Raw genomic sequence first — 71,413 nt, 5'->3', positions numbered from 1 at the left:
CGTGGCCCCGCACCAGCTCGGAGGCTCCCACCTACAGCATCCGCACTTCTTCGGCACGCAGCACCGGGACCCGCTCAACTTCTACCCCTGGGTGTTACGGAACAGATTTTTTGGACACAGATTTCAAGGTACGGAAAAGAAGAGGAGATGGAGAGAGATCGCGCTGAGGTGAAAGATGTGGGGGCGACCTGTACGATCAGCAGTAGTCTGCCGGGAGTTTGTTGCGTAGATGTGTTGACTTGAGAGGGAATATTTTCTTAGCTTCTTAAGATTTTTTTTTTTTTTTTTTAAAGGTAAGAGATTCTTGTTTGCAAAGTGAAACAGCAGAGACTGGGAACAGAGGAGCATATCCGGAAGCTGCTGTCAATTTTTCCCCTCTTAAAAATCACAACAGAAGAAGAAAAAAAAACATACTATGGTTGTCGTGTAACGCTTTTCCTTCCGGAAACATTTTTCAAATAATAATAATAAATATTTACCACTCAGATATAGGCGAAATATTAATAGTAATAGAAATAATTCGGCGTCTGTGCATAATTATCAATTGCGTCTGTTCTTAACATGAAAAAATTAACATTCTACGCATATGACAAATTTCTTGAAGAATTTCATAATGATAATTTTCTATTTTGCAATTTCTTGAAATTTTATCAGAAACAAAACCCAAAAAAAAAAATCTAATTTAAAACACTGCTTCTAAATTGTGCAAACTTTCAAACAGTCATCCAAAGGCGTCCTGATTTCACATTAAATCTAAGTTTTTAATGTGATATTTACTCTTAATAGGTTAAAGCAAAAGAAAAACCGGAAATATTAAAGAGTTCTGATAAAAGCACGTGTGTAAAAAAAAAAAGTACATTTAAACGGTGTGCATTGTTTAGTGTATTTACATGAAGACCCGGAAGAGTAAAATAAAAGGTAAAGGAGAAATTTAGCATTTCGAAATGCGGTTAATTTTCTATTAAATTGGATTCTTATTACATCAAATGTTTTAGATTAGTTTTTTTTTTTGTCCTCTAAAACGACAAAATAACTATTACAATTTACTTGCGTCATACTTGGAATGTGACAAACAATGAACTGCTGTAGTTGACCGCATGTTAACAGTCAACTACAGCACTGGAGCACCGCGCGGTTCAGCGGTCTGATAGGGCTGGGAAGGACAGGAAAACATTGAGCGTTTGAAGAGTCAGTAAAGAGTAAAATGTGATGTAAAAATAAATTTAAAAAATCGCCATCACTTCAAAACAAACAAGTTGCTTAAAGTACAAAAGGATTGTTGTGTTTTTACACCTCTGTCAAGTGGCTCTTTAGGGTTGGATCATTATTGTCCGGTGAATTGTAGAAAAATGGGACTTCAGCTTCAACAAAGGCGCTGAACGTTAAGACCTGGTTTGCTCAACTGGATCCAATTCTGAATAAATATTCGATTTGGACGTTTTCTCACTCACAGTTCAGACTGAAGACATGCTCCTCTTTTCTCTGTTTACCCGACGACGCTCTGCTCGAACTTGGAGAGTAAAAGGCCAAGTACAATTGTAACGCTTTTAAAACCGAACCACTCGTGACGGGTGTCATGAGAAAAACACTAATTCACAGAGCCGATGGTCCGCTAACAAGCCAGAAAAGGTGGCTTAGAAAGCAAATATTACTCCCGTTTGCAAAAAGATAAGTGGTGGATAAATGGTCCAGAATGTCACAATATATATATATATATGTATATATATATATATTAATAAAATACTATATGTAAAACAAAACGTTTACACAGAAATAATACAATTTGTGCGAGGTAGCCACAGGAGTTACTTTTTTATTTAATTCTATATTTTTTTGATCAGGCTTATTCTGATGCCCCCCAAAAAATGCCGCGGTTTTCACTCCATTGTTTTACTCCAAAATATGCGTCAACGTGAACCGAAGTGTCTCAATAGTCTCTAACTAAAAACCAGGCTTAGTAACCGAGAGACAACACGGGGGATATTTAGCTGGCGTTTTGACTTTACCTCCAGGTAACGAGGTGTCCCAGGACAGCCTGCTCCTGCACGGCCCCTTCGCCCGGAAGCCCAAGCGCATCCGGACGGCCTTCTCTCCGTCGCAGCTGCTCCGCCTGGAGAGAGCCTTCGAGAAGAACCACTACGTGGTCGGAGCCGAGAGGAAGCAGCTGGCCAACAGCCTGAGCCTGAGCGAAACCCAAGTACGTTGAGTTCACACTTAGGATTCGCCTGTCCTTCTTTTGTTATTTTATTTTTTTTTTTTTAAATTAAACTTAATTTTTGAGTCTCTTTACGACTTCCAATTCAACACTTATTTAGTTTATGAAAGAGCCACCATTTAAGAAATTCACGTTTTTAAGAGTTCATTTTATTGCTGAAATGAGTGCTAGAACCAAAATAATGACATATTTTTTTAAATCAAGAAAATAATGTTAAATGTTTACCGACAAGCCAGTTAAAGAACAGTTAAGCTCTACTTCTTTACTGAGAGAGCAAAGGACTTAAATAACAAGAGACCATTTACACAAAATGAACACAATTTCTGTAAACATGTAGAGGAGATGCTCACACACAATAAACATTACATTTTTTTACTACATATATCACCCGTCAACTAAGAAATATATATAAATATTTTAGTCATCCTGGGCAACACAGATATCTGGCGTGATATAAAAGTGAAATTGTACCATTAAACATTTTAATATGAAGTGTGTTCAGCTATAAGCTGGAATGTTGTGCATTTAGACAATATGAAAAGCAGAAATGTAATCTGAACAACAGGGGAATCTTACTGAAAACCAGCTAAATCAGTGCAGACCACACAAGTTCATTACAAGAAGATTTGACTCAAGTTTTGAAATACATTTCACATGTTGGTTGGAAAATGTCAGGTAAAATGTTACGATCTTTAGCAGCAGGTCAAATTTTGGATTTGACAGGCTGAAACTAAATATATCATAAATGGTGTCTGGGTATCAAATTCTGTAAATATGGCTTCTCCAACAGCCATATACTCTAGGTCTTTAGGAAGATATTTTGAAAACACGTAGACAAATACAATATTCAAGGAATAAAACCAGGAGCAAATGACAGCTTTTATCTTAAATACAAGTATTTCGAAAACAAAAATAGTAAATAGCTCAGAAAAATCCCGCAAAAACAAAAAAGCATTTATTTTTCAAACCTAAGGTTTTGGATGAATAGATAAATGTTTAAGTTTAATACACCCACGTACTTTGCTGGTGTCAATTATGAAAGATATTGATGTATTTAGTTAGTGGTGATAGGTTTAGGTGGAGTTTTCCAGAATTTGTATTTAATTAAAGAAGAGAAAAACTATCAGTGCAAATAAAAAGACAACTCTCAAAAATCCAAATATGAAAACAATGACAATAAAAACAAAGACAGCACAGATAAGAAAGACATGAAAAGATGATTAAAAAAAGATAAAACAAAAAAAACACTCCAATATAAAATCAATAACGAACAAGAAAAACAAGAAGAGCGAAAATAGAAACAAAAACATTAAAAATAACAAAAAATTTTAGAAGAAAGAGGATCTCTCAAATCCAAATGTAAAATCAGCTAATGCATAAAAACAAGGTGAAAATAATGATAGAAATTCAAATCAAAAGCAAAGTGAAAAATAACAAAAAACCAAAATCAAATATAGGAATAAAAATGAAAATAATCCAATTTAGACTTAAAAGAAAACATGGTAAAAGTATGACACAGGCAAATCATTGACAAAAATCTGTTTGATCATAAAATAATCAAACATTAAACCAATTAAGATTCCTGTTGTGCAGAACCTATGCTGTATGCCATCATAATCCCATACGCACCTCATGAACCCTAGATACATGCATATGAGTGAAAACATCATTTAATACGATCTTAAGGAGGAAAACGGAGAGCTAAGCAGTAAAAAAAAGTCTGCAGCAATTACCTGAAAGAGAAAAGTTTATATAGAAAATAAAACTGACTTAAAAAACAAGATTTGTATCCAGTTTGGTGAAATTGCTAAACAGAAATAAAATTATATCCGCCTTTTACGTATTTTCTTTCCCCCACAAAAAGTCAGAATCATTGTTTCTTCGAAGCTTACCACAACAATCCAATTTATAAATCAGCAGAGCTACGAAGCACCGAAGCAAATAAACGATTTACGTCGATTCCCTGTTTTCCCTCTTTAGGTGAAGGTTTGGTTCCAGAACAGACGGACGAAGTACAAGCGGCAGAAGCTGGAGGAGGAGGGTCCGGACAGCCAGCAGAAGAAGAAGGGGAACCACCACATCAACCGCTGGCGCATCGCCACCAAGCAGGCCAGCTCCGAGGACATCGACGTGACCTCAGAGGACTGAACCTGCACACGAGCCTGAGCGTCAGAGGACCAACACTATTTATTATGTAAGATTATTAAAAGCGTTGTTAGACTCGTTAGAGGAAGACTCAAGGATTCCATGTGCGATCACTCCACGTCTTCATCGAGGAGTTTGGACGTCTCGCGCCGCCGTGACGACGGCGGAGCATCATTTCATGATGGCTGAAGAGAAAAGTCGTGGTACCCTACAGTACCACGGTGCTCGTTTTTTTAAAATCATTTTTCCTTTTTTGTACATAGGCCAATAATGAAGGTTAACAAAAAGCTAATTGATCACTTCACTCGCTTTCACCTGCGCACCATATGAAGTCAAAACTCATCGTCGAAAGGAAGCTGTGGTCAGTCGGCGAACATGTTGGTGAAACGGAACAGAACAGAAAACCTCTCAGACTCTTCACCACTTTTACTTTTAGAGACAGTCTTCGTTGTCCTGCTAATGAAGGTTTCCCTCCAGCGGGAGGCGACCTGTGAACCCGGGAAGGAAGTTGAAATCACGAAATTGTCGTCTTTCGCCGCCGTGGAACCGTCGCCGTGAGCGACGTATGAGACAGCACATCCCCGTTTGTTTCAGTTTTTGCAGAGCGAGACGTGTGCGGAGGCGCGTTTTTTGAGCACGAAATGTATTTACAGACAAACGGCTTTGGAAATAAAAACTTTGTGACGTGCTCCTGTTGCATGGGAGATTGCTGCGTGTTGTTTTAATTGAGAGGCAGCAGTTTGTTCCCAGCAGCTGCGGATTTCACTCCCTTGCTCTCCAGCTGAGCTGGTGGATGTGCAGATTGCTGTGAAACATGATGCTGCAGGGGTTGATGGGAAGAAGAAGAAAAAAAAACATTTAAGGCTCAGTGGTGACTGGGATACAGCGACAAAATGTTTCATTTTGTCACATTACAAACTCAATCCCTGTGTATTTTATGCAATTGACACATAGAAATTAGCGTATGGTTGTAAAATGGAGGGAAATGAATCCATGGATTTGATTTCAAACATTTGTTTCAAATAAACAGAAGAGTGCTGAGCGTTTGTATTCAGACCCCTTTACTCTGACAACACTAGATGAAATCCATCTCATCTATTTAAAGTCGCCTAATTAGTAAACTGTTTGCCTATAATATAATCGAGAAACAGAAGTGAGGCACGATTTTAAGCTGTGAAGCATTGGGCTGGGTATTAGCTAAAGCTAGAGTTCCAGATTCTGATCGTACTGAAAGAATGTCTCCAACATGTATAAAATGCACTAAATGTATTTTTTATTTCAAAGCAGAATATGATCTGCCTCTGTTTTAATAGTAAAACCAGAACACTGTTTGGTAAGATCGTATTAAATGATGTTTTCACACATATGCATGTATCAAGGGTTCATACGGGATTATGATGGCATACAGCACGGGTTCTGCACAACATCACTCTGAGGTTTAATTGGTTTAATGTTTGATTATTTTTATGATCAAACTAATTTTTGTCAGTGATTTGCCTCTATCAATAACTAACATTTATCTAACCACTTACGAGGGATGCAGAGCTTTCTAAACATTGCAACAGATTTTTTTTACCTTCCCACCCAATCCTGGTGTCCTTTGACAGAGATTTCTGAGCTGATCAGAACTCTGCTGCTTCCAAAAGAACAAGGAATCCACAAAGTTTGATTGGTAAATTTTATTGACTTTTATTGAATTGTAACAAGAAAACTCAAACAAATAACAAGGCCCAAAGCTTTCAGAGATCCAGATTTTATTTCACGTCTGAGGAGGCAGACAAACCGACTCCTCCAGGGCAAAGCGAGAGTTGAATGGAGGAGAGTTGGAGCTAAAAAAGAAGAGTCTGCAAGTAGGATGGGTGTAAACACCTACAGCTGGGCGATATGAACTTAAATTTTATCACAATACTTTGTAGTACTATTGTGATAACAATAAAAGTGAAGATAACCATTTATTACATCTTTTTTAGGTCACCATGTAACTGTGTCACAGCAATTATAGGCCCCAATCACAAATAACGCTCTTTTATGAAACCAGTCACAAAGAAATGTGATTTAAATCACTAAACTGCACTTTCAAATGTATTGGTATCTATTGATGCTTTTCTTGAACAGACAGTGGAGAAAACAGTAAAAACCTTTCAAACCCAACAATAAAGAAAGTTGTAAACAAAATGGCTTGGAATTTATCGGGACTACGATGAATCAAAATTCTTATACTTCTAAGAATTTTATCGTGATAAATAATAACTGATAAACGATACGATAAACACGGACCTTAATATGCACCTCCACTACAAGCATCAGGAAGTGTCAGGTGTGTTACCTGTTGGTCATTACGGATGTGCGCAAAATCTTGTTAATATTCAGCCAATGTCGAAACACCGCAATTTCACAATTGTGGTGTTTTTGTTAAATAAGAAACGCAGTTAAAAATCCCACGTGAATAAGTCCGTAGAAAAACACGGCGCGACATCATCCTCCAACTACTTCCTGTCGGCTTCTTCATCGTTTTCACCAGTAGTAACATCCGGTTATTGACCATGTGACCCGTATGATGCGAAAAAAGTCTCTCCATTGCAGTTTTGGGAAAAATAAAACAATTTTGATATGATCGGCACTAATTTTCAATCATAGAAATCAGTTTTTTCAACATTTCTGTGTTTCCATTAAGCGATTTTTTTTCTCAAAATGTCAACTAGAACACTTAAATAGTCAATGGAAACACAGCTAATGTTTCTGAAATCACAGCTAAACGGACATTTACTAAGCTGCAAAAGCTTTCAAAGAGGCGGGAGCTGGTTTGGATATTGCTGCAATCTTTTTTAGCAACAGCTCAAAGCGATCGCCTGCCCGGAAGAAACAACTGCCTGGTGACCCCACGACCTCAGAGGAGAGCTGACGTCTGACCCAGGTGTCTTTGTTTTGCCAGCGAGAAAGAGAAAGGACAAAAGAGGCAGTAGGTAGAGGTAAAACACCCTGCGAAACGCACCCGAAGGGGGTCACACACGGCTTGTTTTGAGTTTTCTCAAGATATCCTATACTCACTGCAGGTGCAGAAATGTGCTGAAAGGAGGCGCGGGGTTATCTAAACAAACATGTTCTGTGGCTCGCCCCGACAGCCGTGGCTCTACAACCTCCTCTTGTCAGGAAGGTTTTCTGGAACAGGTCGCGTTCTGCGTTTGGTAAAAGATTAGCGCAATTAAAGGGCCTCTTTGTTGTCTGGCTAAGGTAAGAATTAGGTGGAGCATCACCTTGGCCTCCGCGTCTCCTGTCAGCCGAGTCAGCAGGAAGGGGACCGAGCGGCGTTCCAGGGTGAGAAACGAGAAACTCTCCAGAGGAAAAGAGAGGTGAAAAAAAGAAAAGGAAAAAAATAGGAGACGGAGGGGAAGGGGGCGGGGGGGCTGATGTTGTTGCCGAAACAGCAATTAGCTTGAACAAACAATACTTTTGGATTTCTTACGATATACAAATGAGATGTTTTAGGCTGCTGGGTTTGAAAACGCGACTCGGTGTTAATCCCCGACGCGCTTACCAGATGCATTTCTTTGACGTTGATTCAAAGGTGTCTCTGTTGATCTGGGCGTCGCTGGCAATCCAACTGGGTCTTCTCTTGTCGAACTGCTCGTCGGCGGCAACCCGCTGTGCACTGTTCCCAAGGCAACCGCTCAAACATGCCGATTTACACAGATCACAACAAAAGACGGAGCGTTTGTGCAAGCCAGGGGACGACATAAACACGACGATACGGATCTATAAACCGGCTGAAAAAGTTACTCCAGCACTAATCGCAGCAACTTGGACACATGAGATAAGACGCTGATAAGTCTGTGGAAGTGTTTGCTGAAATGTGTTGATCATGATCTCGTTTGACATGATTTCATCTTGACCTAATTTTGTGGTTAATAGACACAGATTTGCATATAAACGCAACAGAATTATGACTTGATTAACTGCATGCTTATAAAAATAATAATAAAAACATCTTTCAAGTTTGTTTTCTCATAAAGTGTTTTTGCTTTCTTGTTGCCCTCTCTGACGTTTTATCAAATAAATGTTAATATAAGTCAAAGATCACCAGATTAAACAGAGCGGTTTTAAAAATGAGCAGAGAAAATAGCAATGTAAATCAAACTATTAGGGGGGGAGCATTTATCGTATCGTTTATTGCGATAAATTTCTTACAATGATAAGAAATTTGATTTATTGTTGTCACGATACATTCCAATTAATGATGTTTAAAATTGTCTTTATTGTTGTGTTTCATGGTTTTACTGAAACTCAATGTTTTATTTGATGCTTTTAGTTCAAGCATCAATAAATGCCAATACATTTGAAAATACTGTTACTCATTTAATCATGAAATTAGTACGATGCCAATCTTGAAAGGGTTAAAAGCCATTTCTAAAACTTTGGGATTCCACTCTTGCACCCTGAGAGACTACAGATGAAAACTAACCTATATGACTAACTCTGGCATGTTATATGAGGCACATGGTCCCTTTTGAAATACATGCACAACAAAATAGTGAGTTAGTTACAGCTGGAAAAAACATGGAACAATAGTGAACCTTCTCGGCAGTGGCCAGTCTACCAAGATTACTCCAAGAGCACACCGACAGTAATACGTTCTAAATCACAGCATGTCAAGCTTGGACGTTGCCTTCCTATAAAACACCGCTCAATTCTCATTTCCCTTCACAATTCAATCTGGGATTTCTCCCATTGAGTTCAATTCCTCCAGTAGTATTTCAACAAATTGGCCAATCAAGCAACAGAAGGAGAAGTTGTGAGCGATGACGGTGATTTTCTGCGCTGTTTTAGTATTGTAGCCAGCCCGCAGTTACAGCAATGGCAGCGAAGGAAGTGAGCCATTCAGTCCGTGTCGGCCACACCTCCAAATACTGAATTTACATTACCAGTCATCTGGTTTGGCTTGTCACTTCTCTTCTTTGCAGTGGAGGGTGGTTGTTTAATAACAGGATTACAACGTAGGATTTCCAGATTACACACGTCACGGTCAAACAGTCGCGATTGGGTCAAACTTTAAACTTCAACATAGTCCACGTCTCCAGGAAACAATCGTTTCTCGATAGCTGAGGGGCCAAACCCTCACTACGAAATAAAGCGTAGAACAAAGGACAGGGTTTTACCAGGCTACAGTACACAATACCAACCTCAGAACAACACTGATTAATCAACAATAAGAAAAAGACTGGGTAAAACACAACATCCACAGGTGTTCAAGTCCAAACCTCTGGTAACCGAAAATGACACAGATGCCCACTTTCTTATTTGCAAAAAACTAAATAAATAAATAAAAACATTGTCATGATATCCAAGACTTTTGGGAAAACATTCTGTGGATGGACGAGACAAAGTGGTAGTTTGATGATCTGGGGTTGCTCGTCAGTGCTTCTCAAACTGTGGTCCACAGACGCCCCCCAGTGGTCCGCAAGGTACTGCATGTTAAAAACCTTTTATTTGCCGTGACATGAGCTCACAGTGCAACACATACAGCTAGCTTACTACCAGACCGTGTTTAAAAATAATATTATATAAGTGGCTCTAGGCCGCTTCATTCAAAAGAAAAGCTGAAGACACCGGTGGAAAGAAAACAACGCCAAGGCGACTTATATGATCGGAAGAATTTATGTCTGCAGGAATAGTTTTCGGTTTCTGAGGGTGAACTGCAGAACTTTTGTTTAGATAACAGCAGCATGCCATGCAGATCTACACTTTCCAAAAAGTAGTTCATTCAATAAGTGCGCTAAGAGACTAGTATTTTCATTTCAAGTTGTATTTATTAAGATGTTGTTTTATTGGGCAATATCAAGTGAGGTGATAGCAGCAAGTCTATCTATATCTATATCTGAAAAGCTAAAAAAAAAAAGAAAGAAAAACAAAAACCCGACAACTTAGGTTAGTCACCTTGAAATGCCCCAATAAAACCCCTCAGAAGCGCCTCACCTTCCTTTGGCCCACACACTGCAAAAACACTCAATCTTACCAAGTACTTTCTGTCTGGTTCCACCGACCTCTGATCGTCTGAATGGGTTCTACATTGGGACTTCAGAACTGAAATGTAAAACAGAATAAGAAAGCAAAATTTTTGGTCTCTGTGGTAAGTGAGTTACATAAAAAAAAATTTAAAAACCCAGGTGCAACTTTGAAGCTTAGACAGTGAACAAACCAAAATGTTCATGTGAATAAATAAACCTAACAAGTGGATTTTAAAACAAGCAGCTCAGGCTTGTGTTTTGATTTTGACTTGTTGGTTCTGGTGTTGTACCTCTGCGTCTCTCAGCCCGGCATTCTCGCCCGACTTTCTTCTTCCACCGACTCGGGTCGTTCTGAAGAACACTCTCTACCGTATTGTCAACTCAGCTGTTTGTGTTTTCAGAGTAAAGCGAGTTCCAAAAAACTAAGATATCATCGTCTGAATGCAAATCAGGCCCCAGTTACCGACGTGCATAAAAAAACATGTTTTCACCTCAACAGTCTGAAGGTTGTACAGGGTCTAATTTATTATTGTTCATTCCAAAACCTTACTCAACTCTAAACTAACATGAAAAGATAATTCACTTTAAAAAGCATGGCTTAACTTGCTTTTAAATGAGTATAACTTTGTAGTCAATAACCTTGAATTCAGAAACAGTGATGCTTAATGTCACACACTAAGATTCAGTGAACAGAGGCAAGGGGCCAGACATCCAGGTGTGCTGTTTATTGTGAGTATGTGGAATTGAAAAGTTACACAGTTGGACATTTTTCACCAACCATTGGTTGGTTGTCGCTATAATCTCAGCGTTCTTGTGCTCAGATTGAAAGGCAAAGACAGAAAGAGAGAAAACCCAAAGATAAACATGCTTTTTCAGGTTTAGCTTTCAGAAAATCCCTGAAACCTTCATTCTGAAAGCGGCAACACAACAATTTTTGGAGGTGGGGGAGAAAAAAACGGAATAAAGTTTACTGCTAAGCTGTTAAGGCATTTCTACATTCACTTTGTTCAAGATTTTTTTGTTGTTGTATTTTTTTGTGTGTGTAAAAACCTGGAAAAATTCCAAACTTTTCTGAAAGTCGACTTATTATCAGCATGGAGTTTTCTCCAAATGTTTTGAGTTGCTAATTTTTTATTTATGTAATTTTTTTTACAGCTGTTTTCAGCAGGTCGCACAGCAGCCAGAATTAGCTCTTCCTTTGATGCTCGAGCGGCGCATCGCTTTTGGCATCGACTCTTTGGTAAGCCTCCTTGTTGTCGCATCGCTAATACTTCAAAGGCGTCGTGATGTACATTTAGTTGTCGCCGTCGACTGCGGCCGCCGTCTCCGCGTCGACGTGCGTTGTCGGGATCAGCTGCTGTTTTGTGAAAAATGCGAGCTACCTCCTCCACGTTGGCAGCGTCGGACGGGGGAGAGGGTCGACCCGCTGGCCGGGAGGGAACGCTCACAGCCCTTTGTTGTACGTCAAAATCTGACAATCTGTCGCCGCCGCGATCTCTGGCTCGAGCTGATTGGCGCTGATCTGTGGGAGTCAAAGAACAGCCAAAAAAAAAAGGTCAGTCGCACACGGGTGGAGATATTTCGCACGAGCAATTAGATGATGAGTTTACGTCATCCGTCCGATACGTACACGGATATATACTTCGTAAACGTAGCTTGTGAGCTTCTTTGCAACTGTTTTCTTTTCTCCGTTTTTTTTTTTTTTTTAACGCGAGCAAATATTCTTTAAGGCTTTTAAATGTTCTCCATTTGCCACTAATGTGCAAAAGGAGCCAATTTGGCAGATTAAAGTCTAATTTGAGGTTTACGTCTCCTAATATTTGAACCAGAGACAGATGGCTGTCGGAGTTGGAGGCAGAATCCTTAATCAGACATCTTGCTAGGTGTGAAGTGGGGAAGTGGGACAAATTGAGTAGGCGGGGGGTCCCGGAGAGCAGGGCATTCTTGTTGCTTATTGGGGAGATTTTTTTCCCCTCCTTTTTCATCTGCTATTCCTGCAAAAGTGCAAAAAAAGAGAGAGAAAAACAGGCTTTTCACAGGACTGTTGGCGGCACATATGTCTGAAGTTTTCTCTCTTTTTTTGCCATATGTCTGTCTGAGCTATTTCCAGCGGGTAATTAAATCCTAAACATTTTAAAGCCAGAGCTGGCTGGCTCGTGTCAGCAAGTCACTTGGCAAGAGAGACAACACAAAGACGGAGCAAAACCGAGCGAAAAACAACGAGTTTTTTAGTGGGTTTTTTTTGCCGTTGCCGATTAATGAGCAGGATGGCGGCGTTCTGAGCCAACGGGGGCTAAAGTTAGATCTCAGCCCGCTTGGCCTGGACGGCACCGGTGGCTGTGAACAACGGGACAACACGGGGTTGAGTCTCGGAGGGCTGCGCCTCATTAGAGAAACACCGAGGAAGTCAGGAAAAGGCTTCAGTAGGAAACTGAACCCCAGTCATCAGTACATAGTCGATAAAGGTAGAATTTAAATAAATATTATAATAATAATTATAATAAAAGAAATCACTCTCAGTCACCAGGTAACTGAGAAAATGTCCTCTTGGTTTTGATTATTTATTTTAATGCGACTGGTTTCCACAGAACACCACTCGGTTGGGAAACTCCTGAACATTTGATACGTCTGTTATGCGGGTGCGACCTTTACCCCGCCTGCGAAACATGCTCACATTTGCTCTTTGGTGTCTGAGAGCTCTCCTAGCGACAAAAACAAACAACTCCTCAGCAGGTTCAGCTAAACACGCTGAAAACAACATGTTACGTTCAGAAAGTGCAGTCAGGGGGAGTTCAGGAAACGGTTCATGTTTGACAAAAGTTACAAATGAAAAATTCACAAGTTATTGCTGACAATCCATCGTTTCTGTTATACAAGTAATGAATTCATCTAGTTGTATTTTGATTATTGATGTTTTATGTGTCCTCAATGCAAAACCACAAAATCTCGACAAGTATTTTTGGTGCAGTTTCTAGTGCAAATGTCTTAGTGCTCTTGACATAAGACAAAGCTAACTGATGAGACAAAGCTAACAAGACATAGGAGGTTGTTTAAAATCAATAATTTCTTAATACTCATGTAAAAGTTCTAGTTCCATTGGCAAATTTTTTCACTTACAACATGGAAAGATGTCTTGTTATACGTGAAATAATCAGTGGAACTCGTACTTTTATGTCAATATTAATGAATTATTTACTTAAAACAAGCTCCTATACATTGCTGAAAAGTTTCTTGGAAGTTAGCTTTGTCTTACTTCAAGTGTACGAAGATATTTGCACAGGAAACTAGACATAAAAAGCTTTGTGTTTTTGCAATGCATGAACGGAACCCTGTAATAAAAAAGGGGTAATTATGAGAGGCAATTTTATAGAATACGGTAAGACTAAAAAAATGAATAAAAGTTGCGGTAGAGTGGAGCAGCGTAGCGGTGAGGTACCTGAGACATCTGTGGGAAGAGGCTGATGGCGAGGGGCAGCGCGAGGCCGAAGGCAGCCAGACACACCAGGCTGTGGACGGGCAGGACGAGCCTCCGCCGCCGCTGCAGCAGAGGGAGCCTGGAGAAGAGGACAACGTCAGGACCCTTCCATTTTTATCGAATTTGCATTTAGATAAGGCTCCTCTGCCTGATGTACAGAGATGTACATTTAGAAAATAAGAACCTTAAGGCAGGTGTTAGACATATGTTTCATTAAGGTCATAGTTCAGTATTAAAACTATTTTTTTTTTATTTGTCTAATGTAATACTGTCATGTCAAATATGGCGTTTTCAATAGCTGTAAGTGGAAATTTGTCCTAATTTAATTAAGCCTCAGTGATAAACCAAAAATTAACTGACACCGAAATTTAGGATGATGACCGACGTCATTTCACCCACATTGGCATTTACAGTGCTTTATAAAAAAAATTGCAAACCAAAGTTGATTTTGTCTTTGTTTTGGCCGTGTGTAGCTGAGCTACTCATGGCCTTTTAAGACGTCGAGCTACGTGTGTCGTCTGCAGTCACATGACTCCAACCCCACCCAGTCTGTAACAGGAAGTGAAAGAGATGGTGAGGTTGAGGAATCAGAGGAAATTTCAAATGCTGAAACGGTGGCGGTAGAGCTGGTCGAGGAGGAAGAGGAGCAGCTCGTTGCCCCCTCCCGAAAAAAGTAGTGATGTAAATCCTTTGGCAACATTTTGGGTTCAGCAAGAACGTTACAAGTTATTTTATACTTCTAAACTTGTTCCATTGTGCAATAACTCTGAAATGGGCAGCATTATGTTTCCCAGACAGATGGTGCCATTTTACAGCACAATCAAATAATCATGCTGCCTTCAGTTATAAAAATGCTTTTTATATCAAATTTGACTTAAAAGTATTTACTCTGTAATTTAACACCTAGAAATTGGGCTTCTGTCTCTTTAAGAAGCTCCTGCTCCTCCTGAAACTCCACCTTCAGACAGTCGTCATAACATGGCTCCTCTATTAACCCTTTAAAAACGTTTTTACCAGCGTTTCACTGAAAAGTAGTTTTTATGATGAGCTCAGGTAGATGTTCAGTTCCACCAGGTGTTTGCTAATTGCTGCTGGCTAGTCTGAAGGAGCTGAGTGGGGGAGACACAGAAGACGGGTGGAAACAGCAGCTCCAAGGAGGAGCTGTGTCCTGAACGCTGAGCTAGGTCCAACTCGGCGTTTTGCTCGGCTGAATGGTTGCTACGGAGATTAAAGGGTTTCTCAAACATTTATGAAAGAATCACAGCAAGAATCCAGGTATGTTTTGATGAGGGAATAATATTATAACATGACTAAAAATCTCAAAGAAGTTGGTTTAATGTAATACTGCCCCTTTAACAACTAAACATACTTTTTTTTCATGTATTTGCAGACACTACAGCTTAAAAGTTAAGTAAAGAAATAAGTAAAATGGAAAAACATAATTGCAGAAAACCGGATTTGGGGAATATAAATATCCGTGAAGTATTTATGCTGACATTCTTTATTTTGGGGGGGATTAGTGTTATTCATTTGTCGTTAGAGAGATGAATTGTTCAATGTATCATGATATTGATTTCAGAACACATTGTCCAGCCCTGATCATCATCAATAAAGACTTAAACACATCCGCTTGTATTTAATTAATCCACATGATGTTTCACTTTGTGTCATTTTACAAATGAGGGACCGGTTTATTGAATTATTATACAGACATTGAAGTACGACACTTTATAAATAGTGCCTGGAAGAATGCATTATTTTCTACATTGGTCTTGTGAAGCACAGTTTCTGCGCTGTTCCCTCTGCCTGCCTGCCACAGGATAATCTCCTGTTCAGTGTGTGGGACAGCGAACTCAGCAGGAGCTTGAGAAGGAGCGGCTCCTCTCTCCTCCACCAGTGACGCTCCCCTCCCCTCATGGCGAGGAAAGCTACTGCCTAATGAGGGAGCTCATTAACACATATGGCTGCCATGGTTTAATTAGGCTACAGACACACACCAGCATAGATGCACATCTTGCAGAAGTGCATTACGAAGAGAAAAGTTGCTGCACATTATTAAACACAAGTGGCAAGGTAAAGTAGGGGTGTCCTTAATAATGGACAAAATAAGATGTCATAAAGACGTTATTGATGAATGAATGCGATTCTGGCTGTATTTAAATGCTCTTATGCAACCCGTGCACTGGGCACGCTCAGGTTGACGTTGGACAACCGGAGATGCAGGGAATCGCTGGCCGCTTGTGAGGACGCGTTAACTTTAACATGTTCTAATGGCTGCGTACATCATCCAACCCGACTTCCGTAGGAAGCCCAATCGGATCCAGTACGTCTTGGCCTTAAATGAAAAACAGTGGGATGCTAGATTGTACCATTTAAGATGAGGTAATCAATCCTTGTGGCTGTTGGTTATTCAAAGATTACAAATTATACATTCCCTGAGCTCTAGACTTGGAAACCTGGAAGCTTATTTTGAACTTACCCACTAGCTTCTCAACTATCTTCCTAGTTCAGACCAAGCAATATTTACCTGGGAAAGCGATGTTCTTCCATGAGGATTCACCACTTGTCCTACTTACTTCGTCAACCTATCATCACCCATTTGGCTGTCCGCCCTCGCCCGCAAACACCTCCTCACGACATCTGATTCAGCCACCCCTGAGATGCACAACTTTACCCAAGAGCCCATAACGTTCCTGCATCTTTCATATGACACTTCTGGCATAAAGCTGAAAAGACAAACCCCACTCTAAGCTTCATCATTTCTTCATAAATCCCCAGTCACGTACCCCATGCACCACCAAAGTGAGCTCTCAGAAATGAAGTCAGCTTCACAGAAAACCAATAAGGTTTGCAATGGAAGTTGACAGAGATTGCATTATTATATGTAAATAACATGAGTCTTGGATATATACTATTCTGTAGGGTCACCAGTTCCTTCACTAGGACATAAGAAAGCTAATCCTTACTGTATTCCAGTGATCAGTTTTTCTTTGACAAACTACACCATGACTCATCCAATGTGTCCAAATCATGCGTGTGATGCACCACACTACGGTAGTCCAAGTGTCTTCTTCACCTAAACCGCTAACCTGCTGGTTGTACAGTCTATAATTGTTTCATCACATCTCTACAGCCAGAAAGTCACCTAACCCCAACATCAGTAAGGCTTCGTCACTGGGGTGATGGTGGTAGGTGTCCCATAATCGAAGGGTTGCCAGTTCAAATTTCTGTTCACTCTGTATCTGTCATTGTGTCCTGAGGCAAGTCACTTCACCTTTAGGTTAGACACTTCACTCAACTGCACACTTTATTCCACCGTCTGACCACTATGTTTGATGGTGGTCAGAAGGTCTGATGGCACTGGTGTATGACGGTCTCACCTCTGTCAGACTGCCCCAGAGCAGTTGTGGCTACCATCCAGTAGCTTTCCACCATCAGCGTGTGAATGTGTTCTTGAACATTGTGTGGCGCTTTGAGATCCTCTGGACTGTACAGGTACAGGCCATTTACCGTTTGTAGGGCTTTGATGATTGCGTTTGGTGGCTCACAGTTGAAAAAGCGGTGGGCTGACTACACTGACTTGCATATTGTATTTATACCTTTTGCATAAGCTATAAACACATCGTCCAATGGCCAACCCCCCCTGTCTATATCTGGTCTCTTGCTGCAGAGTGTTCCCTATCTGAGGCACAGGTCACCACTCATCCAAGTCATCATTACCACTATTCAGTTTTCTCAGTAAACCTTTTCTTAAACCTGTCTGATCCACTCATGCGTGCAGGTCACAGTAACAAACCGTCAAAGATCATGGATAAAAACACATTGAAATTGAGATGGAGCATATGATTTGATGCTTTGTGCCACTCCTATAAGATATTCAATCATTTTAATATAACTACTAATGCATGTTTCCTAAAAATAAAGGGTCAGGGAGCTTCTTTCATTTGTGACAGAAACTCATATTTTCACACTGCTGTTAATATTTAATAGCAGGTGTTATGGAATCTTTTTAATGTAATGCGTCCAACCAATAGGAAAGTATGAAGCCATTGAATAGCAACGAAAACAGTGATGCTGTAATATTGCTGCATTACAACATCACCTTGGTCCTAAATCATATAACGTCACTTTTGCCTAAATTTGGGAACTTTCTTCTGAATGAACTTTCCTTAATATACTCAAGGCTGTGCATGAGGACAGATCCTGCTGTCAGTCCAGTGAATATGTTCTCAGCAGAGCAATCCATCATTGAGGGGCCGCCTGGGGGACCTGTCTCTGTCCCCTTGTTCTCGCTCCATTGAGAGCCAGTGAAGGCAAGCTGACATAAAGGAGAGTTGAGAACTACACACAAGGAAGGCACAGTCGATCTCCCCACCGACACTTTTACGCACCAACACCCCCCACATGCACACTCCTTCTGTCTTTCTCTACCTTCCCGTTCAGTTACTCAGGTGCCAGGAATCCCAAACACACCTGGAGAGCAGGCCGCGCCGTCTGAGCCCGCCCAGTCAGAGCGGTTGGGACAAGTGCTGTCAGGGATTCCCAGAGATCTCTGCATTCCTCTCTTACACTGTGGTACTCCGTTGATCCAAGGACGACCAAGCGAACGCGTCACGTCACAAAGACGTCATCACCATAGTCCTCAACAATGCCGTGTCTCACTGCAGAGGAAGCGTCTGATGGAAGAGGTTTATGAAACCATATGTTTTTTGAAAGGTATCCATGGTTTTACCATTTGCTTCATTGATTGTATGTGATGGAAAAAAGTTATTGCTCTCATAACCGTACTTACAGTAAAATTAATTTCTGCTCAATTCAGTGATTAGCGGCAGACCTTGACTGACCTGATGCAGGTTATTTTACAGTTCTGTCATTTCATAACTCTGTAGTTTTGTACCGACTGCCGATTTGTAGCTACCAAGAGGATGTAACCATACCTCCCCTGACATCCAAAAACACATCACAAAAAACTAATTTCTACAACATGAAATTGTTATTTTGTAGAAATAAGAATGACATTTTTGCTGGCTCCATATCTGTGTGCCCTTTTGATTCTTTCTTCTTTTTTTTCAAACTAACAGATGCCAACACCTTGTTTTACAAACAAAAATACACGAAACATTCAAAAGAAGTGCAAAGTGGAAGACCAGAGAAGGATCATCTACAGTATATTTATATATATATATATATACAGTATATTTCAATTTAATCTCAATCCATATCATCCAAACTAAGATTTTCAAACAAATTTGGTTTTTTGAAACAAGCTAAAATTAATTTCAGATTATTTGATGCATGTGAAGGCAACATTATCCAAATTTAAATCCAATATTCAGTTTCCAGACAGATTAGAAATTTTCAACAAGGTGAAAATTAGTGAAAGAGATTTTCTTACTTTTCCAGTACAGCCATGACCATGGGAGGAAGCACCATGATGGGCATGGGCATGACCACTCTGGTCAGGGCAGTCTCTAAAAGTGCCTGTCGCAAAAAAAGAGCAGCAAACTCTTAAAATGTGTACAACAATAATACAGTGACATTTTTGTTTTACTCAACAACAGATGGGAAAATGTGCAAAGGAAAGTATAAAACTAGACACCTGTTATAGAAATGGGGCAGCAAGATGCTGCCAATGAAACCTTTAATTGATGCAGCACAATTAAAGCAGAAGTTTAGGCAGCTGGACTTTGTAAATATTCAGGTGTGTGTGTGTGTAGAGTGGGGGGGGGGGTGTGATCACAATGTCAGAGTGAAAACATATCAGCTATAATTCAACAGAAACATTACTGGGCCTGCTGGGAACCAGTTCAGGACCTCAATTTTATCTAAAAGCATTGAAACCAGATTTCTGGTTGTCCAGTTTGTCCAGTCGATGTGAGGTGAATTCATATTTGTAACTTTGGGTTAAATATTAGACCAAATTTAACTGCCAAAACAACATAATTACTCCATATCCATGCTGCTAAAATGGTTTGACATAGATATTTACTTGTGAAATGGACTCAAAACCGGCTTCTGCACTTTGGTTCAGCTATAGTATATTTAAAAAAAACACAAAATAATAATAATAATAGAGATAAATACTGACATTCGTTTAGCATTTTTAGCCTTTTAGGTCACATTGTTTTCAAATTGTACTCTAAAATGCCAAACGTTAAAACTAGAAGAGAGCATTTTGTATTTTTTCCTATTCATAACTGCAAGTAGAGTCATTCTAATAAATAATAATAGAAATAAACACAATAAGGCCTCTGGGACTTACATGCCTGGCGGCTATCTTAGACGTTCCCACCACCTTCCCGCTGTCGTCGAGCACAGCGATGCCGTCAGACAGCTCAGTGTGCCTCATCAGCACCACGTTGCAGATGTTTGCACTCGCTGTGAAGAGAAATTACATCAGTAAAACAAAGTCATTGTTGTTTATAAAAGGGAAAACATGAACATTTTAGTAGGCCACTTCAAACAACCATGCAGGCTCACAGATTGAATCAATCATTCAAATCCCTGTCAGGTTGTTGTGTTTCACGTTTCTCTGAATTCCTGAGGACAAATGAGAAAATCTACAGTATCTTTGATAAGGTTGGACAAAATGTCTATCATGGCTAATGTCATTTTTATTTTGACATCCAGAACTTATTGTCACTTTCTCCAACTTCAGCTGTGAGAAAAGCTCTTTTTGCCAGTCTCTCATCTGTGTATTATTCTGTGTAGCGTTTGGCATAAGATAATAGTTAAAAGAGCGACAACAGGGTTTCTGCAGGTTTCATAACTCAAATTCAAGGCTGTTTGAGATCATTATGAAGGAAATGTAACTGCAACAGAAACATACAAAACACTGTCTGAAGGGGATCTCTAATTGAATTCATTCGATTGTCCCAATCAGAAAAATGAGATTATAGCACCTCTGGTTTTATTCCTGTTCACTGTTATAAGACTATACAGCATCATTGGATGTAGCAGAGGCCAGTACTTTGAATACACACAGTTTGTTCACAATCATGTTTGCGAAGAAAATACAGCCACAGAATTAAGAGCTTGTTGGAAATGTAATCAACTACTGGTGAATGTGTGAACGTTTGAGTCACTAACTTCTACTCTTAAAGTCAAAGGAATCTGGAAAGTTTTAGATGCTGAACTTAAAATGTTGAACTTAAATGTTTCTGCTCTGCACGAAAGATAAACTTATATTAATAAGTTGTGTTGACTTTTTATTAATTTCGTCATATCTCCAATAATTTAGTAATTGATGGGTTTTTTAAAATTACGATTTAAAGAACAAAACTACAAGAAGAAAAAAGCAGAAGAGGGGACTACTTCCCAGGGTGCTCAGCGGTAAGGTTTTTGCTTCTCGTGTTGCTCCATGAGTGAGATGGAAATGTATTACATTGGTTGCAAAGGTTGAATACAATGTCTAATTATTAACATTATTTATCTCGTCTAGATAAATGTTTCTGAGCAGAATTCAGTGCGATGTTTAATACTGTGCCTCATCAGATCAGATATTTTATTCATGCTGTTTCTGTTCAAGTTGTTCTAGACCAAAACAAGTCATTGTTTCAATCTGAAAATAATACAGAGATGTGTGCTGGTTCAACCAGCTGAGGACAGTTTCCTTAAAAAATGTTAAGGATTTGGTTTAAATTACAGAATTAAGTTATATTAAAAACCAAGTCAAGATTCAACATTAATGAGCTTTAAAAAAATGTCTAAGCACGGTTTCCTGTTAAATCCACTTGATGAATTTTAATTCCCCCGAGTTAAAACCAAACGTTTTCTGGTTGACTTTACTTGCATGAGCCTTCATTTTCAAGCTAAACCCTCTTCAAATGTTTATTAATAGGCCAAATACAAATATAACTGTCAGATAAGACACACATAAAAGACAGAACTGAACCCGACTGGGACTTTGAAGCAAACAAAAGAGTCAAATCAGCAGCAGAACACAAAACCCCGGCGAGCCGACAAACGGCGGCCTTATTTATTCACGCTCGCCAAAATGAACACAAATGTATGTTAATGTAGATAGACCTTTCTTCTTGACTCTAATAGGAATGAGAAAAACTCATTTTAGAGAGTTTAGTGCTCTTGCCCCGAGCCTTTTTAATTTAAGACAACAGCGTCCAGAGTTATCTCTGCTGCGCCCCGGAGGGACGGCAGGTTGCCTTGTGAGGGGAATTTAATTAACTGAGACAATTTAATCCAGGATAATTTATATATATATACATATATATATACATATATAAAGGACAGATATAATGATTTTGGCAAGGAATTACAAAAAAAAAACAAAGCAGAAAGATCAAATTCTCAAAAACATGTTTTGTAATTACCTTCATAAAGGCAATAAAGTAATTGGGGGAAATCGTACTGATAATTACAAATCCTGGACGACTCAATGCTGACATTCCCCGTTGTAATTATTTTAAATAATTACATTTATGTGCATTCTAAATATATCTGGTAGCTACTGGGAAATGCAACCAATTGTGACCTAAACAACACAAATACTTTCTAAAGAAAACAAATTCTTCGCCAAATCTTTTTTTTTTTAAGCTAGTATGAATTTAGCTCCAGGTATAGTCCAATTTATTTGAATGACAGGCAATTCCTTGATGAGCTTATTACAGGATAAATCTGGCCTTAAGTAACCAAACACAATCAAATGGGTGAAAATTCAAACAGCACTTTGGTTTCCCGGGCTCCAATTAGTCCGTTTAATTACCTTTTTATACGGGCCTGCAAACACAACAACTGCAACAACAATGCCCAGACCGAAATCAGGTAAATGGGGCCTTGACATAGACGCCACTTTAGGGGTAATTATCCAATTTGTTTGCAGCAGTAGAGTTCCAGCGAGCAGCCAATTACCAGGCAAAGGCTGCACTGCAGAAACCTGTTGATTTAATTAGAAGAGCCGCCACGGCATGGAGGGGCGGTGTGGGAGAGGGAGGGCGACAGGCAAACAATTTAATTACGCGCCAGCAGCCCCGGGGCATTGTGGGACACGGGTCTATACCCCTGGGTGTGATTGTGACTCGGGGAGGTGGCACGAAAATCAGCTTTGTGGCTCGGCGCGCATCTGACAAGAAGCGAGCTCTCAGCACGTCTCTAACCCCACGGAAACCAAAACGGTCAAATAAAAAATACACACACAAAAAAAATAAATAAAAGGAAAACAAAAATCACTCCTTTTTGGGCTTTCGCACAGAGAAGCGATGCGATCTAAGAGAAGAATCCGAACTCTACGAGCTCCGAGGGTAAAACAGAGCATGGTTTTTAGAGGAAAGAAAAAAAAACTGCCTGCATGTTGTTTAATTAATGCTAGTCGCTGTTGGTAAGTATGGACTCAAACCTTAAGCAAATGAGATTCGAATAAAGTGCGACTCTCTCTGGACTCACCCACTGCAGGGAAAGGGACGAACCGCTGCACCAACAGCTTGGTGGTTGGGCTTAATCGGTCGGCTTTCTGGATTAAAACATTCAGGCCAACCTGAAGGTGAAACACGTGGAAAATCACACGGTTAAGTGTGCAACAAGCAAAAGAAAAAAAACATACTTAGGAACTTTTAGATAAACATTTCAAAGACCCAAAGCGTTCTAATGAAGACCCATGTGTTCAGATAACACACCGGCGCAAAAAATAAGTAAAAAAAATAAATAAATAAATTTCAGCCTCCAGCTTTCGCCAGCCCAGCGTGGGGTTGTCAGAAGAACGGACGTGTAATTGGAGGGCTCTTGCCCCCCTCCCGGCGTGTCGTTCCTCCCTTCAGACTCCCTGGGATCTTTTTTTTTTTTGACGCGGTTGTCAGGCCTGAGGCCATCAGCCGGAATACGCCCAGCAGGACCAGTAATTGGCTCAGTTTGACGTCTTTGTCCCCGATCGAGGCCCGTCTCATCCAGGCGCACAGGATGACATTATACTTCTACACGATTAAAGCGGTGACATGGAGGTAATACAAATGAAAACGGTATTTTGAGAGCTGAGTGCGAGGCGTACGCTGACATTTAAGTTTCTTTAAATGACAGCTTTTCTGTCTAAGTCAAACACGTCAACGAGATTAATGTGTCGCAGAGAAGGAAGCATGTAAATAATGTCTCAGGAAAATCTTCCTTCTAATAAGTGGATATTAAGGATTTACCAGTAAGAAAATACAGTACACTCCTGTCAAATCTTGTTTTTTCACATAATATCTGGTCTCTAGTTAAATCTAAGTAGAGATGGAGCAAGACGCTGTCCAATAACTGGAATGGTCTGATTTCCACCCTGATTGGACCTAATCAGCGGCTGCTTGGAAACTTTAAAAAATCCAATTGTTTTCCAGTCAGTGAATGCACCATGCTAAGCTTTACCAGATTAGACAGGCAGCGAAACTCTCCAGCAAAACTAAAAAGTAGAATTTTATGAATCTGAGTTAACGTTGCTAGATGGGGTTAGGCTTGCTACACACTCGTGTACACCAAGTGGCACCTTGAAGTTGCTTGCGAGCCACCATAATAGAGAAGAAGAAGAAATTCTCCAGAGTGAAAAACTAATCAAAGTTAGCTTTAACTTCATTTTCTAAGACATGTTACCTTTTCTAACCTCATTCTATGCAGGTTTAGGAAAGTTTTGCAGCATTTTGGAGCTCTCAAAGAAAAGGTATTCTCCAGGAGGCCTAAGTAATGCTAGCAGCGCTAACAGCTAATATAATATGCTAAAGCCAGATTAGAATGTCAACTAAAGAATTCAAATAAAAAATGTTTCAAACTATTTACCTTCACCTCTGCTCCAAATGGAAAAAAAGAGGGAAGGGAAGGAAGAAGTTTTTTGAACACTGTTAGCTGTCCTCCTGTACTGGGTCAAATCATTTCGACAAAGTAAAACCAAAGCAGATTGGAGCTAAACAATTTGTAATTTTTAAGCAATTCGAAATGAATTCACTAACAAAAACTCCAAAAAAAAAGTTATTTTATTTTTTAAGTAAATTTACTAAGAAATACGGCTGCTATTTCTTAGAACAAACTTAAAATCCACAGGACCAATTGACAGAACTACCCCATTATTGATGTGATGAAGTCTATAAGTTACATTTTCTTAAATAATAACAGTTTGAGATGAAACCCTTATAATCGCTGAACCTTTTTAAATGATTATTAACTTCATTATTTATAATATTATTATTCATACCACTACCACTACTGTTACTGCTACTAACAAAAACAACAACAAAAACAGCAATAAACCTTGAACAAGTTGAAATTAACTCATATTTCATTGCATTAGCCTAATCTCACATTTAACACTTTAGTTTTGGTAAAAGGAAAAAGAAACATTTGTTAGGAAATAATCATTTTGGAGAAAGTCACCGGCTCCATAATTGATGGCAATGATGTGGAAGTACTTTGTACAAACTGCTTAAAAAAACAAACAGAACAGGACCTTGTCTTTGAGATTATTTCACAAGATGCTAATAATTGTGCCACCAGTGATAATGTTTTTTTTTTTTTTATTCCCAACATCAGCTTTTCCCCCCCAACACAGATTAAATGCATTTAAAAATAAGGGCTGAATTTTTTTTAATTAAACTATTCAGAATAAAGTGTGCAAATAAATGCGTCTGGGACTGTAAATATGTAAGTGCTATTATTGATCAACAACAACAGAAGTAAAACATGAACTTACAGCGATGGAGACGGCACTGGTCACCGCCCCCACGTAACCCTGGAAGAATTTGGAAAATGGAGCGGGCTAACGGAAGAGTGGAAGACAAATTAGAATAATAACAGCAAAATAATAATAATAAAAAAAAGGTTCAGTTCTTATTTCAGGTAAAGCACCTTAGTTGCGTTACGGTTGCTGTAGTTAACACAGGCGTTATGGCTCTGGTTTAACCACTGGGTAAAAAACACAAGAAAAGGTGAAATGAAGGAGAGCCTGATGGTGGATGTAATGCTGACTTGTCAGGGTTCAACACATCTTCTGATTTCTGGCACATTTATCTTTTTTTTTATTACATATTTGCCAAGTTAAAGTAAAATGTATAAGTACCTGCCAGAAGATGGTTGACGCCGTTGTTTGATTAGGGAGAAGGAGGCCAACGACCTGCAAAGAAACATATTTCATTTGTTAAATAAATAAAAAAATACCCAAGCACAACTTCTTTATTTAAGCAAAACAAATTTATTTAAATTTCCTTTTTTAAACAACAACAAAAAATTTGTTTTATTTTTGATGACTAGGAAACATGCAAACCAAGACTTACCACTGGAGTGCCAAATGGAACAAAACCTATGGAAGACAGTCAGTATTATGGCTCTAAAAACTGCATTTATCAAACTTACTGAAATTACTTTCTTCTTGAGAATTATTAAAACATTACAAAATATTGAATGTCTTATTGATTAGAAATGCAAGTCACGTTTTCCAGAATTTCAGGAGCCATTGGCAACATCCGGTTGTTGATCATGCGACTCGTGTGACGTTTCAAAAAAAAAAAGTGTTTCATTGAAGTTTAGCAAAGAAAACCAATTTTGATACGACAGAAACAACAACCTCATCCTAGCATTAAAACCTTTTATTGAAAAACGAGAGTTCGTTCAAAAGTGACGTATTTCCATTAAGCAAATTTGTTTTCAAAACATCAAACTGCACAATCATATTGTCAATGGAAACGCAGACCAAATGTAGGGAACTATAAAAATGGAGTCAGAGAACTCAACACTAAAATGTTAAGTTTCTGCTAACTGTGTTGTTATCCTGCATGGCATTGGCACAGGCCTAATTTACAGCTGATTACTTTATCTTCTTCAACCACCCAGCTCTCCATCTCTCACTTACACCCACCTTCCGACTTACAGTGGTCACAGCACAAAAAAAAGATGGGCTTCTTTTCACAACCAAAACACTCCTTTTTGCTTCCTGAAAAACCCAGAGACACTCTCCGCCACCGCAGGAGAGAGGTTTTAATCAGCCCCCAGCTGAGTGTGACCTTTCCGAGGCCCGAGACAACCCGAACAGCCCCGTTGAGCCCTGACAGGTCCCAGGGTGAACGACGCCTCCATGTTGGACCACATAACAAGCCCCCAGATCCCACGTCCCCCAGGACTTCCACGCCGAGGCGTTCTACCTGACATCCGAAAGGGCATGAGGATCTTCTCCCCCGTGTCGGGGTGGATGATGGCCTGTAATGAAAGCACAATCAGACGATAATGAGGACAAAATGATTCAGACCATTGTAATTCACAAGAATTACTTCTCAAAAGGGGGAATAATATCACCTTTATTACAGTGGAACCAGTGCCTCCCATGTGCTACGGAGACGTTGGAGAGCCCATTATTCTGCTTGTCACTATGTGCTAACCTGAGATGAACCATTTAAAGAAAGTTCTGACCAAATTACCTCACAACAGTAACGTGGGTACAGACGCATCTTTTTGACTTTTATTTGATCCGGTTCAATAGTTAGGGTGTGTTCACACCCGATAGTTCAGTAGACTCGGTTGGATTGGGGAACAAAGTTGAGACATTTTGCTATATTTTCAGCTGATGTCGTTCATTTTCACACTGCACTGAGTCAAACCATTTGAAAAAGCTGTTCACCTCCTCGCCTGTGGTGGCGCTGCGCCAATAATTGTTGAAGGAAATGACATAAAAAGCTCTGAACAAGACACTGAGCACAACTTCCTTCTTTCACAAAATGTAAACAAAAATGGACTAGCATCAGATTTTAGCTGTTGTGGGATTTTTCTTTTGTCTTCGGCAAAAGACCGTAGCCCATTTCTTTAGCTAGCACTAAGCTCAAGCTTTGTTTTGGTTGCATTTACCCAGAATGCCCTGTACTTTAGTTCATTTCCTGCGTTTGCAGCGGCCTCTCGTTCATTTGAACAGCAACACAGTTCACTTCTACTGAACTGAACTGAGGTTTTTAGGCGGAGTTAGCTGTTTTGGTCCACATCAGAGTTTGATCATGCATTCACACCTCCCCAAACGAACCAGACTAGAAATAATCAAACTAAAGTTCAATGAAAGGCAAAATCAACTAAACAGGGCTTGTGTGTCATTTCTTTGAATACTTCTGAATAATAATATTAGCAGATGGAAACTTCAACCAAAATTTCCAGAATTTGTATTTGCTATCTTTCAAAACCTGCTCGTTCTGCCCTGACCAAACGGCGTCGATCTGAATAAAATGTTTCTGTTAATAATTAGCCAATAGGAGACTTTGCAGCAGATTTCCACTCACCGATTTTGAAAAGCCTCCTTTTCAACTCCCCTGTGATTTGGGGTCGTAGGTCAGGTGTTATCTGAACTTCAAAGGTGCTAATCGTAAGCGTTTAGACACGTTGCTCTCGCTCAGTGGAAAAAAGATGGAGATTTTAGATTCAAACGGGCAGATCGCTCATCAGGCCCAGTGGAGTGGCTGATTCTTCTGAGCCTCATTTGATGGGATCATGTAGCAAATAAAGCTTTTTCCCAGTGTTGTTCCTCTGATATCTGTACAGAACTTCAGATTGACTTGTGTACAGCAGGTCCTTTATAACCTGCCTTGTCTTGTGGCAGTATGGTAGCGGTGAGCCAAAAGGCTATTAAAAAAATAAAATAAATAAACTCTTACCTGCTTTATTTTCTGGGCTTCCCATAGCTGTTGAAATTAGAGATGAAAATTAAAACTGTCCTCTGGTGTAAACTTTCAAAGGCTGGTTCATGGCCGTCTCTACAGCTAATCGTTACAGCTCGTCATCCACCAAACGTAAAACTCGAGTTTGTTTTTACACAAATTTTCACACATTATGTTCTCATTTATAGCCACACAGAAATATTTGATTGACAAAAAGAAAAGAAGTGCGTCTACCTCGGCGTCTGTGACTCCTGGAGGCAGAGTTCCTTGTTTGAAGCCATCGAGCAGCTTAATGCAGTCCTGCAGCCGTTTCTGGTGTGACAGAAGGGAGATAAAAATGGAAAACTGCACTTACTCAACAAGTCTCAACAAAATCTTTTAAGACGACAAATATTTTCTACTGAATGGTAATGAGCTTCTTTTTGTTGTTGTTGCGTTACAATCTAATGATATGCAAACACAAACCTGGCAGTTGCTACTATCAACCTTGGTATATATTAGGATACAGCGTCTGGCAAAACTAATTCATACACCTTCAACTTTCCTACTTTTTTTGGCACTTTAAAAGCAAACATGTCTGGGCTTTGACTGGAATATTGCAAGATGTGGATACAGGACCCTAAATACAAGTGAGCATCGATTACATGGAGATTATTTTGACAACCCTAGTGCAGATATAGCTGTCTGTGGCAGGTGAGCTCACGTTCATGTGAACCACAGCCGTCACTCATCACAGCAGCCGGGCTGAGGCTGCCTCCTGCAGGGCTCCAGAGTGAGCGCTCACACTTTTTTGGGGGGAGGGGACAAAAAATAACTTTTAGGAGTATTTTTACTATAATGTACTTTTTACTTTTACTTGAGTGGTTTTATTATGAAGTATCGCTACTCTTACCCGAGTAACATTTCTGTATTTTCTACCCACTGACTGAAAAAAAAAAAAAACATGTTTTAACCACAAAAAAATATCGCCAGCACACACACCTGCAGTTTCTGTTAAACTTACAGAAGTTTAATATTGAGAGAAACAGATATAGAAAAAACTATTTTAGCTCGATTTAGTTATTTCTTGTTATTTATATGAATTATTGTCAATGTGGTCCTTTTCCACTTACCGTGTATATTTTGATCCATCTCCATTTTGATCCATCAGTTCCTCAGTACTTGAGTAAACTTTTTACTAAATACTTTTTTACTCTTACTTGAGTAATTTCTTGGACAGCTACTTTTTACTTTTACTTGAGTAAAAACATGCTGAAGTGGTGCTACTCTTACTTGAGTAATAGTGAGTGAGTGGGGACTGTGAGTTTTCATGGGCGGTGTTCTGTCAGATAGCCATGCGTTGTCAGATCGTCATACGCGTATGACAAACTGATGGCCATATCTGTCAGATCAGCATACGTTGTCAGATAGTCATACGCTTAGCTCAGACATGTATACGTTGTCATTACCATATGATTTTATTTAATCAGCAACATAGAATCATGACGTAGATCATCATACACTTTGTTATTAACAGTTATATGGCATCCTGACTTAGCGGTTAAGTAGGTTAATGAGTTTTACACGGGCCTGTGTTGTAATTGACTGCAGCTGCAGCCAGACCTGCTTTAAATACACTTTGAAACCATGACAACGCATGTATATTTATCTAGTTATCATATTATGTCATATTATAAACAATTTAATGACTTATTTTCGTCATAACTTTTTGCGTATGCTGAACTGACAACTCCACTGACGGTCGGACTTCTTAATGCGCATGCGCGGGCATGCGTACTGACTGCATGTGTGCTATCCTGACAGCGTATGGCTATCTGACAGAACAACGGCAATTTCGCGGACCTCCTGCAGAATGCGCATGCATGCGCATGCGCTCTTACCATATGTATGCTATTCTGACATGTATGGCTATCTGATAGAACAGCGGCAAACGATAAAAGAATGAAACGATGACAAAAAAAGGACAGGGCAATATTTTATTGTGGAAGTTAAAAGAGCAACGCCTCCATTTTTAATGTATTGTTAATGTAAAACTGTGAATGTGAAAAATGAAATATGTCTAAGGGACGACTAGCTATGGTTTCTGGGCCAGTGCATGAAGAGACCAGTGAAACCAGTGAAGAATTATTATACAGGTACATAAAAAAAACCCTAAAAAACTGGAATATGCTGACTTTTTATCATTTAGAAAGCAGAGCTCATATTTTACATTTATTAATCGCTGAGTGAAATATTTCAAGCCTTTAGTTAAATAATAAAAACCCCAAATGAAGTGTTTTTAAACAATTTAACATTGTGGAAAAAGTTGAATATTGGAAACAAACGATTGGTTGTTCAGAGATTGATTTTTGTAAATCGGATCGGCATCGGCCGATACTAAACCTCAGGTATCGGAAGTGAAAAAAGTGGATCGGTGCCGACAGTTCTGCCCACACCTGTCCACAAAACCAGGCTTCAGTTTAGCACCAGACCGAGACGTTTGGACTTTTACATGTGTGGACGGCCTCTCATAAAGTACATTTCTACAGGTCAGAATTTATAATCAACTTCCCCCTGGAAACATGGAGTGGCATGAAGCCGAGTACCTCTGACACGAAGAGTGTGCTGGGGTCGATCACATCCAGGAAGTGACGGAATCTCCCACGAAACGTCTCCTAAAAAAATGTTTAAAAAAATCATGAATTGTTTTTATAGCATTGTTTTAAGCTTCCATCCAATTTAAATTGTTTCCTAAAAGATGTTGTGCGTTTAACAGCTCAACGTGAATCACACAAAACCTATTCTTTCACAAGTTAGCAAGAAAAGAGAACAAAATCTCGAACTTTCCAATGACTTGAAGACTTTATCTTTCGCTGAAACGCGGGCAGCCGAACCAGATTCCGGATTGTTTCTCTCGACGAAACAGCCAGAGATTTTTCCAGCTGTCTCTTCCCTCCGGTAAACAGCGACATTGCGGCTCGCCAGCTGTTTGACGGCTCCAGGTGGAGCCTCCTCATTACAGCCGCTGGCAAACTGTTTCCCATCTTCGTATTTTAGAGGCCCGAAATCCGCATCGCGCCGAACGCAATTAAGCTCTTTAGTGACGGTGCCAGGAATACCTTTCAATCATTAATTCACAGGCGAGCAGAAGGAATCACTCCTTCCCTCCTTCCCTCCGCCTCCTTCACTTGGGTTTAATTACACTAACTGTTAATTTGGACAGAAATCTGCTATTTGACTCATCTCGTCACTTAATGAACATATGGATGGTTGTCAAAAACAAGGCAGGAGGGGGGAACGGCTTTTTCAAATCTGTTCAATTAGATTATTCACCGATTATTTAAATGGTTCAGTTTGAGCTGACGCTAAGAGTTAGTTTAAAAAAAAAATGTTTTTTTTTCCTTTATCCCAAAGGTGTTGTGCTGTCATGTTGTGTCCCACCGCTCACCCAATGCTTCCTACGCTTCACAGTGCCGAAGCTAATGCTAATTTATGCACATTAGCCTAAACACTAAAACATGTTGATCATTTTTATCTATCTATTTTAATATGCCGTTCACCGCAGCGTGCCTATATAGGACACATTTTAATAAGTGTCAACGTTTTTGAGTTGAATCTTTTACAAGTCAGTACAAAACAGTTTTAAAATGTTTTCTTTTGCTCTCCTTATGTAATATTCTAATATTAAATATCTGCTGTGGGAAGAAAAACATTACAGAAATAAAACTCGAACACGTCCAGCTTCTGCTTTTGAAATAAATAATAATAAATAAAAAAAAAACCGTTTTAAATGTCAGTCTTTATTGAATATGACTATACAATAGTTAAGATTATCAATTTTTGGAAACAATTAGGCCATTTAAATAAACTCTCTTTTTGTTTTCTTTTTTTTTTTTTTTTTTTTTTGCGAGCTCGTGCTTCTAAGCTGCCCATCCGGTTTGTACAGTAAGATATGAAATATCACCCTGAGGAATGCCTCGCGCTGAAATAAAACCAGCAATTAATTATTCATTTGACGTCACGTCTTCTCGCGCTCTCTTCAAAACCTTTTCTTCTTCTTCTTCTTGGATCACATACTCATTCCTTTTAAAAAGAGACATTTGTCTTTGAACACATTTAGACTCCCTGGTTTTGTTTTGGACCGGATTTTTCTTCAGCCTCGCCAACGCGGTAAGCCGGAGCTAAACTGTTTCGCGCAGGAAAACGCTCCAAATGTTCATTACGGCTTCTTAGAAAGAAGCTTCTTTTAATAAAAAAAAAAAAATACAAGCGTCTGCGCCCGAACCGAGTTGAGACCAATTAACTTCCACAGTGAGTCCGGAGCTCAGCGAGAAAGTTTGTGCTGCGTTTAGGGTCACGGCTGAAATAAATGTACCTGGTTGAAACGAGACTTTCCGTACTGGAACGGTGGGTAGTCAGACATGCTGCCTTACAACACAACTCTCCTCCTCACTGCTCAAGTTGAGCAACTTTCTTTTTTGTTTTTTTCCCTCCCGGACCACTTTCACCGTCTGGCGCCGCACGGCAAAAACGCTCAGCTGTCTTCCCACGTTGCATTGTGGGCAATGTAGTAATGCCGTGCTGGCGCACGCATGCGGGTCGTGAACTGCTTTCTATATGCGACTACATTTCCCAGAAAGCTGTGCTTTGTTATATAGTTTTACAACAACAACAACAAAATTGGTTTACAGCAAGACAGTGACCTTGAACATCGTGAAAGTTGGTCCTTATTGTCAGTCATTCAAACGTTTTATCACGTAAAGTACTTTGAGCTGCTTTATGTGCCATGCTAATGAACTTGACATATTTAAGAGACAACACAAAATATTTACCCGTTGTTCAGAATTGAAGTAGAATCTAAAATAGGGCTGAAACAATCAATCATTTTAATCGCGATGAATCGATTTTTTTTAACGTCTACTAATTTAGTAATGATTAATCGATAACTACAGTATACAGATTCGAAAGAGGGATATTTTCTGAGAATAGAACACATTCAGAGCAGTAATTAAGCCAAAACTCTACAAAATAAATATCCATTTTGGACTTACTATATATATATATATTTTAAAAAAAAACCTCCTGAAGTAGCAGTTTTATCTTCACCCAGAACAAAGGAATGACATGTTATTGCATTTTAGCCAGTAAAATGTTTATTTTTCTTGTTTCAAAATGGAGTTGAATTGTTTATCTGCATCTTTTAGTGTATTTCCAACATTGTATAAAATGTCTTCAACGGTCAAATGATCATCATGTGTATCATGTGGCGATTTTTTTTTACCCAATTAAGTGATTAATTGACAGAATAATTGATTTGTAAAATAACAGTTAGTTGCAGCCCTAAAGTAAAAGTGTACAAGCATAATTATGCAATATTTATATAAATAATACATCTGGTCCCATTTTTCCACATAGAGCCAAAAGAAGAACTGTTCTGTACATATCCTGTAAATGTCAAATATTTTCTGCATTTTCAGATTTTTATTTTTTAAATGTTCCTCTTTTTTTCCTGTAGGCACTTTGTCAACATACATTTGTTCATATTGTTTTTAGATATTTTTATATTAACTTGGGTATGTTTTGTCACTGTGTTGCTGAAACGAATGACTTTCCCCACTGGGATTAACAGCGGACTATTCTATACTATTCTATTTATAAATGACTGCAAAAGTCCAACCCGTCTAACAACAAAAGATAAACATACTAGTTTTCTCGTCACTTTCATTAAAAAACAAACTTTTGATGGACTGGAATGGCAGGCAGGACTCGTGTCTGATTTTAAAGAGGAAATGTAGCCCTCTAGTGGAGATTTGGCCTTTTTTCAGCTCAGAACAAAATATAATCGCATCTGTCTTGAATGTGACCTTTTAATGTGACATGTTCAATGACAAAATCATTCTTAGGTAGATTATAACTGTATAACTGATTATAACTGGACTCATAAGTGTGCACAGCCTTTAATTCTTTGTGAACGCGTCTTTTGATTCAAAACCTACGGAGCCCTCCAGGGGACATGGGAATTTATTTTTTCTTTTGCGTTCCCTCGCATTAATCTACTGATCAGTTCATGCGGCATAATTGGATACTGTAAGCCTTTATTACGGTGGGCGCCATACTTTCTGCTTTAATATAAGGTTATGTAAGGTTTTTCCATGAATGTTAATATCTCTTTGTGAAATATCAGATGTTTTACATCTTTTTCTTTAGGATAGAAAGGCACCACAAACCTATGATATAAACAAAAACTGAACATGAAAACGGCCCTTCTAGGACTACCATTATAAAAGTCCGCATGAGCATCTTTTTACATTTTTGGATGCTGCAGAGTCATTATTAGGAGCACTCCAATGTTCTTTACATCTATAAAATCCTTATAAGTCCTCCTTTCCAAGTTTGTATGCCATTTATCAATAATAACTGATTAAAAATAGAAAATTTGCAAAACAATAACAAGAACTCCATCCGTTTATAATTTTTTTGACATATTTTTGTAAATATGAAGAGTTTCCTAACTTTATTTACCAAAGTTCCCAATACAAAAAAGTTGCACACAAGCCTTCTAAACCAAACACAATTTATTTGGAGTTTTTTCAAAGCTTCGTTTCAAAGTTACAGCCAATTTTCTAAAAACAATAAAACGAGGGAAAATAAAAAAAATGCTTTTATCAGTGCAATCAGAAAAAAGAAGTGCAGAAGATACATTGCACATTGTACATCAACAATAAAATACAAACATTTAAATGAAAGTGTGTCAGTCTTTGTGTATTCACATGAGAAAATGTCTGTCCACATGACAAAATGTCATGATGAGAGCAAGGACTTTATTTTTTAGCATGCCCACTGGAGCTGTGGAAGTCCTTGTGGCAGTTCCTGTCCACAATAACACAGAGAGGAAGTTTGCAAGCTTCACACATGAATGGAGTGCATTTTCCACAAAGCTTGCACTTTCTCCTTCCCTTTGTTGCTTTGTCTTCAACGGATGCCCCTTCAAAAATTGCAACAGGCAGGTGCCGATAGCTGGTAGTCGGAGCTGCTTGTGGCTCTACTCCACAAAGCGCTACTGTCAGTTGCTCCTGGAAAGCCTGGTGTTTTGGAGCCTTCTGCTCCAGCTGTGCACACATCTCTTTGTGAATCAGATAGCTGTTTGTCACAGCTATATCTATGAAAATGTGCAGGACCGTCTTGTACCACTTTTTGCACTTCCGCCATGAAGTGTAGGAGCCAATCAACTGGTCGGATAAGTCCACTCCCCCCATGAAGCAGTTGTAATCCCTCACAGCTGATGGCACTGGAACATACAAGACTTGATGCTGTCCTCCAGCCTTTCCCACTCGTCTGACTGCATCTCCTTTGAAGGCCGTGTGCACGGTGGAACACACACTGACCTCCCTCGTGTCCATCCACTTGACAAAAATGAGAGGTCCCTCTCTGAGCCATCTGATGGACCCTCGCGGTGATTTTTTGGTCAGGGCATTCTTGGTCGTCTTTGGGACACCAACTCTTGAATTTCTGAACGTCCCACATGCTCCAAACCCAAGCTTGTGAAGGTGGCAAAACAGTGCAGGGCTGGTATAAAAGTTATCACAGTATATGTGATATCCAGAGCCAAGATAGTCTTTGTTTATGAGTGACATTACAGCGTCAAACGACAGCCCCTTTCCAGTTTTTTGAGTGGACCTTCCAGTGTAAATGTGAAAGTCTGTAGTGTAGCCCGTGGTGTCGGACAACACAAAAAGTTTGATCCCCCACTTTGTCGGCTTACTTTTGATATATTGTTTTAGCCCAATCTTGGCTTTAGTGGCTACCATTCTTTCATCCACAGAAAGATTTTTCCGGGGGTGGTACAAAGCCTTACAGGCAACCCTCAAGCTGTCGTACAGGGGGCGCAGTCTGTGCAGTGGGTCATAATCAGGTGTCCCTTTTTTTTGGTCGTTCACTGCGTCATCCTCTGGGTTACTCATGTGGACATTGGTATGGATGTTGAGGAAACGATCTCTGGACATTACTTTCCCTGGATATGAAACCTGAAATGCAGTTGTGGTTCTCCAAAAATCCTTCAATTGTGGTCGTTTCATTAGTCCCATGTACAAAGTAAGTCCAATATATGCATACATTTCATTAGCTGTGACATCAGTCCAACGAAATTTTTTTCCAGCAGCTAAATTTTTGGCTGCATTTTTGTTAGTGTTTTCACATAATGTCTTTATGGTAGCCTGGTCAAAAAATAATTTGAATAGTTCTGAAGGTGACGGAATCTCAGTATTGGAAAGGGGCAGCTGAACACCTGGTGTCCTCTTTGGACAGAAATGGAGTGGGGGGTGCAGCAAATGATCAGTCTCCTTCTCTGTTTTCCACTTGACTTGAGTGTCCACATGAGTTTCTGACCTTTTGCCTCTCCTTTTACTAGCTGGACCCTCCCGACTTCTTTTTCTTCCTCTACTTGCACCTGCCACCACACCGTTATTGTCCTCTTCATCATCCTCATTCAGATCGCCATCTTTCTCCTCCACGATATTGCCAGTACTTCACACAGACGTAACATTACAGATTAGTTAGAGTTTTCAATCACACGTTCTGTGTTACGTAAAAAAAAAATAAAAAAATAAAAAATAATATATTTTTTACATATATATATATATGAGCGAAAAAGAGCCCACTTACATATCATGAAGTTTATCGATCCCTTCGATGAAGTCCTCTTCCTCATCAGTGTCTGCAGTATCAGGGTCTGAAGAATACCTCTCCTCATTTTGGCCATCTTGAGCGGTGACGAGCTCCAAGACTTCGGACGCAGAGTAAAATCTTCTTACTCCGTGTCTTTCCATAATTTTTTTTTTTTGGGTGTTTGCCTTGCAAGAGCAGAGCCAAATAGCACGTGCAGGAAACGGAAATGACTTTCATGAAATCTCACCTGAAGTCATGTGACATTTCATGAAATCTCGTAGTATTTCATTCTGTCAACGTCAGAACAACACAGGAAGTGATTGGCCAGACCCGAGCTGATCTACAAATATAGGGATGGATGCCACATCATGTTTGTGGACCCATCCTTTTTACTATAAATCTGTGAACTCGTCTGCGCGCGCACAGCAACTCGGGGGGGATGTTTAGGGTCGGAAAAGGAAGCGCAATTCTTACAGTTTAATATGCAAAAAAAAAATTGCTCTACCTTACGTGGTTCGAATTCTACCGGCATTTGAAAAATATATATGCATCTCAGATCGCCGGCGATCTGGTAGCCCGAATCGGGATTATTAAACCATTCAGACACAACAGAGACACAATCAAAACTGTCAGATGACTCATTACCCGCGATAATAACTCAGAACTTGTCCAAACAGTTTGGATACAATTGTATTTCTTTCCTACTTATGGAAAGTTTCTGTTTATACCATAGGTTTGTGGTGCCTTTCTATACTAAAGAAAAAGATATAAAATGTCACATATTTCAGAAAGTCTCTCATCTTCCTGTCCGATTTAGTTGTAAACTTTTGGCAGTCGCACAACTTCAAATTTCCTGCAGAAGCTTAAAAAAAAGAAGAAAATTGTCATATTCTGGCTGATTTTAAAGTCTGAGTACAACTGCAAGTCTCAGCAGTTTTTTCCAAGGAATAATTGGATTGAGTAATATTCTTTAGATCATTTGTATTATTTTATTTACATTGGGATTTTTTTTTCTTTTTTGTATCATTTTTCACCGGAGAACATATATCTAAGTTTTTTTGGGCAAAAGTTTTATGTTTTCCTTCAATTTAAAATCCAAAGCATAATGTAGCATGATGCTTTTTAAAAAATAGATCTATCTATCTATCTATCTATCTATCTATCTATCTATCTATCTATCTATCTATCTGATTTCATGTATTAGACAGTAGATATCAGCTAAATGACATAAATCAGTAGATGTCAGGAACTAATTAAACTGATTCAACACGTTATATAAAATTATGTAATACAGTCAATGCTGCATTATTTACTTCATAGGTTTTCCATGTAACACAAGGCTGTCCCACATGTGGCCCAGGGGTCATTTGAGGCCGACTGAGTCACTATTTTTAGCCCCCCTACCACAGTGGACACTTTGGGGAAAGAAAAAGGTTTTTCACTCTTATTGACCGTGTTTTTGGTTACATTTTAACTCTGCAGTAAATAGACTCATCCCCCCCTCTATACTCATTAAACTTGTCCAAATACAGCAAGAGGAGAGCCACATCCTGTTCTTGTTCAGACTAAAGAATGTTTCTAGTCCAAAAATGAAAACAACTGACCCAAAAATACATGGGAATTGTTTGCCTTTCTTTTTTTGATAAGAATCACGAGAGACACTTTTGTGTGTTTTGGATCAACAACAATTTACAAGTTTGCTTTCTATTACTTTGTTTAAACTGTTGCATTTCTAGTATATGATCAAACAGATAGAAATATATGCAACAAGAAACACATTTTTCCATTTTTATTTCCTGAAAACAAGGTTTCAATTAGTGGCCGATAAATTGGCCTTGTTTTCGTCATGTCAGCGTTTTTAAAGACTGGTGATCGGCCCAAACATTGCTATTGGTGCACTCCGAGTTTTACATTTTTCTAAATTTGACCACTTTGGCTCTCATGGCAAAAAATTTGGATATCTTAATATATCTGAATAATATACACGTCACATTAAAAGTGACATTGACACTCGTGGCTCCAAACTGGTGATGAGCGGAGCAGGAACGATCCCGACTCCATCGACGCCAAAAGGAAATGACCACAAAAGACACGGTGAGCAGGAAACACAAAATACTCTTTATTAAATATACAAAATTTGTGAAACAGAATTGCATCACGGATTGTAAACGTTCCAGTCTTACACTGAGCACATTCTGCCAGCTTCACACTCGAGGACAAAACACAGTCGATTCAAAAGGTAAATAAAAACCTCGCCAAATGGAAGACATGAAAGAGAATGCTTATTCCCGCACTCTGCGAGCGCCGAGTCACTTCTTCTACGTTTCTACAGTCATCTGCACTCTTCGTATTGCGGCCGCCCAGCTGAACGGATGTGACAACATACGTGTGATTTATTTTCTTCTTTTTTTTTTTTTAATGTTTGATGCTTTGAGCTCATTGGCGAATCATCGTCAAGGTGTGGAAGGAAGGCCTAGTGCTTAACCACAGAGCGATTAAGAAAGTGCAATACGGCGTGAAGTCGATCTAGCGATACCAATATCACAAAGACGGGTACAGCAGAGTTATTCTTCTGACGATTAAGTAGTGCAAGAACATTCACGAATGCTGTTTGAGGTGGCATCATATCAGAATACTTTACGGTGTATTAATCAGCTCTATAGGTTAAGTTTCAAGGTTGTGTGTTTATGATTTTGTTTCCTTATGTTTTTTTTTTTTGTTGTTTTTGGCATGTCACAGTAAATCGCTGCTAATACTCATTTTCTATTTGTATGCATACAGTTGATTCTTGTGCTAAACGATACCACAAAGCGCAATAATTAGAGATTCGATGGCTTTAAGTCCGCGAAAACGCAAAATACAATGAGGTGCCAGCCTAGTGAACATCGAAAGGAAAACAAACTCAAAAAAATAAAAGTAAGGCAGCGTTTGGCAATTTAATACGCATACACGGCGAAAAATGCGGTCCCTTTGCGGCAACTCATGTGTCAACAACACACGCATGTGAGGAAGCAGGACGGAAGATACCGATACTGTCGCCACCTGAATCGGTTAGCTTATAACGCTGAGCGTCGGAGGGGAAGGGAGCTAGCTAGCCAGTTAAAAACAAACAGCACTTATCCTGTGTTCGAAACATGAAACCTATATTCACCTGTTGGCTTTATTAAGAACACTTGAACATTCAGGTCTGTTCTCAGTGATGTGAAAGGGTCAAATGCCAACCCCGTCTCATTTGGTTTGCACATTTTAAAGAAGAAGAAAAAACAAGTATTAGCATTCGCTGCTAACAGGCCACATCTCATAGCATCTGGAAAAAAAATGAGGGAGCCAAACGAAAGAAGCAATTTTTCTTACGCTGATGAACTCAACATGAATTCTGAAAATACTCTGACATGCAGAACTTTCTCATATTTCTGTCACATTCCAACACCAAACTTTGCTGCATTTCTCTGGGATTTAACATGACAGACAGGAAGGCATCCTCGATGAGGAGTGGAAAGAAAAATGATGCATTGTTCTTAAAATTGTATCCCAAGTTTTAAAAACCTACAATTTGTGGCACATGTTTAATTTAGCCCCCCTGAACTTGGGTTACCTGTAAATAAAATCCAGTGCTGTCGACACTAAGCCAACTCTAAACCAAAAACAAGAAAGCTGATCAGGGTCAAGCTAAATAAACTACAAACCTGCAATACAAATGCATGCCACACTTTTTTTTTGCTTATTAAAACAAACCATGTTTCATTTTCCTCTCCCCTCACAGTTATGGGCTATTTTGCGTTGTTCTCTCATACAACACAATCTAGTTTGCATTTGTAACGTGACAAACAGAAAACGTTCAAGGCTTATGAATGCCTCTGTAAAGCTCTGTATTTGGCCGATTTCTCTTCCCTTCCTTCCATTCTTGCCTGTAGTTGACAGATCTGTCGGTCAAGCCTCGACTTGCAGGGTGACTCTGTATTCCCCGCCGTGCTGCGTTATCCGTCAGTTACAATTTGCTGCTGTGCGAGTGCGGTGAAGGCGGGGTGATTCTCTTCAAGGGCATTCCAACCATCTTATAAAAAGGTTGAATAAACAGTCGATTTATAAAAATAAAACCCAAAACCTGCTGATGCCTCGTGTCTGAAACGTCAGAAATCCTCTCCTGTTCTCTCACGCATGACAAAACACAACACCTTCCAGTTTTAAGCGTCAAAACGTCGTAAGAAATGTGCGAGCACTTTCTAGGCACACGAGAAAACAGACATCTTCCGCCTTTAAGATGAGGAGATCAGTCTGAAAGCCATGAAAATGCCCCGCGCTGATCTGACAGTTTGTTAGTAACTGGACCCCCCAAAAAAATGTAATAAATAAACACTTTAAATTCCCACTTTAGGAAAATTTTGTGACGACGGAGGCGCTAAGCGCGGTGAAGAAAGAGGATTCAGATCAGGATGCCAGACTGGCAGTGCCTGGGTTTGGAACCCTCCACCAGGCTCTGGGAGCCTGACGACAACCTGAGGACGCGCTACATTCAGAACCACCAACCCGCCGCCACCGCTGAGAAAACAGAACGGGGAGGGGGGCTCGGGGGCAAGCATGCCAGCTAGAAAACATCACCTCGACACCTCTGGGTGTCTAAATATCTGTATCAAAAAGGACAGCATAGCAGTGACTAAACAGAGAGCTGTTGTGGAGGTTTTCGAGTGAACACGTGAACTAGAAGGTCAGTCATTTGTTGATTTTTTTTTCTTTGTTTTCATTTGAACTTGGGGCGCACTTGTAGCAGCGTTGGCTTCTGCTCCATGATTCGCACCAGCAGAGTGTCGATGTAGTCCTCCAGGTCTCGGACCTGAGGCTTCAGCTTCTTCAGCTCCACCTCCCGCTTGGCCAGCAACAGTTTCTGACGCTCGAACTCGGCCCTCTGCCCCTCCAGCTCGGCCTCGCGCTGCACCAGCAGGGCCACCAGCTCGCTGTGGGTCAGGTGGTAGTACGAGCCCGCTCCTTCGGTCAGAGCCTGAGGACAGACAGACACAGAGTGGGATAGCTTTTTAAACTGACCTGAAAATTAATAACGGAGGCTATTAAAAAGCTAAAAAAAAAAAATAGAGCTCAGGTTCAGATAGAATAGAGAGAACCAAGTACTATTTTTATTCCATTTTATATACATGAGCTACTATGCGTTGGGTTATCATATAAAATAAATTAAAGTTTTCAGTTTAAACGAGACAAATTGTGAAGGGCTGTGGACAACAGAGATGCACCAATAACTTGGAGGGCCAAGAAGTCGACCTGATTACCCTGATTTGGGCTGATACTTATATGAGAAACCAAAATTTTAGCATTTAAATGTGATAAAATGTGAAGGGTTATGAACAGAAGGTGAACCGATAAATTGGACAGCCAAGAAATTGGCCCGATTTCCTTAGTTATGGGAGACTGGCTGATTCTTACATGAGAAACTGATCTGATCCTCCCATTTTATCTACCGCTAGTAAGTTCGTTAAAATTAGCCACTTTTGCTCTAACAGAGGGCTGGCTGACAGATCTGCCCACCAGGTATGGTCAGGACAATCGTCACCCCACTGTTGCCAACTTAGTGACTTTGTCACAATATTTAGCAACATTTCACACAAAAAGAAAAATCGGTATTGACCAAAATCAGAATTGGTAGGCCAGGCGTTTTGAAGAACTGTAATCGGTGCACTCCTAGTAAATACTTTATAAAAGTTTGTATCAAGCCTGCAGCAGCAGTAAATGAAAAGAAACCCAAATTTGCAAGGCCATCAACCACATTGAATAATGGCCGCTTATTCATTCATTTTTTTCTACCTTCTTCCTGTCTGCCTCCTGCTCGGCGATCTGGCTGCTCCTCCCCGAATGGATGGTGGACTTGAGCTTCTCCAGGCCGGTGGCCAGCACTGACCGCTTCTCCTCAGCCAGCATGGCAGTGGTCAGGGGCTTCACTGGGTGGGGGCTACAACAACAACAATAGCAAAAAAAAACAAACACACAGTGAGCCATTCACATTGCCTCAACACTGACCCGACTCCCAACCTGCTGCCTGATGAGCTGCCCAGCTACCACTCTGGTGGTCATAGTGGAGGTCTCATATTTATAACAACAGGCGAAAGAAAAGAAACTTTGATCTTAGCTTTTATTGTGAAATGTACACAATTTCCTTTGGAACAATATCTTCCTCTGGAAACAATGGCCATGTTTGGAAACTGTGGCTTCCTTTCTGAGCACAAACAAACGTATACCAGCTCTCTAAAATAATAGTATGAAGAAACATATGAGACAATGTCTTCATAAAAGCACAGGAAGACAGTTTCCTGTGTCAATGACCTACGTGCAGCAAACTATCACTATCTGAGTGTCTTTAGTGCAATTGATGCAAGATTAATCCTTATTAAAGCCCAGTTTGATTTTTTTTGTTGCCCTCCAGTATGACACCAGACATTAAGGAATCCAAACCAACATTGTACTTCATCCTGATTAAGGCCGACATAGGGTTAACAGGTGTAAAATGTCTACACATTTTACACCTGGTGAAAAGTGGTGAAAATTAATCCTGAAATGAAGGATGTAATTGTATGCAAAGGTGTAATCGTGAATTGTGTGAAGAGTGTTATTACCCCAAGCTGAAAAGGAAATGACAAAACAGCACCTTTTTTCTCATGTAAAAAGATTGATTTCTGGTTGATGTATTGGCTGTGTGAGAACACTGGCTGTCCCCGAGGAGAGGGGTGTTCTGTGTGTGTGTGTCTTGGGACAGAGAATAAGCGTGGTAGGCCTGAAGGTAAAATAATAACTGCTAATTGGCCCGAGGCTTTAGTTTCCCCCTCTCCTGTTACCACAGGACACGCAGACAAAACCTGCAGAAGAGTCCTGTTGACACCAGAGGAAGTCTACGCGTTTCAACAAAAGCGACGAAACGCGGAGGATCACACCACAAAGAAGAAGAAGAAGACCCCCTGAGAGTCAGCACAGGAAGGAAGCAAGGCAGAAGCAGAGGAGGAATACGAGAAGACAAGGATGAAATCCCTTTTCCACCATTTCACCCAGCACTGAGCACGTGCGACCTCACCTGCTCGGCTGATTGGCCGCTTGCCGCCGCTTGGTCACATCCGGCTGTGGCGTGGCACCGGGCTCTGAGCCGGGTGGCTCTGTCGCCGAAATGGTTGCGAGGGGAGAGAGGGCAGAGAACGCTACATGGAAGCTACTGCTTTCAGGAATTAGAGAAGGAGCAAATGTGTTAGGGAAAGGGAAGACAGGGTCTAGCTGAGCAAAGGAGGATTCCTGTATTGCGCAGGGATCGCTCCCGAAAGAGGACGGGAAAAGTTGGTCCAAGGGAGGTGCCAGCGTCCCCTCGGAAAGGGAGCGCTGCAGCGCGGCATGCTGCCCCTGTGGAGACTGTAAGAAGATGTCGTTCTGATTTCCCTCCCCTATGTCACTGTGGATCTTTGGATTAGAGCTGCTGTCTGGCGGTGGGGCAGGCAGAACCTGTAATCCATCGCCCCCTGTCAGGCTTGTCTCGAGGTTCACCAAGTTGCCTTGGTGGAACTGGAGAAATTCTCCAAATATTTCATTCTGGTTGACCTCAAAGTTTGATGACTGCGATAGATTTGTATGACCCATTCCAAAAAGATCATCAGGGACTGCCTGAATGTTGCTCATCTCACCACTGCGAGTAGAGTTAGCTGAGAATAGAGTTTCATTCAGCTCTGACCCGTTGGAGAATGAGTGAGAATCACAGGTTAAGTAGTCCTGCGAGTCAGCGCTGAAATAATGGCTACGGTGTAAGGTGTTGCTACTCTGTTCAGGGGTCTGTATTTTCAACCAAGCGGTGTCAAAATCCTGGCTAGGACTGCTTGCAAGGTGACTGACATTAAGGTATTCATCAAAAATCCCAAATTCCACATGAGAATAAGGGCGAACTTTCTGCGCCTCAGAACCAGTGTTCTCATTGGTCACATCCAACAGATCTTGTTTGACCTCAGGGGATGAGGCTATGACAGGTACCGATAGTAGTGTGGAAGAGAATTCATCGTCTGAAGAAGCAGGCATCAATTCTTCCGTGGCACTGTTCTTAGAACGAGCGCTGAAATCCTCAGAAGGATCGATAGCGCAATCTTTACTTTCTTCTTCACCATCATTGCTTGATTGCTGACACACAACAGACGTCGGTTGTAGTGTCTGCAACAGATCAGGGTTCAGATCAGGAGTTTTAGGTGTTTGAGTACCTCCAGGTTCACTTTCTGTTTCCTTTTCCGACGTCGTCAGAGAAAGAGGCTGAAACGAGTCCCCTAAAAAGTTCCAACCAACCATTTCGGCATGACTATCCTCTGGTTGATCGACAGTTTTATGTGAATCAGCAATCAAAAACTGATCAACGGACTTGTCAGCGATGCCGTCTCCAGACCCTGAGGTCTTTATGGTTTTTACAGTAGTCAAGTCGGAGGAATTCTTGAAGTGAAGGACGGTGCTTTCCGCTTCCTCAGAGGACGACACAGAGAATTTCTCAGACTGAGATGAAAAACAGGAGAGCACGTCTTCTTCGGTCGAACTGCCGAGGCCCGATGAGCTGGGGTCTGGAGAGCTGCTGCTGTTGTTGTTGAGTTGTGCAGATGAGATGTGAAAGGGAGCAGCATTGATATTAGTGTGCGTAAAATCATTAGTAGTGTTGCTGTCCTGTTCGGTCACAATGAAATCAGTCGGTTCAGGGGAGTTAGTAGGAGTGTTCAACGTCGAGTCATCGCTGTCAAAGCTTCTGTGTTCTGGGATCGTTTCAAGGAATTGTGGAAAGGCGTCAAAGTGAAGTGCGTTGTTGTTCCTCATCTGGATAGGAAGTGGAAGTTCATTGGATAAAAATCTGCCTCCAGGCTGATCATAGAGAACATCACTAATATTTGTTTGCTTGTTTGCATCCGGGACTGGTTGTAATTCATCTTTACTACGGTCGTGTTCCAGTGGATGGTCATCGACTGTGTTTTGCTGTGTTCTGCTTTCCATGGCGAACTCCTCGGGAGACTGCAGTCTGCCAGCTGCAAAAGCCTCAAATGATTCGTCCCACTCCAAGTCCAGGTTACGCTCCTCAGCAGACAGAAAGGGGTTTGACAACTTCTTGATTAAAGGTTCTTTATTTACTAAGGGAACTGGAGGGAGAGGTCTCTCAACAGGTTGGTCTTTGGCATCAGCCGTGTCCTTTACTGTTGGGCTGTCTTGCATCAAGTCAGGATTACTTGACTGTGGAAAGAGGTCAGTTATGGGGGGCCGGGAGCTGGAAAGATAAGGCAAAGGAGGCAGCGGTGACTTCAGTGTCTGGTTAGTTAACATTTCTGTAAAGAAGGGGTTGTGCTGTAAGCGGGAGTAGAAAGGGTTGCACTGGGATATGGGAGGCGGTGTGGTCTGTGAACGGGAAAAGGGGTTAGTGTGGTGCAGTGCGGAAACCAAAGAGGTAGGATCACCGGGGACACCCGGGGGGTGGTGACTAAGTGGAAGAGGTGGTGGGTGGGGGTCAGTTCTGGGCTCTAACTTAGTGGAGACCACCAGGCTGTGAAAAGAAGGACACACAGTCCTCTCAATTAGTCAGGCTTGTTCACATTGCTCAACGTAAGCTTGCAAAAAGCATTTGGCTCAAGTCACATTTTAAAGGCATACTATGCAGAGTCTGTCCCATTGGCATAAACTGGATTGTTTATTAGCGAATAAAAGACGTTATTTCACTGATCTGATGGTTTGTTCTGAAATCGATTTCATAAAAAAGCATGCTGCCATAGTGCCTCATTCAAAGACAATAGAAACTCAGTCGATGGTGTAAAATGTTTCTCTAAAAAGGAAAATTACAGAAGTGCACACATTATAGAGCTCCTTAAAAGCTACTCTTAACCTTTGAACCATTTCATGCCCCAACCAGAAACTCTAATACTTTTCATTGGGATTTTATCAGACAGGCTAATATAAACTAGTTATAGTTGAAAAATCTAAAATGAACTTGTAAATAGAGTAAAATGTCACAAACTGAGTAAAAATAGTCCACCTTTGTGCCATTTAGTCTTAGTATACAACACATCCAGTTGTTCTGTGAAGGCCTTAGTGGTTTATTAAAGTGCACAAACTGCATCTATAAGAATAAAAGTAAGAATGCAGTTGTGAATAAGCAGGGTCATGTTATAAAAACAATCGACATGTTCGTCCATCTGAAGCGTCAGGGGACAGAAATCTCTCAAAATAATAAAAAAAAATTCTATTCGTATTTTATTAAAATCAAGAAATATTTGTGCCCTTCTTAGAAATAAGTGGAATTAATAAAAAACAAAAGGAGCAAACCTTTTCCAATCACCACATTTCTCCTCCCTGATAGGAAACCAAGACCCCAAACATAAGGCCACAGTTTCAATGACATGGTTTAGATCAAGGTATTTTTATATGCTAAAATGGTCCAGTCAAAGTTCAGACTCAAATTCAATTGATGATTTGTGGCAGTAGTTGGTAGTTTACTAGATGCTCCTCATCAAATCTGACTGAGTTCGAATCGTCTCTAAAACGATATATAGAGACAAATTCAAAAAGACTGGAAGGTCTTAAAAGGTGGTTTTACAAAGTATTGCCTCAATGAGGCCAAAATATAAATGCAGGCCACACTAGTCAGATTTTAAATTGTTAAAATCTTTGAAAACAACATCGCCGAAGTTGTTTTATTCCTACATTGTATTGGATTACAACACATGAAATCCCAATAGAGTTCACAAAAGTTTGTGATTGTAAGAGAATAACATGTAAAATGAATCCAGGGTGTGAATACTTTTTCCAAACACTTAAACTGTTACGGCCAACAAAAAAGGCCATAAAAACAAAATAATTTCTGCACCACGTGAACTTCATGACCTCTGAGCCACATCAATATTCTTATTTACAGTGTAAATGAAACCAGAGAAAAACAAGCTGTGATTCATGCTAGCGCCGTAAACCTCTGAAAGTCCTAGAATGGCTCAGACAGAAACCGTTCATTTTTTTTTTTAAAAATGTATTTATCCCCATTTTCAGAAATTCTTCAGTTTTTGGTATATTGAATGCAGCATTAGGTGGCAGCAAAGCAGAGAAAAAGCCATGTGTAAAATCATAGTTGATATTCTGCATGGTATGCCTTTACACATTCATTTGTTTTGTTTTTTTACATAGAGTTGTTTGCAACATATATTGCTTATAGAAAGAAAAATAAAATCACATTTGATCAAATAATGATTAATGAAAACCATCTACAATCTTGATAATTGCTTTGTATAAATATAAACCCACCAACTAATACCGTGTTAGAGCAAGACATCACAAAATATAGTATGAAACTTTCATTACACTTTATAGTAAACATATAAAAAGCTTTTAGTTCTTTTAGCTCTGTAGAAACGCTACATGATTTTTTTTTGTTGGCTAGCTCTTATTATTAGCCACCTGTCACTTGTTGCTCAGCAGTCATGCATAAAGCTGATTTCCCAGGTATACTTTTCAACAAAAATAAATGGCAGCTGCCATTAAACACAAAGGAGAATTTATTTATTTTATTTTTTACAAATGTAACAAGAAAATAAGCTCTTCTTTACATTTTAGCAGCAGCAGAAGCGCAAAAGCAAACAGAACGGCGCAGTCGATTAGCAGCAGCTTTATGGAATAAGATCAGCTTGTAAACTAAATGTTTTTTGTCCTTCACCCTAAACCTCACAAATTAATGTGCAAAAATGTGTACAGCTACAAAACAGTTTGCATTGCTGTTAAATTTACAGTGAGTAAAAAAATAATAAAATATGTTGGACTCAAAGTCGTTCATGTTAAACTTTTTAGTCTATTCCTTTCATTAAAGCTTGAGGTTGTTGCACGACATAATGGACGGCAAAAAGTGAGCGGGTATGAAAAGTTTTTCAAGGGTTAGATGAGAGTTATCTGATGCCTGAACAAAAGACTAACAGAACGAATAAAAAGCTACAGTGCGGCGGATGAATTTCATCACATTAGTGGTACAAAACACCACAAATGATGGCAACCAATAATTTAAAAAAAACTACCCGCTTAACAGTCTGACCAGTGGAAAGGTCCACATCTCGGCCCTTTTTCTGGCTGCTCAAACAGGAGTGACCGACCTGCACACACACGCGCCGGGATAAAAACGAGAGCAGCGATGTCTCCAAAGAAACGGACCATTTATTCCGTTGCGGCGTTACGCTCCGCACACGGTTAGCGTTACAAAAGCAGCTCCACTCCTCCATCTGCATTGCAGACTTCTCCTGTAACCAAAGACTTGGAGCAGCAGGGACGTGTTCAGAGCCGGAGGCTCATCTGTAGTACTGGAACAGAGCGCTGCGCTCATTTTGTTCTTGCATCAGGTGTTTGGCCCACTTCTATCTGGGGAAAACATTTACGTAGCAATGTATGTCACTGGGATTTAATGTGATAGAGCAACACAAAGCAGCAGGAAATTGGTGAATGGCTCATTAACTCTGCTGTAAATAAGAAATCTGAAAAGTGTGGTGTGCTCCCCCCCACCCCACCCTCGGGATTACTCCATTTTGAGCTTCACCCATCTTCAACTCAACTGTGAGCAGCTTCCCTGTCACTGCTGAAGAAAACCAAGCCCACAGCATAAGGCTGCCATCACCGCCTTTTGTGCATAAGCTAGTAAGTAAAATAAGTCAAGTTTTATTTCTATAAAACCTCTCATAGACGTATGAGCCATCACTTTTGAGTCCATTTGTGCTACTCATGTCCCTTTAAATTTCCCCTCAGGAACAAATAAAGTCATTTGAATTGAATTCAATTGAATTTAAAAGTGATTCAAAACTTTAAAACATTTAAAACAACAACAAAAAAATTAAGCAGCCTTTAGTTTCTTAAAAGACAGAGAGATGAAAGAGGCTGCTTGTGTTCAGCTTTATTTAGGTTTGTCAGAGTAAATGTAATGAGATACAGTTGCACTCCACACATTTCAGATGTCGGTTTGTCAAATACGTCAAACTCCAGGCATCGTTTTCCTTCCAATACACAGTTATGCTCTCCTTTCTGTTGATCCGTCATGAAAAATCCCATGTAGACACTTAAAACGGGAAGAAAAGGTGGTGTTCACTCGCTCTAAATATAGCAAAACCCACAACTGGAGTGGCATTGAAAGGCTACTCCAGCTGGTTGGAGAACAGGTGCAGCATTCTTCCACAGGGTTAGGAATGTAGGTGTCTGCATTCAGCAGATCAGGTAATTAGTCTGACACAAAGAAAACAGGTCTGACAAGTCGTGCTCTGTCAAAAGGCCACTGAACGCACTGATCAACTTGTTTAGAATGAAAGCAAACAAACTAAAGTTTATGTGGGTTTTCTTGCAGGTTTGGAAGAGCCGAGTCACATTAAAGTAGAGGTTAAGTTAAAGGTTAGAGAAATAAATCAGTTTATTAAAAATAAAAAGATATTAAGTCAAGTATGCAACTTCAACATATGTCTTCTGCCTTCTTATTTTTTCTATTTTAATTACTTGTTTATGACTTGAGTTGTTTTAATTTCATCCGCTACAAAATGAAATGACAATCTCTCACATTAACAACAGGTTTTTGCAATTTGTAGGACAATGAACCAGTTTTTTATTTAAATGTTAAAGCCAAAGTTGTTGACAAAAATTTAAAAACTCATTACATCCAAAAACCAGAATTCCACACGAGTTTATTTTTTGAAGTTGAAGACGTTCTGACGTGTGCTGTGTCGGCTGCGTGTCTCACCTGGGTTTGTTGTGCGAGTCCTTGGATCCGAACCACGCTCTGTGTTTGTCCTCGGTGGCGGTGGCGCTTTGCTCAGACTCGCCTTTGGACTGGCTCTGACCCTTCCCTGCAGACTCACTCCGCCCATGCGAGAACAAGTTCCTCCTCTGCTTTTTCACCTGACTCTCTGGCTCCGCCTGGGAGGCGTCTGGCAGTGATGCCGGTTCCGGCCGCTCCTCCTCTCCGGCCCCACTTTGCCCCAGGGCCGCCGCGATGGCCGCCCTCTCCTCCTCACCGGCCCTGTCGAAGGACCAGCGCCGGCCGTCCCCCGCGGGGCCCTTGGGCAGCTCGGCGGAGGGCCTCGTGCTGAGGTTCTGCAGGGAAACGGAGTGGGCCATGGACCGCTGCAGCAGCAGTCCCTGCCCTAAAGAACCTGACGGTTTTCTTGAGCCTCGATCCTGGGCCTGGACTTTGGACGCATGGCTTCCGTTTACACAAACGGTCGGGGGAGGCACTGCGATGGTGATTTCGCCGGCATCGTCGCCGAACTCGCATCTGAGAGAGGACGACTTGGGCGAAATGTTTGCTGTGTGTTCTGTGACAGGAGAGGGCAGAAATGAGGAGGATTGAAGAGCGAAAATCACCAGCTATATAGTAATAAATACAAAATGCTTCTCAAGAGGACACTGAGCATTTCTATAGCTGGCTAACTCATGCCAAGCCTTCAACAATAACATAATAACTACAGATGTACAAGGCAGTGGCAACCCTGAGAGGGGGGCACGGGAGGCCATGGGCCCCTCTTGAAAATCTTGGACAAAGAATCATATTCAGGTCATACTAAGAGGAGTCATCTTCTTCATTCAAGACATAAATATAAAACCCAAACAATAAATAATGTATAATGTAAATATAAAACCCACATTTAAATAATGTATAATAGTTATTATACATTATAATTGTATTATAATTTATACAATTATTTATACATCCTATAAATAGGATGTATAATTTATATGATATATATACAGTATATATCATACTGCATTTTAGAAAATCTACCCAAACTGCTGAAGTAAACGCATCAATGTCAGGCTAATAGGTTTGATCCAGAGTTTATCCTTTACATGTGAAGGATAAACAGGTGAAAATGGTTAGACACTCGTCACTAAGTAATAACGATAAATCGTCTCTCTGCCGGACTCACCTGGACTGTTGTCTGCAGTGAAGTTGCTGCTGTTGCTGGGGGAGTTGGACAGGTCAGACACCACCACGCTGATGCCGGCCGTCGGACTCAGGCTGCCGCCACGCGACGACGACTCGCTGCTCTCGGACCCCAGGGAGGTGCTGGAGCGAGTGTCGGACGACTTCCGCAGCTTCCCCCGCAGGAAGAAGGTCCTCATCTTGCTCCGCCGGACTTCCCCCCCCTCGTCATCCTCATAGTCCTCCTCCCCGCCTCCGTCACTCGGCAGTCTCTGGCGCATGCGGTACAGGGAGCTGTACCCACCCGGCACCACGGCGGAGGACGACTCCTCGTCGCTGGACCTCCTTTTGCCCTTCATGCGCTCCTTGAGTTTGCTGAAGGTGGAGGCGCCCTTGTCCTTCATGACCAGGTCGTACATGCTGGCCGTCAGGTTGTTTCGGGTGAACAAGATGGTGACCTGAATGTCTCCCCTCTCCTTCTCCTTCTTCCCCGTCTTGGAGTTGAGTCTATACCACCTGCAACAAAAGTTGGATCTCATGAGATCTGACGACACACTGTTTTTATGACTTACAAAGACAGATCAAGAGTCTCAAAGGAAGGTTCTTTTAAAAGATTCTAAGATGTTCATGTCTTTCTTGCCGATAACATATTAATTTGGCACAAATATAGATTAATTTGGCTTAAGATAGAGGCTCGTTCAAGATGGGTGAAGACCAGAGCAGAACTCTACCATTTAAAAAAAAAAAAAAAACACGTTTCATTGGGTGGACAAAAAGCCAATGGAAGAAAACCCACATCTACATCTGAAGCAACTGAGTCAGTGAAGTAGCTAAATATGCTAGTTTGGGTTATTTGTGGCCATTTCTTCAAGTCGCCATCCCTCCCCGCATTAGCTGTAGGTTTAGGTAAAGCAATATTGGCACATTTAAGCTGTGATAGCTGGAGTTCCCACATATTTTATAGCCTAAAACATCTGTGGAAAGCAGGTTAGCAAGTTGCTAACATGTAAACAAATGGCAGTTCTGGTTTACGGCAGAAGTCGTGCCCATAAAACACAACAATCTGCTAAGCTACTAGAAGTGTGTTCCTGTTCAGTAAGCAGAGAAACATGAGGTAAGTGTGACAATTATTACCCTGGCCTGATATCATCATCTTTTAGTTGCTAGGACTGATTTGTGCAGCATTAAAAGAAGCCAAAACTTTATCATTAGCTTCCTGCTAGCATACTTTCAAGCTAACTTGTCTAGGAGTCAGATTTGGACTTATAAACCTGTTACTTTTTTGTTTGACCTACAAAACAACTGAATGCTTCACTTGCTGTGACTCAGGACTTTAGTAATCTACAAAACGTTTTCAAACCAAGAGCTGATATGGTTATGTAAACATTTTCCAATCTCTCTGTGAGGACAGTTTTTTCCCTATAATTCATTTGTAGGTAAAATTAAATTTTTTTGCAGCTCAGCTAAGATTCAGCCTTTTTATATCCTTTTCTTTTGCACTAAATACCAAATACAATCCTCTTATTACATCTTCTGTTTTAACAACCTGTAAAATAAATGTCTGTTTACCGAAATTAGTAAACTTGGATAGTCAATACTTGTGTTCTTGATGTCAGAGCTAACACCACTTTCCCAAACATCCACAGTGTTTCAAATAATGCATATTTTCTAATAGGACTACCATGGATTGAAATGCCTGTTTTTAATTTGTTCATATCCTTATTCTTTTATATGAAATACCAAACAGAACATTGCACATTATAACAGCGTAGCTCAACTCTGCCTTACATAACTTGTTTTCAACGAGAAGCTGTCCCAGTCTGTTTTTCTGTGCTCTAGTAAAACACAACCACACCCCTGCTTTCCCTATGAACGACTGAGAAACTCAAGCAAGTTCTCAGGCATCCTTCCTCATTTGCCAGTTTAACAATTGTGTTTACTGCAGTCCTTCAACTGGATGACACAACAACGAGTCCAAGGAATGTTTGGGAAAAGCACAGCTGAGTTCATGCTGGCAGTCGTCCTAACATCCTGTAACACTGCAAACAAGATGAATCACGATTTAAGAGCTGATAATGGTTGATAAGAAGTTTGAAAATGGTTAATGCTGTACGTTAAAATGTATTAGGAAATGTATCAATACTAAGACAGGACTGCACTTGCCTGAAGTTTTGAGATTCTGTTTATTTAGGCACCTTGAAGGATGCAGGGTCACAGTGTGTGTACTCCTCTAAAGCAGTTCATTCCTGCTGAGTGTGACCAAGCATCCAACAATACCTACGTTCTTTCTGTCCCTATAAGAAAGAACAATGAAGCGAAACAATGCTTTCTTCTAATTTAATAAACAAGCGTCCCATATAAAGGTGTTTTGCTGACTGTAAGCTCTATAAAGGGTGGGCAGAGAGGTGCACTTCCTGAAACGCCAACAAAGTAACCACATCATGACTCACAGGAAAGTTGCATCTATTCTGCTGTTCAAAAAAAAAAAAAAAAACAGCAGCAGCAAAAAAAAAGATGAGATAACTGAACAAAACGTCCCCCGGCTAATGCCTGCCTCTGCAAACCAACGGGAAGTTGCCGGTGCTACCAGGAAAATGCAAACCATAATCTGCTTTTAGATTTTTAATTTCCTGTGCTGCTGGGCTATTTTCATGCCACATGTCAGCCGCGTGGGTCCTCTAGCATTCGGAGCCATTTCAGACACACACCTTACCTAGATGTTGAGACACTTATGTCTCAGCGAGATCTAGAGAAACTCATTCATGTGTTTATCTTTAGTCGCATTGATTATTGCAACAGCGTCTTCACAGGTCTGTCCAACAAATCAATCAGACAGCCGCCACTGATCCAGAATGCTGCTGCTCATGTTCTCACTAAAACCAGGAAGATAGAGCACATCACACCAGTTTTAAAGTCCCTCCACTGGCTCCATGTAGCTCAGAGAATAGACTTTAAAATACTGTTAGTTTATAAGTCACTGAACGGCTTAGCACCACAATACATTAAAGATCTGCTGTTGTTGTATCAACCTTCCAGACCTCTCAGGTCTTCCGGTTCTGGTTCTGCTCTGCATCCCCAGAACCAAACAAGGAGAAGCAGCATTCAGGTTCGATGCACCACAAATCTGGAACAAACTTCCAGAAAACTGTAAAACATCTGAAACACTGAGTTCCTCTAAATCTCAACTAAAAACCCACCTGTTTAGAGTTTAGAGTATTTGAAACATAATCATTTACAAATTTAATGATGGCACTTGACTTAATGCCATGATTTGATTGTTGATTCTATGTTGCATGACTTTGTGTTTTTGTTTGTTGTGATGTAAAGCACTTTGAAATGCCTTGCTGCTGAAATGTGCTATACAAATAAAATTTGATTGATTGATTGATGAAGTTGCACCCATTTCCTAAGTCAGTGGTGCTCAAAGTCGGTCCTCGAGGGCCGGCATCCAGCATGTTTTAGTTCTCTCCCTGGTCGTAGTAACAACCTTTTCTACATTGACATTTTCAGCATGTCCATGTTCTTCTTAGGCCTTCAAACAAACCATCATTTGATCCAGGTTAGTTAAACCAGGAAAAGAATTAAAACATGCAGGATGCCGGCCGTCCAGGACCGACTCTGGTCACTATTGTGCTAAGTACAAGCTAATATCTCAATAACTGGTTAACGATGTCTTCACACTTCAAATGATAAGGATTGTATGGCTGAAATATTAATATAAAATTAATATATCATATTTGGGCCGATGTTGGTACCTTAAGTGTACCTTGTGAAAGTATTCACACAACACTCTCTGGTGCCTTCAAGAGTCACCAAATCAGCAAGCGGAGTCGATCTGTTTATTGTTTAATCTTCAGCGGTTCCTTTAGGGCCTAAAAGGTTTGTTAGAGAACATTGGGGAACAAAAACTGTAATAAAGACCAAAAAATAGAAGTTTTTTATATATATATATATATATATATATATATATATATATATATATATATACAGACCAAAAGTTTGGACACACCTTCTAATTCAATGGGTTTTCTTTATTTTCATGACTATTTATAAGGCAATAAATCCCACTTATTAACCTGACAGGACAGGTTGACCTATGAAGTGAAAACCATTTCAGGTGACGACCTCTTGAAGCTCATCAAGAAAATGCAGAGTGTGTGCAAAGCAGTAATCACAGCAAAAGGTTGCTACTTTGAAGAAACTAGAATATAGTTAGATATAGAAAATATAAGGGGTATTTTCAGTTGTTTTACATTTTTTTGCTTAGTGCATATTTCCACATGTTGTTCATAGTTTTGATGCCTTCAGTGTGAATCTACAATGTCAATAGTCATGAAAACAAAGGAAACTCATTGAATTAAAAGGTGTGTCCAAACTTTTGGTCTGTACTGTATATATATATATATAGGTGTGTGTGTGTGTGTGTGTGTGTGTGTGTGTGTGTGTGTGTGTGTGTGTGTGTGTGTGTGTGTGTGTGTGTGTGTGTGTGTGTGTGTGTGTGTTTAAATGGTCCAGTCAAAGCCCAGGCCAGATCTCAATTGAGAATTAGTCGGACTATGCAGTCAGACTTAGCTTGAGAAATCGAATAGGCTAAAATTTCAGCATCTGGTTGTGTAAAGCTGGCACACCCAGAAAAACGTCCAAATTTAATGTAACAATAGTTACTCCCTTCTGTTCTGCTTTATAATTATGTAACAGGCAACTTTTTGCTGGTCTATCACATAAGATCCACACAGACATTTGCATAACCTTCAATGGGTGTGAAAGCTTTTGCAAGTCACTGTGTCTCAACCAAACATGATTCATTGTGGAAGAAGACTTCTGAAATGTCTAAATAAGTCGTTGCAGCGGTAACTTTATGAAAACAGGATGCTGGGCCTTTCAAAACCTACTGCAGCAGGTGAGCTTTTCTGCTGAGACATAAAGGAAATCTAAATGTCACCCTCCAGAATGAAACCACATGTCTACATTAAGGATGAAACCTTAAAAAACCCCACCGACATGAAAGAAAAATGGAGACTACCGCAAATGTTCTTATCTACAGAGTGTGATGTGAGAAAGGAACCTCACATCTCCACTATCTGAGACGCCCAATATCTCTTTCACTGGGTCTCTTCCTCTTTTAGTCTTTTTTTTTTTAATTCTGCAGTAAGATTATGCAAAGCAGCGCGAGGCTATAAAAGTTTTAAGGTCATGACACTCTCCAGACAACAACTAACTGGTAGTAGATCTTAATGGTATAATAAGCAGTGAAAATGCCACAGTATTACTGTATTTATGTAAGGAAAACTTACAGTGGATCAGTATTCACGAGTTCACCGCTCGGCTGTGGAAATAAGGAAAATTGTAGATAGTAGCTCCTGTGATAAAGCTAAGACACTTTCCATTGAGCGTATTAAAGCATATTAATGTATATCTGATGTTTGAAGTATTAAAATAGGCAGTTATAAGTGTTTTTAGACGAGGTTTGAAGTAGGGATACACCGATATAAAAATTTGGGCCGATGTCGGTGTCCAATGTCAATATTGCCGTTACAGTCAATTACTGATATTTACAGATATTATATATATTTCAACATTGTTGCAACACCTTTGGAGAAAAATAAAAAGACAACAGACAGCAACAAGATAAAAGTAAATATTGGTTGTTCATATCAACCTAGATTTATTTATCGGACAGATACCGATATGTTAAAAATTATAGAAATCGGCCAATACCAATGTTAGTACTGTGGCTTAAAGTTTATAAAGAGAAAAGAAACATAACTTTAGCTTAAATCAACAAAAATAGCGATTTGTTCTATTTCGCCGCACTCTAGCACAACGGAAACATTAGGAGAAGTACGACAGACATTTTTATGGTTCTTAAAACTTTCAAAACCACAGGATGCCTTCAGAACATTATCCAGCCCATAAGCTGAAACATTCACTTTGGAAAATGTGCCACTCATTGATCTCATGAGTTTGACTGTATTGAAAATCTTTATGAAAGCCCGAAAGGAAAAATTCTGCATTGGAAAACTTTCCTTCTGTTGTTAAACTTACGTTTTATAGCAGATTTTTAATGAAAGTACATTTCTCAAACGATGTGTTTATACCTCATCTTCACTTTACCATAACCATTCATTACTCTGTAAATATTACTTTATAATATTTTTATACATGTATAATTGCATGAAAACAAATGTTTTCTTCATTTGCAGAATTTTTTTTAGATAGTTCAATAACCCTAACTGCTCTCTGCATGGAGAAGAAATAAAACGAAGAAAACCTCTTTTTTCCCCTAAAGTTCTAGAATTTGAGTCTAATTTGATGGTGGCTACAGACCAACACCAGTCGCCGGCTAAATAACATAAATCAGCCACGCTGGCCATCTTATTTACAGGCCCTGTTGTGTTTAAATGTGATTACAGGCAGAGTTCCTGCTGCCGCAAAATCACCGGCTCCCAATCGAAAGGCTGCAGGGAAGAAGGGGGGGAAAAAAAAGGTCACATCATTGACTGCGCAGACTGTTATGCAATTATCATCATCCTGCCACTGACCTCAAGCTCGGCCCTAAAAAACATGGCAACACCCACGAAGCGCGCCAGAGAAAACACGCAGAGAACAATCCCACCCCGCAATCAGACGGCGAGGATGGTGGTGAGCAGATGGAGCCGCGTCAGATTTTTACAGCTTACACAGCGACAACAAGGCCACAAACACATCCAGAACATTAAATGCTTTAAGAAGTGACACTCCCAAAAAGCAAGTACACACAGTCCTAAATCAACCTGGCCTGGATTGGGTTTCACAGATCCAGATAAAGAGTATTTCTTATGTAGCGCTTCATTCAAATAAATAATTGGATTATAAAGCTACATTATCTCTGGGTTTGAACTTTTCTGTTTTGTTTTTTTTAACATTTGGAGGCATTCGAGCCAGATTTCTGTGCAGGCACTCAGAGAAACTCAAAGATGTGCTTGTGAGAAAGGACTCGAGTTTCACATCAGCGTTCCAACAATAGCATCAGCCCTCCTGACACATCAGCCGGCTCCCTGCAGCCGAGGTGGGGCAGACGCTCCAAATTCCGCCTGGAGGAGCTGTGGACGGGAATTCCCTCGCATCCGACTAAATAAACAAAAATCCTCTCACTGGCAGTGTAATTACACCGCTGTCTTGTTCTAATTTGGAAAAACAATTAGTCGGGAATGCTCATCTCTACTCTCTGGCATTACATAAAAGAAGAGCTTAAGTTTTGTTTTTTGTTAAAAAGAAATTCTTCCTGTCAAGAGTCGTTTCAGTCCACTGTCGCCATGTGTTTGTTGAGGATGGGGATCATGTCAAAGTGAAGCCAAATGCTACAATGATTTTGGTTTTCGTTTCTGTGTCTGGAGCATTATGTATGAACTTGAATTTTAACTAAAGTTAAAGCTAGCAGTGGGACTCGATTAACATTTTTTAACTGAGTTAATTACAGGGTCTATAATTGATTAATTGTAAATAATGGCATTTTAATCAAAAACTAACAACAAACAAAGCAACATTTTCCATTCAAAAACCCTTTTTGCTGCTAAGCTATTGAATAAATAGTCATATGAGATTAAGGTTTTAGGTAGAGCTGCGGTGATAGGTCAACTCCTTTTAGCACAACTTGAAAACAATAATAGTATTTTCCAGCGTCCCATTAATTCGTTTTTAGAAGCAAAAATGATCCCCAACTGAGCTAAGGGAAGCGGCTTTATCGCTCATTCACATTGTTTGTGCGTCAGATTTGTGTACATACCAGAAACACATATGAAGGTTCCCACTGGAGCCTTTGTATGTAAAAAATTAAAAATATGATGAATTGCTTTAAAAATACTGCGACTGACTAGGCATTAAAAGTTGACATATGCTTCAAAGCTTCCAATCTGCACTAAATGGCAACTTTACAACATATAAACTAGGGATGTGCCGATATGACAACTGGACGATATCCAATATTATTATCGCTCTCAAAACTGATGCATCGCTATCACTCTTACATTTCCAAACAAACACCACATGGCAAACAAACACAAACACATACAAAAACAGCAACAAAATCAAAATGATCAGCCATTAATATCGGCCCAGTTTTTCTTATCAGATCGATACGATACATCAAAAATCGGAAGATTCCAATGGTTAGTGCCGATATATTGTGCACCCGTTGTTATCACAACAGTTAATAAAACTCAACCGAACTGAAGTTTACAGAATAAATGTGAAAAAGAAAAATTACACTGACTTGAAACAGTGGCCTAAAAATGTTCTAATGACTAACCATGTTCTCCTTTTTGAGAGGATGCACACAAGTTAAAGGTCTATTTACAGCTGTACATCTGTGGGTCAGGTGACGCCTGCGCGAGCCTGAGAAAAACAGAATGTGAACATAAGATAACAGACAAGCCTGAATAAAGCTTCTTCTTTAACAAGGAAAAAAGCAGCAGCCCACATACAGAGCAGCCTGTTGCCAAAAAGGGGCCGTAAAGCAGCAGCCCGCACAGAAACTGTAGTCCTACAACGCAACACTGAACATACGCACAATATTTAAGGTTGTAAACACAAGATTTAATGCTTGGAGATATTTGTGTGATGACTTTTTTTTTTTTTTGTAACTTGTGGAAGTCGGTTTGATCGGGCGCATTTAGTAACTAGCAATCCCATTCCAGAGAGTTGCACACCGTGACGCCATTATCTCCTCATCTTAAAAAAAACAAGAAAAAAAAACAGGAAGTCTGAAAACTCCACCCAAACCCAGCATGTCACCCCCACCACATCTTCTGTTCTCCCTGATCCATAGAGGAGATATTTGGACGGCGGTATAACAGAGAGGCAGACTGATACGATACCTGGCCAGTCTCTGATATAGAGATTTGACCTGTTGACCTGTCCTTTAGTACTAAAAATACCTTTACAATGGGTTTTACTTTCTGAAAAAGACCAATATTAGGACACCAACTCTTTTATGTTTTTACAAACATCATGGTGAAGAACTGTTTCAAATTCCATGCTATTAGCTTTTTAACCCCATAAACTCTGTTCAAAACAAATGAAAGCTTTGTCCAACTTAATTTTTCAGAGCACAAAGAACTGATTTAAAATCAGATGTTTTAAAATCTTAACCCACTCATTGATTTATTGTGACTGTTCAGGGGCTATTTTATGGTGAAATGATACTCTTACTGTACATAATTTTGTTCTTTATCCTGTTTTTCACAATGTTACGACCAGAGGAGATGTCACACTGAGTGAGAAAGAGAGCAGCTAAACAGGATTTCAATATTATGGTTGAAAAACAAAACAATATGATGACAGACGTTTCTCCTGCCTTTGCCATCTTATACGAGCAATAACCAAAATTGGTATCAATGTGTCCAAAAGCTAAATTACTTTTGATATGAATAAACACAGCTTGTGATGAAAATCCTGGTTTATTAATCCACATTTACTGAGGATGAGAGGATAAGAAGTCTGTGTGAAATATACAAGTTCTTGAAGGAAACATTACTTCTACCAATTAGAACTGTCATGATGACAAATCTTTGCCAAACGATAAAGTGTTCCCAGAAATTATGCCGATAAACAATATTATTGTTATTTTGAGTTTATTTTCACATCATATATTGATAATGGCATAATGATGCAAGTACACCCTCCAATGAACTTTAATTTTGTACAAAGTCACTTCACACTGGAACTGGAAGATATTCTAAATATCTAAAATAAAACATGACAACCAAAAACAATAAATAAAAAGGAAAATTGTACATGAAACAAATCAAGTAGCATCTGTAAACAAAATTGCCCTTCCAAAAATATTAATAATCAGAATGGAACTTATTGAGCTCATTTTAATTTAATGTGTGATTCATTAATTGCGTATCACATTTACAGACAGGTTATAGAAAATTTACCTAATACAACAATTCAACATAATGAAACAAAAATAACAGCTAAACTCCTTAGCAGAAGGCTGTCACCCAGATATGCAAAGAAATATCTTGCTCCTAAAAAAAGAAGCAAGGTAATTAAATCAGCCTACCTCATTAGTGTTACCAACTGCATACTTTCAATTACATTTTTTAGGCCAACCGGCCCACAAGGAGGACTGTGGGTCGGACTCGGAACGTGGGTTTGGACCGTCCGCCTTGAGCAGAAACAGCAGACAGACCATGGGATTCACAGCACATTCCACATCTGGATGTGATGAGCTCTGACCTCAGCTCCAACTTTCCTCCTACAATCTCACACAATCACCGTTATTTAAAGGGCACACAGTGAGACCAGCGTTAAGGATCAGAGAGCTGTTCCTTTAAATGGTTATCTTTTCTGGAACTGCCGTCGATGTGGACAGAAAATCAGTTACAAAAAGGTCAAGATTTTTCTTCCACATACTGATTTCTGCTCAAAATAATCTGTCTTTTTAATACTCAAATACTAATTTTGTATATTTCATAAATTAACCCAACACATTCCCTTAGACTAGAGTATATCATTTTTAATGACTACACTATTTTATGTTGAAAAGGTACTCTTACTGTACAGAATTTTGTTTCTTATTCTGTTTTCATAAATTGCATATTATTATCTTTATGTGAATCTACTTGCTTTCCTCGTCATTTTGCTGCTGTTGCACAGAAACTGTCCCACTGTGGGACAGTTTCTCTTCTACTAATATTGTATTTCTCTTAACAACAGACACTTTATTCCAAACAGGAGAGCTGCAGGACAGCCTTAAGGTTAAATAGGTTGAGGAAGCTAACTCTTAATTCATTCAATCCATCCATTTTCTGTCATTTTCTGACAACATGACATTCAACGCTTGTTTCTAAAGTTATCTCTGACTCCACACATTCCTACAGCCACACATATCTTCCATAATCTCCTGTCTTGCCCAGGCAGGTGATGTTTTCATTCTGTGCAGTTTGCTAAGGAGCTAGCGTAAAGCTAGCTTGTTTGTTGACTCGTGTAAGACACTGCAATGAAGTTTTGAGTAACCGTGTACAGACAAAACTTTCTAAAACCAGTATGTTACTGCTTCATAAGCTTACCACTTTATTGTGAAAATTTATTGCAACAGTGTTAGCTGCAGCTGCTAATGCAGCTCCTGTTTCAACTGTGAATGTCAACGTAAAACGTTTTAAATAACTTTTTACGTTCCTGTCAGGGAAAACCTACATCATTCAAATAATTCAGTTTATAAGACAGTTATTCAAGCTGTGCACCATATATTAGGCAATTTTTTTTTAATGCTCGTTTGGCACACATATAAACAGCTCGACAGCTACCAGCTAGCTACCTACCTAACTAGCTAACTCTGTGGTCGTGGTTGATGTCAACATTTTACCAACAACAAGATTTGAGGGTTTAGTTTAATAAATACGTGTCATTTTAAAATAATTTGATTCAATCTTACCTATAAATTGCTTATATAATCACAAGCAACAGAAATAGCCATAAGCTAGTTGGTAAATAAGCTAAATAAACATTCAATCAAAAAAAAGAAAAAGGCAATAAATAGGCTGGTCACAACAATCAATTTTATTGGCCGTTGAATTGCCCCATTAATTATTGGGATAAATGATAATATTGCATTTTTGAGACCATTTTCATGTAATGTACTGATAATAGCATAACAACGCAACTTCAGTCTCAAAGGCTAATAAACTGTAATTTTGTACAGAGCACTTTGCACCAGAACCAGAAAATATTTTAAAATGTCCAAACTAAAAGCACCATCCAAAACAATAAATAAAAATGAAATAGAAACAAAAAACATAAATAAAGTGGATTATGAAGTCATATTGATAATCAGAATGAAACTTATAGAGCTCATTTTAATTTATCATATGATTAATTGACTAATTGCTTACTGGGACCGGTAAACAAAACTAGCTAAGATATTGATTGTTCATGAATTTTTAACAAAGTTAAAATAAACAAATACTTAATGGTGAAAATCTGAATAAAGTAAAATTACTGTATGTGCATAGACAGGTTGCAATAAATAAAGCGCTATTAGCTGAGAGGATCTACTTGGAATCATACGAGGTCCCATCTTCTGAAAAACTTCATGTTCACATGAATTATCAGTAAAGTATCACATTTGTTCAGCCTACTGAAATAAACCGTTACAAAGTAGACGCAAAACGATACAAAAGCAGCCAGAAGGTTCAGGAGTGAAATCAATTTTTGGAGTTTAGGTCAAAATGCATGAACACCTGTGGCAATTTGTTGCTAATGGCGACGCATCTAAAAGTGTTTAGCAAATATAGTTTGTAAATGAGGCATCGGATTCAATAGCATGCAGAAATTTCTTTGTGGATTCATTGTTCAACACTGATTAGCTTCGTTAAAAATAAACAAATAAAAAACTAAAAAGGGAGATTTATGAGGTGATAACCAGGAAAGCACAACAAACTGCAGGGTGATTCCTTTCAAGCTTTATTTACGGGATTATTAGGAGGCTGATAAAGAGGTTCGACTGAAGAAAAATTATTCTTCCCAAAGTGATATCTGCACAAAAATGAAGTAGATTAAATTGATCTAGTCTCTGTAAAGTCCATGTCTTTTATGTTCATGTGGATTCTAGAGGTGAAATATCTCAAAAAGATCTAGGCTGAGTAGCTTAGTTCAGTTTCTAACTGATATATTAAAACTTTTGGACACTTTTCTTCAAGGTAAAGTCTGTTCTGAGAAGCCTCATCCAGTTGCGATCAACATTCAATGTCTTTCCCAAGGGACACAGTTACTCATGTTTTCTCTCTTTATCAATAAAAAAAATCTGTTACACAATTTTTCTTCTGTATTTGTGCTGTATCAGGTTACCAATGACAACCATTTTTTAACATGTATACTTTATTTTTACAAATCCACCACTTTCCAAATGAAACGATGCTGCTGTTGGTGGTGTATGCCTTCACTCTGAAACAAGAGATTTGATTGGTTTTCCCTTTTCTATGAACTATTCCACTCATAATGAAAATTACTTGGCCTACTTAATCAATACTCTCAAAACCGAGAGTATTGATTAAATATTTTAGGCTCTAGATTATTTTCCAATTTCTTATTTAATCCAAAGGAGCTGAGAAAAAAAAAAAAAAAGATTTGTGATCCAAAACATCCACTTTTGGTTTCAAGAATACAACTTAGTGGGACAGAGAGGAACGCTGAGATGGTTTCTATCTAATGATTGCTGGAGTTAATCTTACACTTATAAAGGTTTTATAAATTCAGACCTACATTTGATGTTTTAGGTCACATGCTTATATAACCTATGTTGTCTATTAGGATCTATTTTTTCCCCCCAAGGCCATAGGTACTGAAAGGCTCTCAGTCGCTGGCAAGGGATTTATCTGGATGCACATAACACACAGACACACACGTTCTGCCTTGGTCAGCAAACAGATGTTCACTTCTAAACCCTTACGCAACATCACGGGTGTGCTTACTACGACAGAGCCACTGAGACAGAGATGCAATGGGAACAAAGCTTCGTTCATGGCTACAGCTAAATCCCACAGCTTGGACGACATGGCTGAAAAACGGACCATGATATACAAGTCGATATCGATAATTATTGATTCTTTATTTGTTGTTGTTGATTTAAATATCTAAAATACTGCCAAACTGATGAAGAGACCTTTACAGTTTTCACTCCATCCCTTTGTTTTTCATTTCTCAGCAGTTATGAGGCACAGTGACAAAACATGGAACTACTGCTGCTCAAGATATGCAACAAGTTGTTGCTAGGTAACCAAAGGGCGAGTGAATAGCTGATGCCGCCCACCTTGCTTAGCTAGCCGTAAGATGGTGAGCAGCTATTGCCTTTCTTTTGCCTCCCAGAATGCTGTGCGGTTCTGAACCTGTGGTCAGTCAATATTCTATGTTTAAATTCTATCAGACGCATAATTTATCGATACTGATCACGTATTTATTGCAATATAAAAGATCGATTTATCGTCCAGCCCAGTCAGACTATTTCACATATGGTAACGTGACAACCACAAACAGTGACATATTTAAATAAGATTTCATTTGATAGTTAATGGAAAATGCTACATGAGACAAAAGTATGGCTGGAGGAGCTGCAGAGAGCCTTAGCTCAGGTGGAAGAATCAGTTGATAGGAAAACAGTGACTCATGCACTCTGTACTGAAAGACTGTGAGAAGAAACAAGCTTTTTTTAACTGAAAGTCAAAAAAAGCACAACAGAAACATGGTGACTTTTTGGACCTACTTCCAAAACTAACCCCACCAATTCTCCCTGAACACATCATCCCTTCAGTCAAACATGGTGATGGCAGCATCATGTCTGTGGGAAGAATTTCTTTAGCACTGACAGGGAAGATAGCAGATTAAAGCTGATGATAAAAAGATGGGTGTAGCTAAATACTGGGCAATCCTCAAAGGAAAATCTGCTAGAAATTTAACAATAAATAAATAAATGGAACAGCTGCTTCCCTGCTTCCGGTGGTTTTGTATTATTGACTTCGTGTGGGCGGTATACAAATGCGCATCACTTGTTTCAAACATTTATTTGCACCATTTCACTTTCTTTTCACAATTACACACTTCTTTGTGGTGCTGTGAAATTTGTTGTTGTGTCATCATATGTGAGAATATTGTGTAGCATTGTGTGGTACACAGAGTCTCTATGGTTCCTAATGTGACACACATAAAGATATGTGAAATTATATTTTTGGGAATAAGGATGATTATAAAGGAAAAGTAGCTAAATTTATTTTTGATCTGGATGAGTCTTGGTAACTTCCTCTTAGTGTACCGGCAGGGGAATTCACCCAACGCCCACCTTTCCAGTAATCTGCTCTACATCAGTAAACTCAACCCAAACATATTTCTTGTCACAGTCACCCATCTGTTCTGTTTATAATTATTTATTTCCATTGGGGGAGATTTATGCTGGGTTTTTTGGCTGTTGTTTTCACACAGAAAGCTGCAGGCTGATTTGCATGAGAACTCTACCAGAGATAAGGCATGGAAAAAATGAATATTTTGAATAATATGCGTTTAAAATCTATTTTTCCCCATATGTTTTCTTACTAAGGAGTATTTTTTGTCTCAAATTCTAATTTTTTTGCACCTTGTTTATTGAGAAAACAGTATGCACAAATGTTTTTTCCATTGTTTCTGTTTATCACGATAATATGTTTGAAGTATTTTATGGATGCCTATAAACTTTGTTTTAACAAAATAACTCAAAAGGGAAAAGCACAAAAACACCAAAAAGGTCAGAAGTTTGATGATATATCAAAATGAAATAATAAGAATCTGTATTGGTATCTATTTACCAATACAGTAAATGGCCCTCTATTTACTTGGTATCGGATCAATATCGAAATATGTGGTATCACACATCTCTAATGGGTAAGTCTAAACCCAAATCAAATGTTTAAAGATACGGAAGTTATCCTCAACAATATTCCTGATACATTTTGTAAAGAGTCTCGGGCTGCCCTGATACTGTTATGGGATATCGCTATGATATCTGCCAGAAAACAAGTATCAGATTATATCAGCTTGCATCTTAAAATCTCAGATGTAAGCACCGCGCTCCAAGATTTAGACCTAAGCATTTTCTACGATTCCACACTACAAAATAAGTGGCACAAGTATGTATGATTTGTGCTGATATCGTATCGGATCAATATCAGTATCGACTAATACTCAAAGCTCCAATATCTGTATTGTATCGGAAGTGAAAGCATTCTATTGGGACACCCCTAAAAGTACCAATCAGAGCTCCTGGATCAACTTGTATCTTCTGTTCAATGTTTTTTCACCAACCCGATTTTTTTTTTTGTTCCGTCTTGTTTGTAATTAACATGGTTAAACTGGCTGTGAGAAGCATTGCTAACGATCGACTCATTCATTGAGACACTGACTACCAAGACAGTGAACCTGCTGACACATCATCGTCGCCGACTGTGTCTATCTGACCTTGAAGCGATTGGCCACCACAGGGTCACCAGGAGGAGAGCGGTTGGTTCCCCTTTCGTCTCAAATTCGTGGCTGTAACTGAGGGAAAGATCGAAAGCAGGATGTTGGTTGGTATAAAAAAGAATTTGTATTCACCTTTACCACTACAAATTTCAGTGTATTTTACAGACCTCCCTGTCAAAGCATCGCCACAGCATGACGATTCACCGCCATGTTTCACCGTGGGAATGGTGAAATGTGGTGATCGGTTTTCATCATTCAAGCTCGGTTTGTTAACCAAACCAGGGTTTTCAACTCCTCCAGTTTCATCCCTGACCTTGGTGTCCATGAATGTTTGCTTGTTCATGAATGTTCTCAAACAAACCTTTGAGGCTTTTGCAGAACCGACTACGAATTCACTTGCAAGTTTTCTGACCAATCACCTTAAAGTTAATCCGTAGTTCCTTCTTTTCTGACCAGTCACTGCTACTCAGCTGAATTTTGAGTCACTTCCCAGCAGCCACCTTCTAATTTAACTTCCAGTTTTATGCTGTTCCTTGACGATAACATTTTCGTTTTGTTTATTTTTTTAGATCTTCTGTAGGATTTACTGCGTTTACAGTTCATGTTAGTTCAACGGACCGATATGGAATTCATCTTTTGCCCTTTGACAACTCCTCGGGACATCATTTTATTTGTACGATTTCAAGTAGGTATTTGAAAATGTTATTCAACACATAAAATCTTACAATACTGTCGTTTTTTGGAAGTCATTTCAACTTTTTTGTAAGACAATGTTATGGCAAAAACAAAACTTTTTTGAAAAAAAATTGCCACAAAATCAATCATTTTAAGCCACAACAATCAAACAAAGAAAACTAAAAAAACATGACGATATCCTGGAAGGCCTACTACTACTACTACTACTTCATCTATCTTACAAGGTCCAAATTAAAAACTGTAAAAATATGTTGTATGCTTTTGGAAGGGTCCATCCACCCCTCCTTTATAAGATAACATGTTATGTTATGATAAAAAATACCTTGTAGCTTTGGAATCATGAAACTCTTGAGTTAATCCCTGGATTTGGGACAAGCATTAATCCCCTTCCTGCATGCTCTCCACATGGCTCGGCTATTGGGAGGCAAACATTTTGAAGAACCCTCCAGTTTCTTACTGGAAGGGGGTGATGTTTCTAGAAGTTTTTTGTGGGGGGTAGGCGGGGGGATTGCCTTGGGCCTGAGTGAGGAAGGGGTGGATGTCCTCAGAGTTGGTTTTGTGTATCTGAGAGGAGGGAGGGTGTGTCTGCAGGGCCCTGATGCAGCATCGGGAGATTTGACAGCTGTGTTTATGTCCCACAACAAACTATTGCAGCCAGTAAAAAAAAAAAAAAAAAGAGCAGAGTGGGAAAGAAACAAACACCCCGATAGGCTCAGTGAGAAGACAAACAGAAGCACATTAGCTGCTACACGCAGACAACTATTACATACTTCACAGTTGAACTTACTCGTTTTTGACGTATCTCCTCTCGTGAAATAGTTTATCCAGCTGAATCACAGCCTGACCGAGGAACACGTCCAGTCCTATCAGCGCCCGGTGCATCACGGTCAGGACTAGCTCGTTGCTCCCGGCCGGGTATCCGCTCCGCTCGGCGCTCTCCAGCACGCCGGGCTGCAGCTCGAACGAGCACTCCTCCCTCCACTCGGGCTCGGTGGTCTTCTCCGCCACGCCGGTGGAGTACTTCTCCTTCCCCAGCTGGATGATGGTGTACACATCGCTGGTGCCGTGTTTGCCCTTGCCCCGCAAGCCCCTGCCTTTGAGCACCGTCACCTGGACGTGCGTCGGTACCCACCTCTGGTCCTCCTCTACGGTTAGTGAGGACATGTCCCCCACCTTTCCAGACAGAGACCGAGCGCGCGCACCGCGGTAGTGGAGGAGGTGGTCCGTCCGTCCGTCCGCCGCTTCCTCCCAGCTGCTCCGAGCGGGCACGCGGTCACATCAGCGCCGGGGTCCGCGGGCGGTGCCGCATTGTTACTATTGTTGTTATGGCCGCCCTCGCCGTGAAGTTGCCTCGGTTTGTTTTGAGCCTCGGCCGCTGCTCCGTGTGCTCTGCGGCAGCATGCAGCGTCCGTCCCCGCCTCGCTCCCCCTTGCTGTATGGGCCTGTCTGCGGACAGCGACGTCACGCCTCCTCCATCCTCCGTCTGCAGGACGAGGAAGTTCAAGCAGCTTCTCGGCACATGGCTGCAAGCGCACACACAGACCACAATAACACGCCTGTGTGCTGGAACGCCGGATGTGAGGTTTCCTTTCGCTCTATTATTTAGCAAAATTAGCACTTAGAAAGTAAAAACATGTCACGCATCCAGGAAAAAGAGAAACCCTCTGTTGAAAAAAAAACAACCTTCGAGATAGAAAGGCAACCAGAACTAGCTGACTAAATTTGAAGTGAACAAAAATGTTCTGTATTACATAATGTTTCAAAAATAGCGCTGTACCTGACGTTTGCTTTTGTAATCGATTATTCTATCATTATTGTGACGAATAATCTGATTTAAAAAAGGGACAGCATTCAAAAGATTTTTCATTTTAAAATTTTTTGCAAAAGTATATTAGAAGATGCAAACAAACAATACAATTCCCTTTTAAGCATGAAAAGTAAACATTTCAATGCTAAAACTATCCCACTTGAGGAGTTTTGGATAAAACATATTTACAGACAAAGGTGTTTTTATTTTGTTTGTTTATTTTGTACAGCTGTGGCTTAGTTACTAATTAGTTTATCAGAAAATGCCCTTTTTTTCGTCTGCAAATGACTACATAATACTTTGAGTCTGTAATTGATACTGCAGTTAGCGATTAATCGATAACTAAATTAGTTGATGATTCATTAGGCCACAGGAAATCTACCGGTGGATGATAAATGAACATGGCAGCTGCACAGAAAAAACTCCTAAGAATGTTTGAGTTGCAAAAGGTTGCAGACAGCAGTCAAAAATGTCTGCAGCCATATCGATTTTCTAATATTTAAATCAATATTTTTGTTGTTTGTTGTGGTGGTTTCTCAGGGGATTTTTTCTCTCTTTCTGCAGGTTTAGAAGCAGATGTTTACCGTGTTGACTTGTGTTCTCTCCATGCTTCTTTCTCCATCCTTTTCTTTCCCTTTACACCTCTTCCCGCCTTTCTCCCTTTCTTTTGTTTTTTTTCTTTTCCATCTCGGTGTCCATTCCATTTGAAATAAACCAAAGCAAAATTTCTAACAAAGTTTCAGACATAGATCAAGAGGAGCATATGGTACAAACCAGCTCTGCACACAGTGAAAGGCAAGAAATCTTTTCGCACCTTACCATTAATAACATACCTAATAAAAATATTCAGTGTGTGTTGACAATAAAACCACAGCTCCATGACAACCTACCGAACTCTTACAATCGTAGGACTGAGTAGAACTTGCAAAATGATCCGTGTTTAGCCA

The 71,413-nt window shown here is 39.8% G+C and overlaps 4 protein-coding genes across 6 annotated transcripts in view; 1 reads left to right on the top strand and 3 right to left on the bottom strand.

Annotated features, from left to right (window-relative positions):
• Positions 1 to 4,620, top strand: part of LOC102233543 (homeobox protein EMX1-like) — a 5,050-nt gene extending 430 nt beyond the window's left edge. Inside the window, exons 1-3 of the mRNA XM_005813180.3 lie at positions 1 to 128; positions 2,013 to 2,197; positions 4,196 to 4,620. The exon at positions 1 to 128 is cut by the window's left edge and continues 430 nt beyond it. Of these exons, the coding sequence (XP_005813237.2) occupies positions 1 to 128; positions 2,013 to 2,197; positions 4,196 to 4,363 (481 nt within the window). The 3' untranslated portion in view covers positions 4,364 to 4,620. The remainder of the gene's footprint in view (positions 129 to 2,012; positions 2,198 to 4,195) is intronic.
• A 6,452-nt stretch (positions 4,621 to 11,072) lies between these two features.
• LOC102233284 (sideroflexin-5-like) lies at positions 11,073 to 32,960 on the bottom strand. 2 transcript variants are annotated; one of them, XM_005813179.2, is made up of 14 exons: positions 32,789 to 32,958; positions 31,020 to 31,088; positions 28,669 to 28,746; positions 28,432 to 28,458; positions 26,944 to 26,998; positions 26,080 to 26,105; positions 25,866 to 25,919; positions 25,655 to 25,711; positions 25,500 to 25,565; positions 23,237 to 23,327; positions 20,100 to 20,215; positions 19,233 to 19,318; positions 13,799 to 13,916; positions 11,073 to 11,884 (listed from the first exon to the last, which is right to left on the bottom strand). In XM_005813179.2, exons 1-14 carry the CDS (start codon positions 32,834 to 32,836, stop codon positions 11,807 to 11,809), a joined length of 969 nt encoding a protein of 322 aa, XP_005813236.1. In that variant the 5' UTR covers positions 32,837 to 32,958; the 3' UTR covers positions 11,073 to 11,806. The 2 variants fall into 2 exon arrangements, 1 of the variants encoding a protein (XP_005813236.1); XR_002754439.1 differs by lacking the exon at positions 11,073 to 11,884 and adding an exon at positions 18,311 to 18,513 and having other exon boundaries at positions 13,833 to 13,916; positions 32,789 to 32,960.
• A 2,209-nt stretch (positions 32,961 to 35,169) lies between these two features.
• Positions 35,170 to 37,297, bottom strand: LOC111612149 (piggyBac transposable element-derived protein 4-like). The gene is made up of 2 exons (XM_023352339.1): positions 37,075 to 37,297; positions 35,170 to 36,936 (listed from the first exon to the last, which is right to left on the bottom strand). The coding sequence occupies exons 1-2, from the start codon at positions 37,236 to 37,238 to the stop codon at positions 35,235 to 35,237; spliced, it is 1,866 nt and encodes a 621-aa protein (XP_023208107.1). The 5' UTR covers positions 37,239 to 37,297; the 3' UTR covers positions 35,170 to 35,234.
• Positions 37,298 to 39,176: 1,879 nt separating this feature from the next.
• On the bottom strand, positions 39,177 to 70,210 carry LOC102222535 (dentin sialophosphoprotein-like). 2 transcript variants are annotated; one of them, XM_023352307.1, is made up of 7 exons: positions 69,447 to 70,210; positions 67,961 to 68,038; positions 51,999 to 52,510; positions 50,813 to 51,386; positions 44,147 to 46,612; positions 42,889 to 43,033; positions 39,177 to 42,073 (listed from the first exon to the last, which is right to left on the bottom strand). In XM_023352307.1, the coding sequence occupies exons 1-7, from the start codon at positions 69,821 to 69,823 to the stop codon at positions 41,816 to 41,818; spliced, it is 4,410 nt and encodes a 1,469-aa protein (XP_023208075.1). In that variant the 5' UTR covers positions 69,824 to 70,210; the 3' UTR covers positions 39,177 to 41,815. The 2 variants fall into 2 exon arrangements, with proteins under 2 accessions (XP_023208075.1, XP_023208076.1); XM_023352308.1 differs by lacking the exon at positions 67,961 to 68,038 and having other exon boundaries at positions 69,447 to 70,209.
• Positions 70,211 to 71,413: the final 1,203 nt, after the last annotated feature.

The sequence above is a fragment of the Xiphophorus maculatus genome, chromosome 19 (genome assembly GCF_002775205.1).
Source record: "Xiphophorus maculatus strain JP 163 A chromosome 19, X_maculatus-5.0-male, whole genome shotgun sequence".
Lineage (NCBI taxonomy): Eukaryota > Metazoa > Chordata > Actinopteri > Cyprinodontiformes > Poeciliidae > Xiphophorus > Xiphophorus maculatus.
This window is presented reverse-complemented; position numbering and strand designations above follow the sequence as displayed.

Coding starts and splice junctions, on each gene's coding strand:
- LOC102233284 (XM_005813179.2), bottom strand. CDS start 32,836: ATGTCTGACTACCCACCGTTCCAGTACGGAAAGTCTCGTTTCAACCAG. Junction 13,917..19,232: donor GTCATGGCTGTACTGGAAAA/GTAAGAAAATCT, acceptor CCTCTTCTCCAG/GCTCCCTCTGCTGCAGCGGC. Junction 11,885..13,798: donor TCTTCCCACAGATGTCTCAG/GTACCTCACCGC, acceptor TGACTCCCACAG/ATCAGCGCCAATCAGCTCGA.
- LOC102222535 (XM_023352307.1), bottom strand. CDS start 69,823: ATGTCCTCACTAACCGTAGAGGAGGACCAGAGGTGGGTACCGACGCAC. Junction 68,039..69,446: donor AGGAGATACGTCAAAAACGA/GTAAGTTCAACT, acceptor TCTTTCCCTCAG/TTACAGCCACGAATTTGAGA. Junction 52,511..67,960: donor TGGTGGCCAATCGCTTCAAG/GTCAGATAGACA, acceptor CTTTTGTTGCAG/GTGGTATAGACTCAACTCCA.
- LOC111612149 (XM_023352339.1), bottom strand. CDS start 37,238: ATGGAAAGACACGGAGTAAGAAGATTTTACTCTGCGTCCGAAGTCTTG. Junction 36,937..37,074: donor ATCGATAAACTTCATGATAT/GTAAGTGGGCTC, acceptor GTCTGTGTGAAG/TACTGGCAATATCGTGGAGG.